Here is a 72,089-nt window from a genome sequence, read left to right on the forward strand (position 1 = left end):
GTAGTATGAAACCGTAAATTCAGTGGCGTGCCGTGAGGTTTCAGTTCAGGCCTTCTGTATACATCAGCCATCTAGAATACGTACGTTAGGGTTATACAGGTTAGGGTTAGGTTGATACGGGAGTTGCAGCGTAAAGAGATTCGGAAACTGAAGATTGTATTGCGGACGAAGTTGTTTTTATGTGTTTTAGTTTTTCATAAGATTATGATAAAGGTGACGGTGGTTAAACTTTAGATGGTTTAAAGGTTTGTTGTGTTAGCGGTCGGTGCGGACACAACTACGAAACACTTTTTGCACGTGATGTGTTTTTGCTCTTCGTCTTCTTCATCAAACCCAAAGTGATTCCATACAATTGACTTTGACTTGCCTTTTTTGTTTACCAAGCACTTCTGCTGTGATTCTCCTGCCATTTTTCCAGACCGCTAGGTACAACTTTCCTCCTGGGGTGGACCTGCCGGCTAGCAGGCAGCAGTAGCTTAGAGGAGCAGCTCATGGGAGCTTGCGTGCGCGTGAATTAAAACAACTCAAAATTAATAATCGTTTTTTCTCGATTACATAATTTTTGTAATCGTTGCATCTAATAATCGAAATCGTAATTGAATTTCGATTAATTGCACAGCCCTATACCAACTATCGTTTAAAATTTTTTTTGTGTAAGATCAGCTGTGTAATAGAGGAATAGAGCCCAGGAGTTGTATGTTTAAAGTTACATTAGCGTTAGTTACATTAGTTATGGACTGCACCCCCACATATATAACTGTTGCCCCTGACGAAAAAACAAATCGCACCCTGCCAGTATTTACACTCATTCATTTGTGTAATGAATTGAAATTATCACCAGCAGTGTTTGAGCATAAAAACTACCACATCTAGAATCCGTGGTTCCCCATGGGTCATCGCACTAGTAATGTTTTACAGTGTTTGTTTGGGTTTGTTTACAGTGTGATTATGGCCTAATGACAGCGATGAATGTTTTCCCTGTTAGGTCATAAAACACAGGATTAATCTGTTCTGTTTATCTGTTTCCTGTTTGGTTTTTTTTACATGGTTCCTCTGTTGCTTTTATGTTTGTTTTTTTTATATTGTTTTACTTGTTTCTTTTATTTTATGGTTTCCTCATACTACCTTCTCTTTTAGATTAGGTTCTCCTTCACTGTGTTTTAGACTTTAATTGCAATGAATCTCTTTTAGTGCTTTTATAACGAACCCACTGTTAATTGTGTTTTACTCTGTGTCTCTGGGGTTTTAGTCCAGGCTTTTCAGACAGGGCGTGGGAACGCTGACGCCCCGTTTGCAGTAGTTTCACTACTTTCTCTTCCACTTTTTTTTTTTTTTTTTAGATTTTAGTGATTTGTTCTTTTCTGTGTATACCCAGAGTTGATTGTTTTAGCCTTTTTGTTCTTTTATCCTGTTTGATTAGTGCCTCTGTCATTTTAACTGATGATTTACTGTTACATTTTAATCTTTTTATTCGTGCAACTGGTGTTGATTTTAGACAAATTCTTATTGTCTTGTTGCATGTAAATTAGTCTGACTTAACATACCGATTTATAGGGATTGTGTGAGTGTACAGTTGTGTAATTTAGTAACTGTTTCCTTTACATCTGGTCACACAAGAGAGGAAAATGATCTGATTCAATGAGGCCGAAGTGGTTTGACAATGTCCTTATACATCAGTGCATTGCAGAGGAAACCCACACATGCTTGGGATGAGATGTTATTACTGGAGACGGCTACCACTGCGGAGCAACGGCACTAACTCTTCCAGAACTGTCAACCCGACTGTGTTCAATGACATAATGAGATAACTGATTATGGGAGAAAAAGCAAATGACCACGGTTTGAATGCTTCTTGTTTGTGGACAACATTAGCTGTGTTTTATGTGTACTGCAATATGTATTTAAGCATATTTTAGATGTCTTACGAAGAACATCCATTGTAGGAATGTGTAATGGATGGATATGAAAGTAAAAAGAGGCTGAGGTTTTGTTGTTCTTGACATCTGGTGTTTTTACAAAGTCTGTAATTATCAATATCAGACTGCAGAATTAAGGATATTTTTACTGCTTTGCATCAGTTTTGTAAAAACAAATACATTTACATTACTTGATCATAGAAATGTGACACTATTGAAATCAGATCAAGACAAAAATTCTCCCAACTGTGGCCCAACTTTCCCACCAAACTTCAGTGAAATAGAACAAGTTTTAGACAATATATGGAAGCAAATTAGCCTGACACAGCTCTCATTTCATTTTTCATTTCCAAGGGGTATTATCAGTGGGTACAGACCTGCCTGTGGGTGCAATTGGACAGACCTATAAGCAATCAGAGCAATGACACATGGGATGTTGAGCCAGCTTGCAAATTATACCAAATCTTCTTGGAAATATAGGAATACATTTTTTCTTGTCAATTAAAGCCTTGAGTGCAGCTATTTATTTATTTATTTTCATTGGAAAAATACTAGGACTGTCTATTGTACAAAGTTTCAGTGTTAATTTCAACCACAATAAGTGCAACAGAAATATAAGATTATATTTTGTGCATTGTTGTAACACAGTTGTATGCCTATGTTTAAGGATTCTATGCCGAGTGAAGCCGACTGTTGAATCAACACAATAACTGAATGATGATCTGCAGCAAAGTCAAGCAGCACTCGTGTCGTATGAAATAAGGGATATAAGTGAAAAAGAACATTCATATACATTTATGCATGCACTGTATGTCCTTCACACTCAGGTCTGAGTTTTCTGAATAGAACAGGATTTCCGTTATTTAACTATAGGAAAAAAATTTGTAAGTACAGTCGGATGCATCCATTATCTTTGCATCATAATCTGATCATGTAGATCAGAGGAAAACTGTTTTTCAGGTCACAATGACCCATAATTTGTGGCCACCAAAGTATCAATCAGTTCATCCTTGAGTCCAAGTGCATGTTCATGGGCATGGTCAAGTGGTTACATAGGGTACAAAAAAAAAGTTCAGATGATAATGACTTGGACTTCATTTACCTGGCATATACAGGGTGGGGAAGCAAAATTTACAATATTTTGAGGCAGGGATTGAAAGACAGTGTATGACCAATTAGTTTATTGAAAGTCATGAGAATTTATTTGCCACAAGAAAACTGACATAATAGAAAATGTTTCTATTCTATGTGTCCTCCTTCCTTCTCAATAACTGCCTTCACACGCTTCCTGAAACTTGCGCAAGTGTTCCTCAAATATTCGGGTGACAACTTCTCCCATTCTTCTTTAATAGTATCTTCCAGACTTTCTCGTAATAGTTTTGCTCATAGTCATTCTCTTCTTTCCATTATAAACAGTCTTTATGGACACTCCAACTATTTTTGAAATCTCCTTTGGTGTGACGAGTGCATTCAGCAAATCACACACTCTTTGACGTTTGCTTTCCTGATTACTCATATGGGCAAAAGTTTCTGAAAAGGTATGGATAATAGTGTTAGGTATGATTATGACATCAATATATGTTTGGTTTCAAAACAATTGACGTAGTGCCTGCTGAGAAAAAACAACTAAATATTCATTGTAAATTTTGCTTCCCCACCCTGTACATGGATGGAAAGGGTGTTTGTAGTAATGTGAGGCCATGCAAAGACATTTGTCAATTTCAGCCATTTTCACTGAAATCTCTTACGTAGGATAAAAAAAAACTACAGTTCTGATGTTCCGTCATTTTCTGGTGTGACGTCTCGCACAAGCGCAGAACATACGCTGAAGTCGGTAGTCAATTTGGTGTGTTCTTCACACTTTTTTGACCGTGTTGGGGAGATGGGAACTGGCTGATAGTCGGGCTACCTTTTCTGGTGACGATCGGCAGTCGGGTTGGTGTGTCTGCGCCTTAACAGACACCATAGACCAGGGGTCACCAATCCTGGTCCTCGAGGGCCGGTATCCTGCATGTTTTATACGTATCCCTCTTCCAGCACACATGACGGTCATTATCAGGCTTCTGCAGAGCTTGATGATAGGCTTAGCATTTGAATCAAGTGTGTTGGAAGAGGGATACGTATAAAACATGCAGAATTCCGGCTCTCAAGGACTAGGATTGGTGACCCCTGCCATAGACACAGTAAAAAACAGAGGTTCATGTTGCATTCAGGGCCTCCTCTTGAAGTTCAACTTGTCGAGTTTTCTAAACTGATAAAGGCCAGTGCTCGACTCGAAGATCAAAGCCCACTGAATGCACCGTATGGCAGATAAATGGCTGTGATGGATTCAGTGGGATTAACACTCAGTGGAAATCAGTGTGAATATGAGCAGCCTCGGAGTGTTTTGCGAGATCAAAATGAGACGTTTACTCTAAGCCAAATTTATCTGGTTCCCATGTGAGGATCAAACAATCAATGGAAAGAAAAGAGACTGATGTTGCATCTCCAATCTATTGAAATAACACAGAACGTAAATATGGAGTAAGACATGTTTTCCCACTTAGTTTGTTTTTCTGGGTAGGTTTATATATATACATATATATAGATATCAAATGACTCCTTTCAAAGTATTTCCAAAGTCAAAGTAAAGATATCTGCAGTGTAGCTCTGACCATCCGTAGAAAACCCCATGAGGAAGCCATGATCAAAGGCTGAGTGTAATGCACATTATTTTTAGATGACTGGAACTCTTCAGGGAGCACATATGCATCTGTGTGTGTTCAGGAGTGCATACATGTGAAGTTGCATGTGAACTTATGAAGGTTGGCCTCTTTGGGGATTTGAGCAGATGACAGTAGGGGCAGAGCAGTGGCGATGTAATCCCTGTGCTCTCAGTGGAATCCAGCTGTGCCTGAATAATACTTCAGCAGGCAGTCGGACAAGTGAAGCCGGAGGGTCAAAGGTGAAGCTGTCAGCTTTTTAATGTGTTATGAATTGTGTGGGAGCGGCTAGTGGGGGCTACAAGGACTTAGTGCGTCTTCTAAGAGCCCTGTGGGATTACCTCTTTACAGGATTAGATTCCACTGGCTCCCACAGCCAGAGGAGGGAGGACAGGAAGTTCACAGCAGCTCCCTGGAGACGGCACTAAGGAGTGGACGTAACACAGTTTAGATGTGTCAGTAGACATGTCACATCGTACTCCGCAATGCAATTCAGTACAGGGCAAGGTTTTTAGAAGAAAATGTGTTAACTCAAATATGTTTTACGGAGTCTGGTGGAAATTATAGAACATATGAGATTAAGAAAGTGAATCTTCCAAAAAATCTCCTAATTTCATGTATGTTTCCCTGTCGTCATTGCTCATAGTCATATACAGAACAGAACATGGAAGAAACAAACGGATAGAAATAGTTGCATCATACAAATATCATAGATAGATAGATAGATAGATAGATAGATAGATAGATAGATAGATAGATAGATAGATAGATGACACACAACTACAAAAGCAGTCGAACAGTACAGACCTCCGCCAAGGCAGATCAGTGTCCCCCCCCGATCACCACCAAAATTTAATCGTTTGTTCTTTGTGCCAGTATCAACATTTCCTGAAAATGTCATCAAAATCTGTCCACAACTTTTTGAGTTACCTTGTTAACACACAAATAAACAAACAGACAACCCCAGATGAAAACATAACCTCCTTGGTGTAGGGAATAATGATACAGTACCACAGCAAACATCAGTAAAAAATAAATACAACACAAGAGCAAACACTATACAGAATAAAGTACAAGTATAAAAAGATCTGAATAATGGATTCTGGATAATAACTGTAATGTGTTGAAATAGAACTGTAAGGTGCAAAACATGTTGAAATCTTCCAAATGGGAAAGTAAACAAACCTTGAATGGTTGCTCGTCTGTATAAGCTCCAGCATCCCTGTGACCCTCTTAAGATCTAAGCAGTTCAGAAAATGTATTTGAATGAATGAATAAATGTTTTCTGAAAATCAGTTTGCTTTGAGCATTTGGCTGATGTTCTTCTGGTTCCGTGGATGTATAACATGTGCATACTGGTACAAGTGTCGTGTAGCGTTACCATGGCAACACTGATGTAACTGCAGTTGCCCTTGGTTTAAGAGCCTATGAATGTAATTTTCAATTTGTCACAACTTTTATATCTTTAACTCTACCAAGGAAGTTATGTTTTCATCAGGGTTTGTGTGTTTGTTTATTTATTTGTCTATTAGAAAGATAACTCAAAAAATTATGGAAGGATTTTGATGAAATGTTCAGGAAATGTTGATACTGGCACAAGGAACAAATGATTAAATTTTGGTGGTGATCGAGGGAGGGGGGGGGGGGCATGGGGGCCCACTGATCTGCCTTGCCTTGGTGGAGGTCTGTGCTCTCCAAGTGCTTTTCTTGTTTTAAGGCTGGTTTCACAGCCTCGTCATAAAACACAGAGACAGCATAAATAGCATCACTGAAATGTGTTCTGTAAGTTTAGAGATCTGCATCCTCTTTGGTTGGGCATCTTCTGGACATGGTCTCCCAAGGGAATTTTCCCTGTTGGCATCATCATCAATGCATTATAATGTATGATATGGTTTTTCCAAATTACTAATTTTCTCTTCATTTCGGTCACTAAATGTGCAATGGCTATTTTTTTAACAGGCATTGTTGGGTCTTTTATGTGGTCCTATTTGGTGCTAGGCAGCGATAAAAAAATTTAATCGCAATTAATCGCGTGGATTTCTGCGATTAATCGCATAGTTATATTGTGTGTGTGGGGGGGTGTTTGCTGGCATCAACAGTGTGTATTGCCTTTCTGTGATATTTCAGACTTTAAGTACTCTGGTGATAAAAATAATTCCACATTGCAGTGCTTTCAAACAACTGTGTCCTTCTCAACTCCACCATCTGAAGACATTTAAAATGAAAATGTCCATGGAAAAGACCGCTACTTTTCTTCATGTTTATGTCCACACCAGTTTATTTCTGCTTGTGAGTGACTGACAGGAGTCTTAAGCCCACTAATAAGTACTAATACTAATAAGCCCAATAATATGTGATGTTCAGTTGTTAAAAGTAAGCAAAGGGGGCCCTCTAGTGGTCGAAATAAGTTGCACTAACGTATGTTTTGTACTTTCGGTGTTACCGTAGTCAGTTCGGACATAGGAAGGAACTAACAGACACATTTCTTTCACTCTGTTTGTATGGCCCCAAAAACGTTTGCCTGTGAGCATTTTATGTTCAGTTGTTGTTTCTCTGATGTGAACCTTCATTGCTGGATAAAAAGACATTGTAAATCTTAAATTAATCTGTAAATGCTAATTGTTAGCGTGTCTATGGATTTTCCCATTCAAGTTAGCATCGAGCTAATCGCATCGTAAATAAGTAAAGGTTAGTTCAAAGGCTGGCATATTATATCTAAACACAACCAATGAATTTACATAAACTTAGCATGAGCCTGCATAAAGAATTAGCAACCCATTTGTGACTGCTAGCATAAATGAATTAGCTTAAACTGTTAATAACACATTGTAATAAACACATCCAAAATAACGTCATAAACATGTTTCTAACGGCACGTTTGCATGTGAAATTGTTTAGCAAACAACAGAATGATTGATACATACAGGCGTCGAACTGCAGGAGTTACACAAAGTTTGATTCAGCATTTCTCGGAAAGTTCGCTCTTTTCTCCTCTCAGCTACACCAGCACCGGCGTTTGGTGCGTGTGGAGTGCCAAAATAAAAGCATGAGTTTCAAAATAAGAGTCCGTATGTATAAATGAACTAAGACTTGTTTGAAAGGCAGAGCGGCATTAACGGGAGATTTTAAAAAATTGTCGGCGTTATTTAATGAATGCGTTAACGCGGTAATAACGTGTTAACTTGCCCAGGCCTTGTCCTATTACAAAGTACAGTTCAGAAACACTTTTACAAATTTGTTTACATTCCACCATATTAAGCTTTACTCATTAGTGAGCTGTTTTTAGTTAAGAACAAGCTGCCCCGATCAACTTTCTCCAGTGTGATTAACAACATTATTCGTTCTGTTGTATTGTATGTTCATTCAGTTAAGATCTGGAGTTGATCCTTGATCACCATCAATGACCGCTCACTGCTCCTAATATGTACTGTATGCTAATGCTAATTACCTCCGCAAGGAGGTTATGTTTTTGCTGGCATTGGTTTGTCTGTCGGTCTGTCTGTGTGCAAGATACCTCAAAAAGTTATGGACGGATTTGGATGAAAATTTCAGGAAATGTTGATACTGGCACAAGGAACAAATGATTAAATTTTGGTGGTGATCGGGGAGGGGAGCACTGATCTGCCTTGGCGGAGGTCTGTACTTTCCGAGTGCTTCTAGTTGCTAATGTTATGTACTGTTTGTGCATTTGGATGAGTAAAATGCAAATAAAAATTAAACCACATTTCTTTATGATGATAATAAAGCAAGTAAACCTCTAAGTTTTATTAACTGGAGGGAAAAACAAGTGTCCACAAACAATTTGTTAAACTCCATGGGTTTTATTGGTGAAAAAATGTTGTAGAAAATGAAAGTGTTTCCATGTTCATTGTGGAACCTCTGAATATCCAAAACCATTGTATCTGATTCCAGTGAAAAGCTGAAAAACTGCATTTTACCCAAACTGTTTAAAAGCATTGGTAGAATTCGCGGATGAAAACATATTAAACATTTAACATCAGTAGGTGCTTCCAGTGGCGTGCAGCTGAGGGTTTAATTAAAAAGACAGAGATGTTTTAAACAGGTAATTGACCAGCATGGAAGCAGTGCAGTGAGAAGGTTTTATGTGCTTGACTCCTATGAAAATAGAACATTCATGAACCTGATCAAAGAACGATGCTCTTATCTCAGCCTCTTTTGGATTAAGACTCATTCTGTTCTCCCTGCATCATGTGGAGTCCTTGCACAGTGATGCACAAAGCCAGAAGCAGCGCTCCCGGTGTTTCTCCTGCCACCATCGCCAGCTCATCTAGATCTTGGAGCGTCTCGTCGGTGGAGCAGAGGAACTCCGTCAGCCAGTGGAGCTCCCCTCCCTCCTGCAGAGGACCAGGCAGCGGCTGGGCGACCTGAGCCTTACCACTGTCCCTAATGCTGCTCACCTGCAGGTCCAAGCAAGATGCATAGTAGTGAATATTATGATACACTGATTCCTTTTGTCATTTTGTAAACTTCAGGAAGTAATATTTAGTGGCACTTAGGGATGTAACGATATGAAAATTTCATATCAAGGTTATTGTGACCAAAATTATCATGGTTATCATTGTTATCGCGGTATTGTTGAAATTGTGCTCAGTGTTTAAAAAGTACTTATACACAAGCTAAAATAATTTAACCAAGTTATAGTTTGAAAAAACAACAACAACAAAACAAATAAAATAATTGGCACAATACACTTTCTCCTGGCAGAAACATTCAAATATTAACCCTTAGTGGTTCAAGCCTATTTTGTCCATTCTTCAGTACTTTTGATTTTGCCTTTATATACTATATAAACAAATGTTTACTATACCCATGTTTGGTATCTTTTTTTTCAGCATAACTTCATCTATCTCATCTGTCTATTATTTTTTCACTTTAACCTATTATATTAACACAAAAGGCCAAAAAACACAAAAGAATATATAAAATCCGATTTGAAAAATGGATATAATTTATTGTATAAATAACACAAAGATGCTTAACAAACCTTTTCAAAGACTTTAAAAGTGAATATTGGTTCCAAATATTAGGTATATAAAATTAAAATTGTAATAAATTAAAACTATACTCAAATATTTGACATAAAAGCAGATATTTACATAGACGTTTTTTTCCCCTAAAAGTGTGGTAATCAAACACGGTTATCATGATAATTAGAATTTAAACAGTAATACTAACCGTTGGCAATTTTACCGCGGTTTATCGTTATACCAGTAATCGTTACATCCCTAGTGACACCTAGAGGAGAGGTCATCCCTAAATATTGCAAGGTGGATGTACTCCACCCGATACATGATTCTGACACTCAAACGACGACTTTTTTGGTTTTACCACCTGAAAAAAGCCTGCCTTAAAGGTCAACACCAATTTAAGTGTAATAGATAGATAGATAGATAGATAGATAGATAGATAGATAGATAGATAGATAGATAGATAGATAGATAGATACTAATTTTATATAGCCTCCTGAGACCCAGTAAGTAAACTTTTTCGCCGTTTTACATTAAATAATTGCCTTAATTGGAAACAGTATAATGCAGCAGTTTTTTCAGACACATTTTTAAAAATTGTTTTTATTTAATGTCCTTTTCAGCTGACTTTTTTTTTTTTTTTTTTTACTAAAGCTGTGAAACCCTTGTCCACTACAGAGGACAAAAATGAATTGCTGGGTTTCAGGAGAATATATACAAAATTTGTGTATACATTGTCTCTGTCTGTCTGTCTGTCTATAAGCTTTTTAAACTTACCACAGAGACACTCTGTAGCCTGTTTTTGCATTACTGTGGTGTTTTTTGTTTTTTTTTTTGACTTACATTTTTTATGACTTATCCAAACATATCACATCATCGCTCATCAAATACTAACACTAGAGCACTGGTAAATTACCCACTGTCCTGCCCACCCACCCGTAACCAGAAGGGGTCTTCATATTGATATCGTGTTTTTTGTTTTGTTTTTTTTTATCCCGCACACATCAGCTTTGACTATCCATGTATATAATACATACGTACACCATAAATATCTACACAGAGGTGTCTAGTCATAATATACACACATACAAACATAAGGTATGTGATCATTATCTTTTCAGTGTGAGTATTACTTGGTGTTTTAGTACAGTATTTCAGTTTCAAACCAAGAAACTAACATTTTAGAATAGAATAAAGTTGACCTGTCAGAAAATCAATGTGGTTTGGCAGAGTCTGACTAACGGACAGATGAACAAACACCTCTGATTACATTTGGTAATGGTTAACTTGTTATTATACAATTTCCATGATGTGGAGCATTTCTCTGCCTTAAGCCCTATTTGCATGGGACTAGTTTAACCCATGAAGTTCTGGTAATTTGGAGAAGAAAAACTCTCACATCTGTGTTTCACTTGAAGCATTCACACAGGATATGCAAAGTCTGTATTTTATTCAAATTTACTGACAGTATTCAGTAAGACAGGCGTACTACTTACAGAATAATATAAAGATATAACAATGTTTGTTAATGTAGCTGCTATGTCATCGATCTCGCCATTTTCAGATGTCGCTCTTCTGAAAGTTGTACGTTTGCTCTCTTTTGCTCTTTCAATTAACATTCATGCTCTATTACAACATGAGCCTCTTTTTTCATAAAGAGGAATTTTGTAAAATTCCTGAGTCTCTGTTGAGCTACATCAGAGGTGTCAGGGACCACATACATACACACACACACACACACCAATTTGATTTTAAGTGGGCTGGATCAGTCAAATGATAGCATAATAACCTATGAATAATAACTCTAAATTGTTCTGTTTGTTTTAGTGTATTACATAATGAAATGTTTCCATTTACAAACTATTCTTTAACAATAACATATGAATAACTTGAACCATTACGAACAACCTGAAATTTCTGAGGAAAAATAAGTGCATTTTTAACAATATTATGCCTCAGTTTCTAATTTACACATGTGCGTTATAACTTACAGATCACAGTGGATCTACAAATACATAAAACATGTAGTAACAAGCAGAATATTGTTAAAATTGCACTTATTTTTCTTCAGACATTTCAGGGTGTCCATATTTGTTCAGGTTATTCACTTTTTTGTTTTTTGTGAATGTAAATATTTTCATCATGTAATTTTACTTTTTCCACTAAAACAGAGCAAAATTTTCAGTTACTATTATTTACAGGTTACCATAATATTTTACCCACTTATGACTTACTGACTTTTACCCAGTTAAGATTGAATTGGTCTGTATATCTTAAGTGTAATTTTTTGCTCTTCATAAATCCATTCCAATTTGGCCCGCATGCTATATGTTTGACACCTCTGGTCTAGATCCAGGTTCAGACCATTTCTGAGAATGATTGAGATATGAGACAGACCAACTTTTTGGTATTGCAATCGGGTCTATCTGTCAACACAGGTAACTAAAAAAATACTGTCACATTTTGACTTGAAAATTATTCATAGTGTGTGGGTGATAGGGATGTAACAATATGAAAATTTCATATCACGGTTATTGTGACCAAAATTATCACGGTTATTATTATTATCGCGGTATTGTTGTAAGTACTTATACACACACTGAAATAATTTAACCAAGTTGTATTTTGAAAAAAGGAAAAAAAAAAAACAACAAAAAAACACAAAAAACAAATAAAGTGATTGGCACAATGCACTTTTTCTTGGCAGAAACATACAAGTATTAACCCTTTAGGGTCTGAGCCTATTTTGGCCATTTTCAGTACTTTTGATTTTGCCTTTATATACTATATAAAGAAATATTTATTATACCCATGTTTGGTATCCTTTTTTTTTCAGCATAACTTCATTTATATCATCTGCCTATTATTTTTTTCACTTTAACCTATTACATCAACATAAAAGGCTAGAAAACCCAAAAAAGTATATAAAATTTGATTTGAAAAATGTATATAATTTATTGCATAAATAACACAAAGATGCTTAACGAATGTTTTCAAAGACTTTAAAAGTGAATATTGGTTCCAAAGATTAGGTTAATAAAGTTAAAATTGTAATAAATTAAAACTATACCCAAATATTTGACATAAAAGCAAATCTTTACATTGGCGTTTTCTCCGGAAAAGTGCGGTAATCAAACACAGTTATCATGATAATTAGAATTTAAACGGTAATACTAACTGTTGGCAATGTTACCGCAGTTTATGGTTATGCCGGTAATCATTATATCCCTAGTGGGTGAGGGTACTAAAAGTCATTAAAGAATAAATAAACCTCATCTCACCTTCCCCTATGGTGGGTGTGAAAAAACACAAAAGCAAGGCCCTGATCAGAGCCATAGTTTAGTTTGATTCTGAGCTTCTTCCACACTCAAACATAATATTTAATGGCAGTCCACATTAATGCCAGACAACTACCATGGTGATAAAATACTCCTCACACAAAGCATTAAAGAAAAACAACACAAGTGCATTCTGTCGGTTTGTTTACACACTACTGAAAATGTAATTAGGATTTTTTTTTTTTTTCCATTTCTGCACTATTGTCCTCTTGAATTCCCCCAAAATCTTGCACATTCAACCTTTAATTTCAACTGACACAGAGGTACAAAACCAAAAAAATTGCATGAAAGAAAAGTACTGTTCTTGGAATCAATAATAACAAATGCTGCTGACAAGGAATTCCAAGTTGAAAATAAAAGGAAGCTGCCCTACTTTTCTAGTTTCACTAAGAACTAACCCGTAAACGAGGAAGAAAAAACCTTATATCAGCATCTACACAATGGACAATACAGTAGTATATACACAATTTGACAGATTTCAACAGACGTGCAAAGGAATAAGGAGTTTGTTGTCCCTGATTCTGGGATGTAAGATTCTTTTTTTTTTTTTTTTTTTTTTTTGCCACAGACTGTGTGGCTTAGATCAGCAGGAAACTTCACAGGTTCAACCATCACAGCAAAAGATAAACAACTCTTTCAAAAAACATCTGCTTTTGTTGCTTTTGTCATGCTGCTCTCATATCCAGCATAGTAAGATGATATCGAAAAAATAAAAAAGAAACAAAACTGCAACGTTCATCAGTTTACTTTGAACATGTTTGTAATATTTAGAGTGACAATCTTCCACTGAGACATTGAAGTTGACTCCTGTTGGGCCCTTCTTATATTCTCTTATTCATTCATGATAAAATTAAAGCAAAAGTGAGAGTTTTCTGTGCTTCTTAAGGCGCTCGTCATAAAAATAAAAGATTGAAATGGAAATAGGAAAATGTTCCCCATGGCAGGGCTGGACTGCTTAGTGCTAATTATAACTGACTTTTTTTTACTATCAGATTGTTATTCATTCGATCCATTAATTTTGAGATGCCTATCAGAGGTTTGTCCGACTCATTTTGCATCACACCACTACGAAACCAATCGGCTCTGCCAGCAGATTTCTCAGAAAGACTCTGGTGTGCTTTCTCAATGGATTCAAAAACATTGACGCATGATGACAAACTGAGACGTAATGATAGGCTTTTAAAGGGCTGAATGTGTTGCATCTTTGAGTCTTTAATACATGAGGTTGCAGCGGCCTGAAGCTTAGGAGCTTTTCTGAAAAATACCAAAAATATCTTGAAAATATAGGAAAATACACCAGCAGCTGCAGTGCAGTTCTGACATCAGAATGTACTAAGCCCAGGACTCACTGCTCTGACCATCTGAAATCTGCTACAAACTTCACCACCTTAAAGAAAGCGTCTAAATGATGTTTTATTAAACTACAAACCCGTACGGATGTCTAGTTTTAAATCTGTTTAAATGTGTATTCATGGTATCCTGCTGTAATAAGTCTGAAGGAGTAGGAGTGTTACAGTATTTTGCTGTACTACCCCCAGACTGGACTCAGGTAATAATTTAATTGTGCAAAAGAGTAAATGGTTGTTCATCTGCATGTGTCAGCTCTGGGATGGATGGATGGATGGATGGATAAGAGTGGGTGGGTGGATGGATGGATGGATGGATGGATGGATGGGTGGGTGGATAAGAATGGATGGATGGATGGATGGATGGATGAGAGTGGGTGGGTGGTTGGATAAGGATGGATGGATGGGTGGGTGGATAAGAATGGATGGATGGATGGATGGATGGATGGATGGATGGATGGATGGATGGATGGATGGATGGATGAGAGTGGGTGGGTGGTTGGATAAGGATGGATGGATGGGTGGGTGGATAAGAATGGATGGATGGATGGATGGATGGATGGATGGATGGATGGATGGATGGATGGGTGGGTGGGTGGATATGGATGGATGGATGGTTCTCAGTTCATCTATGTACATAATTGGAAATATAAATGTCTGAGCTCATTTTTGGTCTCCTCCAACTCTTGAGGGCATATCTGATGGATGGATGGATGGATGGATGGATGGATGGATGAGAGTGGGTGGGTGGTTGGATAAGGATGGATGGATGGATGGATGGATGGATGGATGGATGGATGGATGGGTGGGTGGATAAGAATGGATGGATGGATGGATGGATGGATGAGAGTGGGTGGTTGGATAAGGATGGATGGGTGGGTGGATAAGAATGGATGGATGGGTGGATGGATGGATGGTTCTCAGTTCATCTATGTACATAACTGAAAATATAAATGAGCTCATTTTTGGTCTCCTCCATCTCTTGAGGGCATATCTGACTGTAGAACGTTGCTGACTGTAGGACCCTTCCTGTTTAGCTGTATCACTATCACTGTTTGGTTATCATGTCTTTAAATATATGCTTGGTTGAGTTGACTTACAAGATGATTGAGGACTGTCAGTGTGTCAGGGCTGCACTTGGTAATCATGGCTGGCATATGGTCTGGCAGTACTATAGGAGGCAGAAAACAAATAAATGAGAAATTCTGCTGTAAACGCTTCACAAATTCTACAGTAAACAGATATACGTCTGTGGATGTCAGATATATATATGCACATTGCAGCCTTCAAAACCAAATTCCAGGCTTCCAGTTTTCATATGATCTTCAATTTAATACCATACTGTTTCATTTATACAAACACTCATTTAAAGAGGATGACATGACTTACTGTCCACGGCGCTGACCAACATGTGAACAGCTCTGAGGAAACAAGACCTATAAGTCCATCTGGTCAGAGGAGCAAGTCTGAGCAGATCCAACACTGAACAGGCTGACAGTGACTGAGGCAGGTGAAAACGCTGCTGCTCACACCACAGACTGAGCTGAAAAAACAAATGTCACGTAAATGAAAATGAAAAATATTCTAGCTCGAACCTAGAGAGGCCTCCAGACCAGTGGTTCTCTACTGGACTGGCTTCAGGACCCACTATCACCCCTCAATGACAAGCTGAGACCCAAATTGATAACAGTTAAACATCTCAGTAACATTTTATAATAAGTACACACAATGAACCATTAGTTAAGCATTAACAAATACTGAATTCATCATTTATAAAGCATATTTCTGACATAAATACTCATTAATGAATGGTTTAGAAGCACTGTTATCATTTACTCATGTTTGGGCTGCAGCGGGAGGTAACGGGTGTTCCCTCAGGAGAAAATATGACCGAGAATTTGGGCGACCAGGTTACTGAAAAGTAGGGTGTCGGATGTTCAAAGCATGTTAAATTAAATTACCGGTTTCACACCACTTATGGCAGTTTCTGAACGCACCCCCACGTATTTACCCCCAGCATTGTTTGGTGAAGATGGTCTGTTTTGTTTGCGTTCTCTTTTAAAACTTGAAAGCTTTTGCCTGCTGGTCTGACTTTTGGTTTAGTTTTAAATATATGAACCTGTTTTATTCATCTGAAACAGCTGTATAATGTTCTTCAGCACATCTGTCACGTTCAACCTCTGACAGAAAATAAATTATATTTAAATCAAAAATAACCTTCTGATGTCTTCACAGCTAACTTAGGAGTAATAGAAAATTTAAGCTTGACAAAAATGGTTCTTTGATTTCTTTCGTGATACATATCGATATCGTCTGATATGACAAAAAATTATTGTGATATGATTTTTATCCATTTCCCCCACGCCCTAATTACAGACACTTCCGTATGACTGTTTATATAGGGTGGGGAAGCAAAATTTACAATATTTTGAGGCAGGGATTGAAAGACAGTGTATGACCAATTAGTTTATTGAAAGTCATGAGAATTTATTTGCCACAAGAAAATTGACATAATAGAAAATGTTTTTATTCTATGTGTCCTCCTTCTTTCTCAATAACTGCCTTCACACGCTTCCTGAAAGTTGCGCAAGTGTTCCTCAAATATTCGGGTGACAACTTCTCCCATTCTTCTTTAATAGTATCTTCCAGACTTTCTCATAATAGTTTTGCTCATAGTCATACTCTTCTTTCCATTATAAACAGTCTTTATGGACACTCCAACTATTTTTGAAATCTCCTTTGGTGTGACGAGTGCATTCAGCAAATCACACACTCTTTGACGTTTGCTTTCCTGATTACTCATATGGGCAAAAGTTTCTGAAAAGGTATGGATAATAGTGTTAGGTATGATTATGACATCAATATATGTTTGGTTTCAAAACAATTGACGTAGTGCCTCCTGAGAAAAAACAACTAAATGTTCATTGTAAATTTTGCTTCCCCACCCTGTATAGTGCCAATACTAATACATGATTATCTCAAGGCGCTTCATAAATTCAGATGAAGGTCTTAAAAAGACTATATGAAGAGGAAACCCAGGAAATCCTCCAGAAGTAAGCCCAAGGCAACAGTGGGAAGGATAAAACTTCTTTTGCAGATGAAAAAAACCTCAGAAGGAACTGAGTTCCAAATATGCTGCCATCTGCTCCAACCAACTCAGGTTAGTGGACAGAGAGGAGAGAAAAGAACAGAGAAAAGAAAGAACAAGAAATAACAGAGAAACTGGACGACGCAGGCAAACACTGGGCAGGTTGGAGTCCAGAACTGAACATCAGGTACAAACAGAACAAGAACCAGAGATACCTGGAGAAAGGAACAGGAAGAGTCAGAGGTCAGAGAAGAAAAGCACAAAATACCAGATGAGTAATGGTAACATGTACAATTCATGGAGAAAGGGGGAAGAGGAGGAAGGGTGGTCGATGCATCACTGTCCCCCAGCAGCCTACGACTGTGCGACTGAAACTAAGAGATGGCTTAGGCCCAGTCTAGTTTTAGAAGTTAAATTTAAGACTTTTTAAGATCTTTTTAAGAATAATAAAAAAATTTATGAGTCCTAGAATTTAGGAAAATGTATTCATTTACTCCAACCCCTTGATTCCCATATTTCAAGTCATTTCTCACCAGGCGCTGTAAAGTTAGCAATAATTACCCCGCACCCGAAGGGGAGGTAAGGGGTATTGCTTTTAGTTCGAGATGTTTGTTTGGTTGTTAACACTCTAGCAGCAAAACTATTGGTAGAGTTCATACCAAATTGAGTTTATAGATTGCCAGTGACCCAAAGGGGGGCTGTTTGGCCCTCAACACAGAGATTTTTTTAGGACCACACTACAAACAGAGGGGTATGAGAAATTTCCCATAATTCTGTTCATATCATTGGTGAGATGGAGGTAAACACAGCACAAAAGTGCAGCAGTGTGATGAAAAAAACACACAACTGTACATATTTTCTTCGTAAATAAGTTAATCATTTTATCGTCTGTTTAATGCCATTTCAATGCGTTATAGACCCCATTTCTTCGGATTGCGGTTGATAGCTGCAAAAAAGATGACCAAAGCCCATGCAACAGAGATGGCTACAGCTGCTGACGGCATGGGGAATTCTTTCGCAAAAAAAGTTGTCACATCTGTTTATATCGACCACTGATGACGAAACAAGGCTTGAAGGGTTGTGTTGTTTCATAGGGGAATGTTTCAACCCCAAGTGCAAGGGCCAAGGGGGAGGGGTGAAAATGAGAATCGGGATTGGGCCGAAGTATTGTTAAAAAGCCACAATATAATAGTGATACATTTGTGTTATATTTGTTTTCTTTTTTGGTTGATTTATTTCCATATGTTTTTTTTTTTTTTTTTTTTTTTTACTTGAATGATCTCCCTATGGTGTGTAAAAATGTCTTGCCTCTTTTGTTTACTGATGACACGTTTGGTTATATCCCATGAAAATTTCAGTACACTGATTAGAGAAGCAAATGAAGAACTATCGTCTATTTCTAGATGGTTTCAGATGAATAAACTCTCAATACCCAAAAATCTAATTTTATCATATTTTGTAACAAAAATAATAAGTATAACAAGGAAAACAATAAAATATTCATGGATAACTTTGAAATAACCCAGGTTTCTTACATTAAATTTTTAGGTGTTATTGTAGATGGAAAAATTGAGTCGGAAATCCCATATTGATCTCTTCTGTACAAAAAAAAAATCATGAAGTCAATTGGCATTTTGAACAGAGTCCGTTCATTGATAAATCCTTCCTGTTTCTTGACTTTTTATTATTGCTTAATTTATCCTTACATTATTTATTGCAATACTGTTTGGGCGGCAACCTGTCCCACGTATCTCAATAAGATTCTCCTAATTCAAAAGAAATTTTTAAGAATGATCAGTTTTTCTAAGTGACTCGACTCATCTGCTCCTCTTTTCAAAAAATTCAAACTTCTCTCAGTTTTTGACGTGAACATTTACCAGACCTGTGTCTTCATGTACAAATATGTTCACTTCACACATTTTCTTCCCAAATTTTTCAGAATTTCCCTATGTTGTCTTCTGTTATTCACAACTATTCTACACAATATTCAAGCAAATTTTATCTTCCGTACTGCCGAACTTCTGTCAGTATTCTTTGAAATATCATGGACCAAATCTGTGGAATAATCTAAGACCTTGAAAAGGACTTTAATTCATGAAAAAATGTAAGGCTATATATCATTTGATTTGTATTTGATGATTTGTAACGTGATTTACATTTTTCTTGTTTTTACTGTAGTTTATCAATTCAGTTATATTGTATTTTTAATTCTTTCTTCTTTTTTTCTTGCATATTGTTCATTTCTGGGGAGGTATTCATATAAGCCTTTTTTGGCTTCTAATTTCTCCTCCAAAATAATGTTACTTGTTTGAATGTTTTTGGTTTTTTTTTTGCTGTTTTATGATGTGCTAAATAAATGTTGGCGTGTCCTTTTAAATCTGGGGTTTCTTTTGCCCACATATGTCCCAGCTCTCCTTCTGACAGACTAATGCTGCTGCTGGCTCTTTAAACTCCTCCACCACCCAAGCATCCACCGGTAGGCTCTGAGGGGAGTTGTTTATTTATCGCTACCCAGTACCTATACGTAAAATATCTGCAGGGAGTGATGTTCCTGGAGCCTAGACGCCAAACTCTAAATATGTCTGTCTACTGTTATAAATATTTTAACATCAGCCAACAGACTGAACTGAAATGTACATAGTTTCCCTGTTTTTTTCTGTCAATTTCAAAGCCTTTCTATCAAGTCAAACCATACCGCTTGCTCAAGAGCAGTCACAGCATCCTTTTCTTCAGAAACCCAGCAGAGCCTCTGGAATAGAGTAGAACGGGTCGCGCGTGGAAGATGACTCAGTGGCTGAAACACACCTTCTATCTTCTGTAGCTCTGCAGGGGTTATCAGAGGTTTTAACATTTGCAAGTTGTAAAAAGTAAATCCAGGGCAATTGTGAAAACTGCAGTACATTTTACAAATTCCTGGATTTTCCTCTAAGCTGTGTTCAGAACATACCCTCCTGTATTTGTTGCAGGTTCTCATAGGTGTTCTCAGTAACGTTGTCAGCTTCAAAGGTTTCTGGTGCCAGAATTTTATCTGAATATGCTTTAAACACACAAATATAAAATAATACAGGTTAGAAATGGGAATTGATAAAAATTTAATGATTCAGATTCCATTATTGATTTTGCTTATTGATCCCATTCCTTATCGATTCTCTTATTGATTCTCATCGGGTGAGGGAATAAAAGAGTACAAGTACGGGGGGGGGCACCATACAATGAAAGTAAAACTTAAGACGCTTTACTAATACCTCTATGTCTCCCATTGTTGTGCATCTAATTTCCTTTCCCCTACCTTCAGAAACTTTTATTTGAGGGGACAGGGTGTTCGTTGCCTGCACCAGAACCGGCCTGGTGTTTGCTCTGCCGCTAGATTCACAAGTGTCGCTAAGTAGCGTATCAAATATGTGATATTCCTGCAAAGGAATCACATGCTGTGGACAAATGTTTGAGCATATTGGAGGGATTCCACCCTTTTGAAGAAATGGAAGCTTTGCAAGTGTTACAAGTAAGTGGACCTGGTGTCGTCTTTTTAGACCATTTCTGCCTCAACGCCATGTTGGCTACGTTCTAACCAAAACAATGCAGCATGCACGTGACATCATCACGCATGTGCAATGAAGGCAGAATCGGTACACAGCATCATTTAGCAGGCAGGCAAATGATTCCAAGGAATCGGGCTACTGGGAACCAGTAATATTAAAAATATCTGATCACAGTTTATAGAAAAGTGTTATTATTATTACTAGTAGTAGTAGTAGTATGATATAATAATGACACTTTTCTGTAAAATCTCAAATACTTGTTAAGATTTTCTGCCAGTATGTAATGTATGTGTAATGTAATTAAATAGCTTTTTTTTTTTTTTTTTAAAATCCAAGCAGTCAAGAAAATCAACGCATCCAATATGCTGACAGTTATTTTTTTCCTAAAATGTGGCATGGTTTTCTAGTGCTTTTTTCCAGAATTGAAAAAATGGAAATGGAAAAACTGCTATGCATTTACTGTCTTGTTTTTCTACCAGGTTGTCATAATTACATCTCAGATGATTACATATTATGCACTCACAGTTGTCTGCTTCAAACGTCTCTGGTGCCAGATTTTTGATTCATTTCTTGATAATATTACATTTATCTTATTGCAAATAATGTCTGTTAGGATTAAGTTTATGCAATTAAATAGTTTTTTTATCCAACATATTAGATAAATAAAAAAGGAAATCATCACATTCAGTTCTTATTGAAGGATTTGCAGGTTCTTTGAGTCAAAGCAGTTGGGATGGATGACACAGGACTTTGCTTCCAACAACTGGAATTTATTGTAAATTAAGTTTCCAGTTATATTGCCTGGCCAACATGTTGTTTGTGAAAAGCATATTTTTATCACTTGTTAATTATGGTCATTAACAACATGTCATTATAATCAGAATTTAGATACATATGAATGTAATTTCTGTGAAATAGGGTTGATGGGAAGATATGCTAAATCTGACAGATGTGTATTGCTTAAAGGAAAATAAACTGGTGACGCTAAGCTTTTGAAAAATGAAGATGCACTGAACGCATTTGTATAATTTCAGCTACAGAGTGTGATATCTGACAGTCCCTGAAGTGTCAGTTAATGTCAGGTGTAGTGTAATAGGTTCAAGAAGTGTCAGTAAGTGAAACAGCTGCAGCACTTGAAACTTCCCTTTAAGTGTATATTAATTTTTCTACTGAATAATCCTCTTTTTGTCCATTTTTGACAAAGCAACAGTATTAATGGAAGACGTACATTGGACCTTCTCGATGCCACATGATTTCACACCCAACGAGCACATTTCCACTCTGACGCTCTCTGTAACAGAAAGACATCATGAAAGAGGAAAATTGGGAAATAAATAGAACAAAATCTCTCTTATTTTTCAGAATAGCCACTTACTAATTTCATCGTCTTGAAATTTGATCTCATTGAAGCCATAGGCATAAACCCGTCCTGCTGGCACTTTGTAGGACTTTTCCTTTTCCATCTTGCCCTGAAAACCACAACTCTGCTTATTACCACAGTGAGGTGCATGAAAACATTATCCTATAAACACGACCAATGTTCTGTCCTTGGACATTTGTCCAAAAACAGCACTATGGAAACTCTCGGCCGTGCTACTGTATTTTTGTCAAATAATCAACCATTCTGTTTTTATTTGTAAGGCATATTTCATACACAAGAACAATTAGAAGGTAACAAGCAAATGCATAATAAAGTGACGTTTCAGCCACTCATGCAACACATACACATTTGAGATGAAAACAAGATATAGCTGCAATTGAATTGAATTGAAAAAATCTTTAATGTCCTCGAAGGGCAATTTGACTTGCAAGAGAAGTGTACATACCTCACATATCACCAAAATAATCAGTTTCACATAGTACAATAAATACAATAAATACAGTAAATAAATAAGTCATCATAGTTAACGGTGCATTGTTCCCAACAAGTTCGTCTACAGGCTATTTAAAAACTTAACAGCAAATGGGACAAATGATTTGAGATATTGGTTTGATTTGGCTCTGCAGGGCAAAGTATACCGTCAAAATCTCAGGTCTTTGGGCATGTTTTTTCACTTAAACTGCTTATGATGGAGTCATCTTCGAAGTTGTTCACCATGACGGAAGTGATTTAGACACGTAAGCGAGGAAAGAATAATGCATTAGTGATATTTAGGCTATCACTGGGGTTTTACAAGTTTGAAGAAAAGTTAGTGATGAAAGTCATACGCTGCTTTAAAAACATTCAATAAAAAACCTTCAATAGTGATCTGAAAGAGCCAATATTGTTTTACTGAGGTCTTTATATAAACAATATTATTAGATATTTTGTTGTTGCACAATGTACAAGTTGAACATTGTCAGGTATTGGCTCAGTCAGTTCTTTATTATCATTTTTGTCAAGCCGGGTCTCACAGAGCAGGATACGGAGCTCCTCATAATGGTCCACCTTCAACTTTTCACTGAGATGCGCACTCACCTTTGCAGAGAAACCAAAGAATACACTCCAGGATGCTTTAGATTCCCCATCCACTTCGGTCTGTCCATGAAGTTCAACTTCATCAGCGTTGTAGATGATCCTGTCAACGAACCCCAGCACTTCTCCTTTCTCCAATTCAGGCATCCAAAATGTATCGATCTTCCTGAAGGTAAGAAAGAAAGCACATTTGTTTCTAATGAAATTAAGACAAAAGGAAACTAAGTAAAGACAACTGTGAAGCAGCAATTACTGCTGCTATGTTAAGAATAAAACACTTCATTATTAGAGTACTTTATGATTGTTTTCTAGATTGATTCACCCACTAATTGCTTTAACTGTAATGGGGATCAAATTGATTAAAATTGAATTGACATCTGAAATAAAATCAGTTAAATAGGACTTGATTCTAAGTTTTCTAGGCATTTCAACTTAATTCATTCAGCATTTACATTTACTTAAAAGTTGTAGTAGGCAATGAGGTAAAAGCAAAAAAAAAAAAAAAGTCTCCCATTATGGGGTAAGTTTTCTAAGCATCAGGTGAGAAGGCAGGTGGGAATCGAGAACCAGTTTTTTTTGAGAACTGGTTCCCAGTAGCCCAATTCCTTGGAATTGTTTGCCCACCTGCTTAATGATTCTGCTTATCGATTTCACCTTTGTTGCGCATGCATGATGACATCACATGTATGCTGCATTGTTTTGGTTTAGACATAACCAACATGGCATGGAGGCAGAAACGCTCCAAAGTATGATTATATTTCACACCAAAAGATGACACCAGGCCCACTTGTAACACTTACAAAGCTTCCATTTCTTCAAAGGGGAAAATACCTGCAATATGCTAATACATTTGTCCACACAGAATGCAGTTCATTTGCAGGAATGTCACATGTTTGATACGCTACTTAGCGACACTTGTGAATCTGATGATGATGATGATGATGAAATTCTTTATTCAGTTATCACATAATACAACCAGTGTCAACACTACAAACATTACCAACAGGTTAGTGACTGAAAACGCACAGGCAGAAGCAGAATGCTTATGTTAATGCCTGTTCTACATAACAAATTCAGCTACCCAGCTTTCAATATAGGAAAAAGAAAAAACAACAATGCATACAACCAAAGAAAGAAGCAAGAACATCAAAAAGTGTAACTAAACCAGAAAAATAGAAAACATAACCAACCAAATTAATGGTATTTTAATGTAGAGTCAAAAATAAATTATTTACTTATTACTTATTAGATCTTAACAATTGTGTCCTTCAAATATTACCCTACGTACCATTTTTTTTAAACATCGAAAATGAGCTACACATTCTTAAATCCATGCTGGCCTCATTCCATAATTTAACTCCAACAACAGATATACACCTTCTTTTAGTCTCTTTTCTAGCTTTTTGTACAACAAATTTACAGACATCTCGTAAATCATATTTAGACTCATGTTAAGAACCTTCGTACACAGACAGAGAGTAACTTTAATTTAGCTTTATACCTTATTTGCATTATTTCATAGTAAACCAAATCATTAAATTTCATAATATGGGATTTTGTAAACAATTCATTAGTATGTTCATAGTAACCGGCCTTATTGAAAGTACGTATAGCTCGTTTTTGTATCCTATCTAGCCGCAGAACAAACACCAGGGCATCAACTGGGCCCGGTTCTAGGGGGGAGTAACAAACGTCTGGCACCCCCAAACAAAAGTTTCTGAAGGTAGATGAAAGGAAAATGAGATGCACAACAGCGGGAGACATAGAGGAAATAGTAAAGCATCTGAAGTTTCACTTTCACGTTGTATGGTGTGACCCCTCCCCAACATTCCTGATTACCGCCTCATATATGACTATCTGGAACCAGGCCCCGCGTCATCTGTTATTATTATTTGTGCATACTGTATATGTTATATTTTCTGTGCGGAGATGGAAATATAAAAGACAGTTAATGCACACACACCTGTTTGTGCTTTTTTATTCCCTCACACAATGAGAATCGATAAGAGAATCGATGAGGAATCGGATTGAAAAGCAAAATTGCTAATGGAATCTGAATCATTAAATTCTTATCAATTCCTGTCCCTACATGTGAGGAATGCAAGAGGGCTTGGCCGAGTAATGTTTTACAGAAGAAAAAAGAAAGACACCACCCCCTGCTCCATGCAGGCCCAGACAGGTTAGTGAGTCAGCTACTGTTATTTGCCAAAGTTCAACATATTAACAGGAAATCATTTTTATACTTTTACCATAACCTTCAACTGAGAACAAAGAATAACAACATCACAACAGAAACCAGCGATAAAACATGACTGTACTGCATGACTGCTGTTACTGTAAATAGATTGGCATGTACACTTTATATTCTGTTATTGTTTATTCTTTATACAGTTTATTCTTATGCTATTTTTTACCTCACAGTATCACAATTCTCTGTATGTTTAAGCATCTAGTGAACTGACAAGAAAGTACTTTTGAATCCAACAACACCATCTAGAGTTCTGAGTTTCTGAGTTTCAATTAAGAAAAAAAGAAAGAATCATACTGGCCACGGTATCCTTTCTTCAGCGAGGGACGATCGACTGCCTTCATCTTAATAGTGACAGTTGATGATCCCTGTTGACTGGATCCTCCTGCTTTGACATCAGCAGAAACCTTGTCTAGGCCTCCTTGTATGCTGCCACTCACTGAGATCTGTCCACTGGACTGGTAATCCTTAATAAAATCTTCCTCTGTGAAATCAAGGCTGATACTGTTAGTGTTGAATTCTATAGTTTCAAATGTAGTTTGTTGTTCCATCTGTGACTGGGTACATACCTGTGACGTCAACAGAGAGTCCTGGAATCAAGTGAACAAATGTGGTACTCTGGACGTCATACTTAGCTGAAAATAGAAGATTCTTCTTCTTTTTGACTAATGCCAGTAGATCCACTTTTTCAGGACCTCCATGGTAGATGAGAGATTTGTTTGGGTCTGCTTCACGGAGTACCTCTTTAACATGCTGCTTGAACATCTGCCAAAAAAGAAACACATAAAACAACAAGACAGATTACTGACAAAATACCGCTCTTGACTTGAAATGAAAAAAGTAAGACAATGATCTTACTGTGTTGTACTTTACTTTTGAAGATAGGCTCTTGATGTTAAAAAGGTACAGTAGTTGTTCACACCACCAAATCTGCAGCACTGTGGGTGGACTTTGACAGATCAGTTTTACAGGCGATGTCGAGTAGAGACTGATACAAACTGGAAATGCCAAACACTGCTTGAAAAACCAGATTATCAACCCCATAAACACCCACCAACTTCAAAGATTCCTGGTAATTATCGTAACTTTCCAGACAAGTTCAGCTGCCACAAATGGAGCCAACGGGGGAGGGGGTGGCGGGGTGGGGCGGGTGTGGGGGCAGGTGGGTGCGGGGTTAACAGCTCACAGAGGTGTGAATGGCCCTAATTTACATTTGAATGTCACTGGTGCCTGCCATGTCTGGCCTCAGAAACAGCCATTGGATGCTTTTTTTTCTTTTTATAGCATCCCATTGGATGTTACCACAAAGGACAGCTCACATGTGATTGGTCGTCTGTGCAGCATTATACTATGCTCCACCCCTTAAAAATATTTATTATTATTATTATTATTATTATTATTATTATTATTATTATTATTATTATTATTATTGTTTGTTATTTATTGTTTGTTTGTTTGTTTGTTGCAGGGTAATAATTCAGACACTGAAAACATTACCACCAATATCAATAAAGAAAGAACACAACTGCCAAGATCATGTTAAAAATAAAGACAAGCTTTATTAAAATGCAGAATGAAAAAGCACACTTACATATTTAAGAAAACAGTGCCAACACTTTCAAATTAAAACAAACTTTTAGAATAAATAAAAATTACGACATTTTCAAATTAAAACTAACTTAGAATTTAAAAAGTCAGTCCCAGTCAGATGTGCTGTCCTCATATGCTACTGTGCAGCTACAGCCACAAACACAAATAGAGTCCAAACAAGGCTTTCTGTTCTGAGTTGGAGGTTCTCCTTTACTTGACGTTTTCTTTAACGTATTTGTAACTGCAACATACAAAATACATGCAACTTCAATTACTAACAGACAGTTATTATTAATTACACTACACACGTAATGCACTCACACCGCCAGCTTGAATAGCATCAACGTTAGCTTCATTACACGTTCACAGAACAGTTTCAGTCAACCAACATCTAGAACCTAATGTTGTTTTCAGATATATACACTTACAAACACGAAAATTTTCCAAGGCACACAGTAGTAGAGCACACTTAGCGAACATGAGTTTTTCAAAGATCATCTCTAGCAAAAGAACGCTCACTCTGTATTTTGGTGGAAAAATTTACTTTTTATATTTTATACTCTTTATATTTTATACTGTTAGTACATCTTCTTTTAATGCTGAGTCATTATTCATTATGTGTGATGTTTACCACTCTGTAACACCCCCAACCCAGGAACGGAGTTCTTGCCTTGAGTTAAAACCCAAACACCTAAATGTCTGAATGTGTAGATAGAGAATGGCGCCTGCACTCCAGATTGGATCCAAGCAAGGTTAGAGTGGAGAGGTCATCATGACCTCTTCACGGAGCAGAGAAGGAGTAGTATGGGGTGGTACGATGTACGTAAGGAATGACATCATAGTTTGAGGGGGTTGGATTTGGTTCTATATAATCTTTAGTTTTCTCTTGTTTAATCAGACTTCACTTACAGAGTTTCTCTGTGACTGACTTCTCAATAAATGCATTTATTTATTTTAACTCTAACTTTCTCTCCGCCTCTTTGTGTGTGGGTTATCAGTTGAACATTTCCATAACAAATTGGCGTTGTCGGCAGGGTTCCATGTGTGCTGTCGGGCGGGGAACGGAGGTTGGTGGACTGATCATCCTACGGGCCAAAAAGCGGCTGTAGCCCCGTGGTAAAACGACACCGCAGACGGGGGACCGGCCCCGAGCCCCGCCCGTCTCACCACTGGAATCGGAACTGAGTTCAACGCCACACACGGTGAGAAAGTTACAGTTTGGGGTGTTGGGCCTTTTACTCTCTGTGTTCCAAACTCACGTCACTGGGCACGTCACTGAAACAATAGTGGCGTGCGATTCGGGTTTATATATATATAAAAGAATAAGTATATATATATATATATAGACCTGAGTCGGGTTGCTATTGTATGCAAATACAATAGAGTACAGGCGTTTTTGTGAGATTTTTTCGCCTTCAACCAAAAAGAAAATCGTATAGGGTTGCTATTGTATGCAAATACAATAGAGTACAGGCGTTTTTGGGAGATTTTTTCGCCTTCAACCAAAAAGAAAATCGTATAAGGTTGCTAGTGTATGCAAATGCAATAGAGTACAGGCGTTTTTGGGAGATTTTTTCGCCTGCCTTCAACCAAAAAGAAAAATCGTATAAGGTTGCTACTGTCTGTAAATACAGTAGAGTAAAGTTTATAACAAACTTGAAAGCGTTTTAAGTGATTTTTTCGCTGACAACTGAAAAGAAAAATCAGGGTTTTTTAGTATTTTGTTTGCCAAGGAACAAAAACCACTTAGAAGACGTTCTAAGTGTAAAAATGGGAAACCGGCCGGGGCACAGTGACGGGGGTGTGGACAGAGAGGCCCCTATTCCAAAACCCATGGGTAAAAAGAAAATATGGGGAAATTGTGCTTGAATGTGCTGATTATTGGGTAAACATGGGTATTTTTTCTAAAACGCCAACTTTGGGTGTGCAAAAACTGAATGAGTTAAAGGGAGGCAAAGAGAGAAAAAACAAGGTCAGGGAATTTAAACAATAGGAACCTTGTAACAAATGTTTTGAGATGTGGTGAATGAAGCAAAAACAAACTGAGGCATGTGTAACCGTAGATGACACCATCTAGCTGTGTTTTTTTTCCCTTTATGCCTAATTTGTTAGAATATTTAAACCACTTCTTTTCATTCATAACTTTATACTTCCCTTGTATTTTTGTGCGACGTCTGTGCTACGTCTGTAAGATCTGGTAAATTATGCTGCTGGTTATAAAAACAGATATAAAACAGATTATACAGATTAAACAGTTATATTTTCGATTGTCAAGGAGCTTGAGCTCCGCCACTTTACCATATACCATATGCCCCTCCCTTGTGTTTCTGTGCAGGCAGCGAAGTTGGTGTCCGGGTCTGGACGCCTGCCCACAAAGACGCCGCGAGAACCCGCCCCCCCCTCCCGGAACACTCAGCCGTAATTCCAGAACCGGCCAAACATCAACGGGCCCCAGCAGGCCCCCCAGGTCTGCTGACCCCCGGCCTTCTCCACCACCGGAGCCGGACTCCACACAACCCGACTCCACCCCTGCTGCTGATGCTGCAGGCAGGGGGGAGGACTGACTTCTGGCACAGCTGCACAAATGCCCATGGTGGAAGTCAGCGGACCAGACGGTCTTGCTGTGGTGTTCAGGGCATGGACATTCACTGAAACATCTACCTGATCCATCCGAGGGACTTTCTGCAATGAACACAGACCCACTGGGTCCGAACTCAGGCGGCTTCTGGCTGCACAGATGACCCCTAGCCTCTGCTGGACGTTTTTTCCCACCTGAGGCTGTCTGTCTGCATGGACAAACCTGAAACAGGCCTGATGAGACAGTGGAAGATTCCAGACGCAGGGCAGGGGTCACTTTCATCAGACACTCCGGACTGGTCCGCCCGACCCCCCCCCCCCCCGGGGAACAGCGTGGGCGGGGACCGGAGAACACTCGAGGCCCACCTACACCCGGAAAGGGGTGGTCCGACATGTGGAGGGGTGGGCCACCTCTGTGGCCAACCAGGACATGGGAAAAGGGACTGCCCACAGAGAAGGCGGGGCGGAGACAGCCACGTGGAGGGAACGGGGCAGGGGATTGGCTCGCGGCCCTGGAGGGCGGGTCTCCAGACACGGATTCCACACCCACTACAGCTTCTGCTGCACTGCCCAAGGGAGGAGGAGGTGACACACACACACACACACACACACACACGCTCAGCTGTGTACTGACTCCTATCAGAAGCTCCCTGTGGTTGATCTTACTATAAGCAGGTTTAAGTTATTGTTTTTAGTAGATAGTGGAGCTACATACTCTGTGATCAGACATGTAGACTTAACACCTACACTAAAGTTGAGTGGAAAAACTATTATTTCTGTGTCGGCTGGTGGTAAACAGGACAGAGAGAGCTTTACTGTTCCGTTGACATGTGTTTCACAAGAATGTACTTTCTAACATTCTTTTTTTACTCGCACCCGTCTGTCCCATTAATTTGTGTGGGCAGGATTTGATGTGCAAATTGGGGGTAAAACTTGAATCGGGTCCAGAGGGGTTAACGATAACTCAACAAAACACAGTCGCAGGCACAGATCTCCACTCACATTGTGTGTACGCACACACAACGGTTAGGTATGCTGCTGGGTTACCAGATTCTGTATACCACTGGAAAGTCTGTTCCCCCCAAATTACAGAAAAATGGGTCGAGCTAAGTGACAGCAGACTTCAGCCTGGCGCTTATGTCTCACCCCCAAACAACCTTAGTGCACAGCAAACACAAAGATCCTTAAGGCCATTTCACTCCTTTCAATTCTTAAGCCAACTGCATTGTAACAGATTTTAACATATTCATCTATTATCAACTTATTGTAACTTTTGAAAGTAATTTATACAACTCATGAAAGAAGTTTGGTCTTTGACCTAAAAACATCACATCAGATAGGTGTTGGTGCCATCTTCTCTGAGGGTGGTCCAGTCCAGTCTTCTGTGGTGGGTAGAACATGTGTTGGTTCTGCTGTAGTGTCTGTCGTGGTAGAGCATATGTTGGTTCTGCTGTAGTGTGTGTGGTGGTAGAACATTTGTTGGTTCTGCTCTAGTGTGTGTTAGAGTGCAGCTCAAAGGTTAGAGAGCTCCAGACTGTGGAAGGATGGAGGCCTTACAGTCAACCCAGATGTCCCATCAGCAGTGCCATCTTCTTCATCAGACGTCATATCCATTGTGATCCCCCTCCATAAATCTCCTCCTTGTTGTCCAGTTCAGCCTCTTTTGCCTCCAGCTGCTGTAAAGACAGAAGTACCATCAGTGCTGCACTGTGAGGCTAACAGAATAGTAGAGTGTGGTGTTTGTGTCAGATTCAGATTAAACACAGATTCTTATAAATCTTACCGTCTTTATTCTCTGCTGCAGGCTGAAACTTTCATGGCTTCTGCCTGGACTGTTAGACCTGGTTGGCTGTATGTGTAGTTCCATCGGACTGTTTCATTATGTCTTACAGGCCACTGGAATTAAAATATACAAGTTAGGAAGATTTAAAAAAAAAAATAGATGCATAGGATTATAACAATAGAGAAGCACAACACAACAAACTATTAAAGTTCCTTAATCAACAGGACTCCACTTTTTTCTCCATTCAAGCCTGGACTTGCAGCTGGAGCTGCCATTAAGTGAGAAGTCACTCCTTCATTGTGGGTGAGCTCAGTCTGAAAACCAAATAGAAATAGTTCAGAAAAAGCAGACATTAAAGGCATACATTTACTTCTATAGAGCAGAATGGATCCAGGCTTTTTCAAATCTGACCCTTGCTCTGGTTCATACCATCTGTTGTTTCCTTCACTGTTTTGCAGACAGCGCGCCTCACATAGCCCAAGGGGCTGGGAAGGGGTTGTTGCCAAGCCTCTCTAACCAGAGGTTGGGAATTCACAGCAGTTCCCGGCAGTTAGAGAGAATTTTCTGTGCTGACTTCAAATTCCCACTATTAGGTGTTAATTTGAAGTTCCAACGCAATTTACAGGGACGTTAACTCACAAAAACCCCACTTTTCATGCAGTGAAAGTAAATAATTCCTGATAAGCGAAGCAGGCACGCCCACACACTGCATTGTTCATTGTTACGATGAGAGATGATTAATAGAGAAAACAAAATAAAAACGTACATTATCACCACTAATAAAGTTTACAGTCAAATGGTCTGTCACAGTTTCTTTGGATTTACCTTCTAGATATGAAGTTTCTAAAAAGCATGGCGTCTCACAAATGAGAGACACCAGGAACAATGTAATCCATGCATAACACCTATTAATGACCTATTAAAGATCCTAATGCAATAGTAATCACTCAGTTATTTAATCTCATGCATATTTTATTTTTTGACGAAAGGAAAAAAAAAAAGTATACTTTTAAAGCTGCAGTGCTTGATGTTTTTGTTTGTGCCTCAAGACATTTGAATTCCAAAGGTCTGAGGGGAAACAAGAATTCTTGTTTCTACAAGTTCCCTTTCATTCCATTGGAATTATAGAAGTCTGACAGAAAACAAGAATTCTACTGTGGACTGTTTTTGGGCTGAAGATCCACTACTTGAACAGCGTTTGCAGTGACAGTATTTTGTGTGTGTTCTTTTTTTTTTTTTTTAATTTAACCTGTCATCCAACCAATAAATAAATATTGTCACACACAAACCATGCACATGGAGTCTGAGGAGTCTGATGTGAATTTTTCAGTTATTTAATTAAGTTCACAATATGAGATATAATGGCTTCATCAAACATTGAAGATGACACATGATATTCTCACTTCTCTCCTTTTTACCACTAAAGCCTGTGTTCACTGTGCTTGTGTTCTGTATTTGGCTCCAGCAGTCATTTCTCTGCCTCCAAACTCTTGTTCTCACTGTTCTAATATGATAGATCGTAGAACAGTGAAATACCATTTTCATACAAATACACAAAATAAGTTGGATTACATTTATTTACTTATTACTTATGTATAAAATATTACATGTATAAAAGCACAAAAGTTGGGATTGCAATGATTTCATCCATATCTGTGTTAACATTGCAACAGTCTCTTCCAAAAGACAATTTTATAGAAAAATTAAATTACATTTTTGCTATTTTGTTATTTCTATATTTATTTCTTGGAATGGGAAAAAGAAAGATTTCAAAGTAAGGTTAAAGCTGTAAGTCTTTATAAATAATAGCCCATTATAGGATTCATTATACAAGTGGCTCTCTTTTTCATTTGAGGTGTAGTTTTTAATCACAGAATTACGTAAAGACCTAAATAGCCGCCAGCAATTAAAAGCATACTGATCTAAAATGTTTAATACCTTCTGAACCATTAATCCTGTCAAATGCAGTTAAATAATTCAGGTAAACTGCAGTTTCTCAGCTTTTCATCATCATCAGATATGACCTATTTGGACATTCAGGAGCTCCATAGTGAACATGAAGACATAGTCATTTTCTCAACATGATATCATGAATTGCATACAAATAACACGCCACTTTTAATTGATGTGTTATCTGTACGCATTATAAGCTTTCCACGTGTATGTTCATGATGCATCAAATACCACGCGAGTAGCAGTTAGGTTTAGATTTAGGGTTTGGGTTTGGGTTAGGGTTAGGGTTAGCGATTACGGATATGTAAACTGGAGATCTTGGTATGCATTGACATGTGACCAAATGGCATTGAATAGCACATGAAAGGATGAAAATGCACAGTATAGGACGTCAAATGTCATCCTATACTGGTGTGACATACAACGTGATTTCATGAGATCAGTCTGCATTTTCTGTAAGACTGAGTCGGTACTAAAACAAAAGACGGGGATTGCAGGTGCTTGATTTTATAATCAGTTAATAAATGTAGCTGAAAAAGTCACTTTTTTTATTCGTCTATCGTGGGCTTTCAGAAATATCTACATTGTCAGAAAATTAAATTTGAGAAAATGCCTGACTTTAAATTAATTCATATAAAGTCAAACGGATAGTAATTGATACAAATACATTATTACAAATATTAAATTATTTAACCCATTTTTGTATTGTGGCTGCCTCTGCCGCTACCGCCACAATAACACTAGCAAATTAGACTACTGGTATTATTATTATATATTTTTGTGTTATTACAACAATTATTATTTTCTCCCTCACTCCCCCCTCTCACTTTCTCACTTTCATTTACACTCCCCTCTTCCCCTTTTCCCTATTGCCCCTACTCAATCTATATTGTTTAGTTGCTCTTTACATTTATTATCTTTTTCATTGTAATACGATGTTGTTGTTTGTCATTACTCTGTCATTGATGTTATTTTTGGTTTGTTTTTCATTGATTTTCCCTTTGTTTATGTGTTGTTGTTGTTGTTGTTTTTCTGTCCACAATTATCACTAATGAAAAAAAAACAACAAAAACCTGACTGTCACTGAAGAATACAAAATAATACAAAATGCAGAGAATAATGTTTTAATAAATGGTTATGAGTCACTTAAGAAAAGTTACATGTAGAGATTAAAAAAAAAAAAAAAATTGGAAGTTGCCATAAAAACAGTTTGCAAGGGTTACACAATTGACACCTTACAAGACTGTTTTTTTTTTTTTTCAACTTTATTGAAAACATTTGAGTATACAATACATACATTTTTGAACAAACAGGCAACAAGATGTCAAAAAGGAAAAAGCATTTGAACAAATAAGTTTAAGAAAATAATGCATAAATTTAAAGACACAAAGCATAATAGACAAATAATAGTATGTATAAATAAATAAATAAATAAATAAATAAAAAATCTAACAAAAATAAATAAATAAATGCAACAGAGAGTTCAGTCTATATTAAAGAACTGTTTATAAATAGCCAGGGTCTCCTTACAAGACTGTTCTTAGGAAACGGCCTTAGCCCTTACCAAAGATTACGCAATACGTAATTACGTAGGCAGGAACGTCATCGCGCTCAGTGCTGAGTCGAGCCTCTTAATACAAGGTCGTAGCAGCAGCAGCATTTAGCCGTGAACATGATGTCCCTTGCATCCCGGTCAGGGGTATTTTCCCCTTACCTGCAGGCTACTGCTTTCGCAGTGGCCGGTCCCCTGAAACCTTTAGTACCAGGAGTCGTGGTGAAAGGAGAAAAAATTTTGTTGGACCCGAAGAAACAGTTCTTGTCTCGCGAATCGCTAAACGGTCAAAGCCCTAAGACTGGGCCTGCTGTAACAGTTAGCATCAATGGTAAGTCTGTAGCTAGCCGGCTGTTTGTTAATTAACTTACTACATCGAAACTTAATGTCAAAACAACATACAGTCACAATTTATCTTGAAGTAAGTGACTCTTGATGCGGTTTTATCGTTTGTAACAGCGATATTTTGGCTAATGTTAGCAGCCGGCTTTTGCAGGTGGTTAGCTTAGCAGTAGCAGTCAGTTAGCTTCCTGTTAGCCCAGGTCGTTGGGCGGCCTACATGTAAGGTCATAATTTATCTAGATAACTTTTGAAGTGATTTCGGTGACTATCTGGGACTGGCAGTATGTTTGTGGCACTGAACTGTAAAAGCAAAAGAGTGTCCTGATTGACTTTGACTAGCCTCCAGTTTTTGTGAATGCGTCCCCATGTCACCTCTGTGGCTGTTTACACAAATACATAAGGTGGTTTAGCTGCTGTGACTATATACACACACACTCTTATACTTACAGTTGTATGCTGATAATGGCTACAATCTCTACTCAGTGTTGTTTTCCTGGAGGAGTCACATGAGTCACTTTGCTGACAGTACCAGGTATATTTGGTAGTTAAGACATTAATATTGTAACCTCCTCCTCTAATTAGTGTATATAAACATGTATACATCACAGTTTTCTTCAGTCTTCGTTTCACTACTTCATCTAATACTGACAGTAGAAATTAGTATTTGAATAAGTAATGTACATTATCTTAGCCTATAAAGACCCAGTGCTACTTTTGTGGCAGTTCCAAAATAATTATTTCTCTATATTTAACTTTTCTGAAGTGATTTGTCACCATTTGTTATAATATTATCCTGTGTATTTTGGGGTTTTCAGTTAAATCACGTATTTTCCTGTACCGTTCATAAAAGCTCAGATTAAACTTGATGGTTATTATATGAGAAACAGAGAAAATTTAAGAAAAAGGGACTTTTTCAGTAAAATATATCATTAACTGAACATAAACCAAGTGTCTCCATCCACTGTCATTGATCCAACTGTATGGGTTTTACTGGTGAATCTATGTTGTAGAAGATGATGGTGTTTCCATGTTTCACTACGGAGTCTCTGAACATTTAAATGAGTCATATCTGATGACCATGTAAAGATGACAAACTGCATTTTACACCAATTATTTACATGGATTGATAGGATTAGCAGGTAGTAAACAGTTTAGATCAGTAGATGGTTTTGGGTGCTGGTGGCTGTTTGGGTCTTTGTGGGTTAAAGCAGCTCTGTTCAATGCTCCAATGTGAATCTCTACAGTAAATACAGTGTTCTCTATACCGGTAGCTTGTCACCTCTCTGGGGGAAAAAAAAACTGGTTGGCATCACTGGATGTCAGACAACATGATCTAATGAGACCATGGCTGAGCCCTTGGCATAATATAACCAAAGCAAATCAATAGAAACACACTGGCCCCAGTGTAAAGCCTGGTGCTGGCAGTATTTCTGCATATCCATCACTGCAAATGAAGTCCTCTTTGGGCAAGCAGGACTGTAATTGCAACTTCATAATTTTATGATATTGTGAAGCCTGAAAAATGTGTTAAACAGAAATATTGCTCACTTACTGATTAGGTTATGTCATTTTTATATTTGTTTTTTAAGTCTAGTTTTTAGTTTTCTTTAGAGTGTGAGTTGGCGTAGTTGGAGATGAATGTAAACAGTTGAACACATCATCACGTCACACACAAATCTATGTACTTCCGTAATCATTTACTTTAGTACGTTGTTGCGGTCACAGTCATGAGGTCAAACAAAGCCTTAGATACTGTTTTAACTTTATCACACTCTGAACAAACACCTGCCTGATGATAATCATCAATGAATGAACTATTCTAAACCAAGCCAACTGCACTTTGTGATGAGTCAGTCCTTGTAATTTATTATTTATGAATTGCAGTTGTAACCAATCATAAATTAGATTTGATTAGAGCAATATGAGAGTTTTATCAATAAATACTTGCTACATTAAAGGTTGTAGGAGGAATAGAGGAAGGTTTGTGAATAATCTGAAACCCCTTTTAGAGATGATCTGTTGACACTGGAGGGCAGGGTCAGAATTGTGCCAAGAAATGATGATGAGGGAAAAGGCTGTGTTTTGTTATGATACAGTAATGTAGGCTGGCAGTTGTGTTTCTCACTGTGCTTGTGATCGGCTAAAATACTTCTAACCCTCCAGTCACACACAGCAGGTACTTTATCTCATATTTCCTCCCATTTCCTGCCTTTTGCAGATACTGTGTCCATATGGCGTCATCTCACGACTTCTGATTTTGTTTACTCCTGCTTAAGGATGCACTGACAGTGAAATTCTGGGTGTCTAAAATAAGAATTAGGCTGATGTTACTTTGTTTTTAATACTTGCTCCCCTTTTGTGCTAGGTAAAGAATTCTTCATTTTAAATAGAATTGACCTGTTTATTAAGTTTCCTCACTTAATCTCTGACTGAAACTAAACACATTTATGAAACCATTTTTAATGTAACACAACAAAATAAGCATCAACCACTGCAATCTGTGAAATGTCAGGACTGATATTTGCCAGTACTAATCATCTACCCACATGTCTATGCATCCTGCTATTGTATATTGACAATACATATGTCATAAAGACCCACTGACAAGGCATGAATGACCCTGACAGTTGCACAGTTACATACTTCAGCTCAAGGACTGTGTAGTGTATGAAATCTTATAGAAGTTATTCCATATTCAAATAACAACCTACATCACAAATAGCACAGTAAATCATATATTATTGTTTATTACATTTTAAAGTGGATACACTACAAATAAATATTACTTCAAAGGGGTCATTTTGTACTAAACCCACTTCTATTAGTCTTTAGTACATTTATTCATGTATTTGGACCCTAATAGTTCAGAAAGTTTGAATTTGAACCCTCCAGGTGCTGCAAAGCTATCTTTATATTCATTTTGGCAAAAATCAAGAGGATGTCTACAACCTGTTTTAATTCCTGCTTAATTTGTTGCGTTTCATAACTAGTTACATCACGACATTTGCACATATAAGGTCAAGACTTCCGACGAACATTTCTCTGAGTACACCATAATTGTTTATCAGCAGCAATGGTTGTAGTAAAAACTGAAAATCTGTCCAAACTTTGAGCCGATTACCTAAAATGTTCAGATGTTGGTTGTATTAACGAACACAAGTGGCTGAACTAGACAGAAAGCACAGTCAGCAACCTGGAGGGGGTTGGGTGTGAAGTGGCTCATTTGGATTTAAAGGGCCAGCGCTAAAAATGACCTTTCTGGTGTCATTACTCAGAAATAGGGTTGAAGATGGACCTGTGGAGTTGAATTAATGAAGAATTCAGACCCAAGCGTAGCATTTACAGTTTATGTAGACCACAGGGAAATGTTTAAAATGCATAATTCCATTTAAAAAAGCAAAATATCACTCCTTTAAAAGAAAAAAAACATTTGACATGTATGCCTTCTGTTTCTCTTCTTGCAGTCTAATTGACACTGTATTCCTTTTTTTTTTTATTTTTTTTTTTTTTTTTTTTTTTTTTTTTTTTGCAGGCTGTGCAGGTGTCAGATTCGCCCACACAGATGTCAGAATACCAGACTTCTCTGACTACAGGCGCCAGGATGTGCAGGATCCCAGCAAGTCCTCCCAAGACAGCAGCGAGTCTAGAAGAACCTTCTCTTACCTGGTCACCGGCGCTACAACTGTGGTGGGCGTCTACGCTGCCAAGACGGTGGTCACTCAGTTCGTTTCCTCCATGAGCGCCTCAGCCGACGTCCTGGCCCTGTCGAAGATCGAAATCAAGCTGGGCGACATCCCCGAAGGCAAGAACATGACGTTCAAGTGGAGAGGCAAGCCGCTGTTCGTCCGTCACCGCACAGAGAAGGAGATTGAAGCGGAGCACGCCGTCAACATCGCCGAGCTGCGCGATCCCCAGCACGACAAAGACCGCGTGGTCAACCCGAAGTGGGTCATCGTCCTCGGTGTGTGCACGCACCTGGGTTGCGTACCCATCGCCAACGCCGGAGACTTCGGAGGGTACTACTGCCCATGCCACGGCTCCCACTACGACGCTTCAGGCCGCATCAGGAAAGGCCCCGCCCCCCTCAACCTGGAAGTCCCCTACTACGAGTTTCCCGACGATGACACCGTGGTCGTAGGATAAAACGGCATCAGACTGAGCTGCGCGACAACAACAACAGAGATCTGTATTATAACCATTTCTTATATGAGGGATACTTTGAAACGTGTCCTTTAATTGTTATGGTGTAATTATGCTATGTTCATGTCTTTTGGGTTTTACTGCTAATGCGTTTTGCCATCTGGGGAAAACCTGCTCACGTCGGCGTCCTAGAGGTAATTACAACAAGAACATGTGGACAGTTTCACTCTTCTGCAGTAGCTCACACAGTGTCACACTATAATGCGAGAAGATCTACCAGTGCGGGTAGTCATAGTTGTTTTTAAATGAGAAAAAAAAAAATTGCAGTTGTAAGTTATAAAGTTGATGAAAAGCGAGTGTTAACTGATGCATGAATTTGTGGATGCAGATGGAGTGGAATATGGGTGTGAAATTCACAGAGGCACACTTGTAGTTGTTGCAAGTAGATGTCATCATCATCTTCTGTTTTTGCTTCCTAAATATGACGTGAACATTAAATAAAAGCACCTGCTTGTCTCATTAAGTTATAGTCAGTTCAGAACTTTACCAGAACAAATCATATGTTCGGTTTTAATTAATAAAGATATCTATTTTTTCCTTTAAGTCTGGAATCGGTGTTATTCTGCAGTTTATTTTAAATAAACTCTACCAAAGGAAACTGTTTCCACACAGACCATCTGTTGATAGACTTTGAAAAGAAAAGTATGTTTAATCTTCCAGTTTTCAGAAGACAGGTTTCAAGTAATGTTTTATGGAATGGATATGTTTTATTTTTTTGAAAGTTTTTGATGCCATGTAGCTAAACAAATTATGACTCCTTGATTATAGAAAGCATTTGAATGTATATTTTATCTGAACTGACAGGTCCAGAAGTGTGCAATGGCCACTTCACATTTACAAAACTGTCTATTCAAACAGGAGTGTGAGTGCAGCAGGGCCTGACAAGTGTTTGGATGTGGAAGGATGATCACAGCACTAACAGTATGCTGCATAAATGTTCTATTCCTGACCTGCAAAGCACTGATAGATCCAGGCAACAATAAAGCTTGTACCACAGTTGAACTAATTTGAGTTTGTAAGACTGAATGATCAACACCAACACTAAATAATCCAGGAATTCGTAATGCGGTCGAAGTAACCTATAGTACTGCAGCTTGAGCAAAGGATCACTGTAGGGTTTGCGGTGTAGAGCTGCACAATATATCAAGTCACACTGCAGTTCCTGTAATGTAGGAGGCAAATGAACTCAATGTGTTCTCATCTAATCTCAACCTGGGTACCTGACACTCTGCATGCAGCGATGCACCAATCACAAGTGTTCTTACTCAGTTTGCCGAAGCAGACCACTCCCCTGCGCATGGAGTGAGTCACTGGTAACAAACAACATTGAAAAATGAGCAACGAACAAGAGAAAAACACTGAAAAGGAAGGCTTGGTGCTAAAAAGAAAAGCAACGTCAGTTATCTGGAATTACACTGAACAAAAATATAAACGCCCCATGTCACTCTTTTGAGCTTTTATTACCATTACGGTTAATCAGCACATGAAATCAACCAAAATTCATTTCGTTATTGATTAACGTTCAGATAACAGTCCATTACATCTTGGTGGTGGCATCTGAAAATGAGTGGCATTCAGTCAAACATGGTGGGGGTCAGGGTCGAGAAATTCACTTTTCAATATCTTGTGTGTCCACCATTTGCATCTCTCAAAGCCACACATCGTCTTCGCATGGAGTTGATGAGGTTGTCTATGGTGGCCTGTGGGATGTTATTCCACTCTTCCTGGAGGGCCAAACGGAGCTGTCGCACATTCCCCGGAACTGGAACACGATCACGGACACGTCGATCCAGAACATCCCAAAGATGCTCTATGGGTGACATGTCCGGAGAATATGCAGGCCTGTCCAAAACAGGAATATGCTCAGCTTCAAGGAAGTGCATGCATATCCTGGCAACATGAGGTCATCCGATAGTGAACATTCAGCTGTGCAGCGACCGCTCGGGTGGACATCCCTGCATCCAGCATGCCAATGGCACGTTCTCGCATGACTTCGGACATCTGAGGCATGATTACTTCTGACAAAATTGGACATTTCGGGGTGGCCTTTTATTGTCCCTACTATAAGGAGTGCCTGAGTACTAATCATTCTGTTTTAGCTGCTTTTGTTTATCCCACACCCATGTACTGAGTGGAATCACTGCATCACTGAGCAAATGCTCAATGACAGAGATGGACTCGAATGTGGCACACAAATCAAGAAAAATATTCATTGTGTACAAGTACAAGACAGTATATGCTCACTCAGGGCGGCTCGATTCATGTGTCTTCAGTATTTGACATGGGGCGTTTATATTTTTGTTCAGTGTATTTCAGCTACAAGAAGGATTATATTAAAACTTGTGTTCTGTGTTGCCACAACAGAGGAAACACAACTAATTAGTTTGACCATTTACATCAGCAAAACACGAGGGTTATCCAGAATTTATATAGACATTATTTACAGACACACAACATTTATCCATACCAAATCATCTGAAATAAATTGTATTAATTTTACTGCAATTCATAAACCAACATCCTAAACCAAACATAATTCCACTTTCTCCCCAAATCCCCCCCCCCCTTCAGTCCGCTGTAGTTTCCCCCAAATGAAGTTGATGGCTCACACCAGGCCTTTGTTACCACAACCATGGGCGCACTTCCATGACAACGGTTCAACTTCAAATCACCTCAGAGAGAAAGAGAGAGAGAGAACATCAGAGCAGAACCAGAACTAGACAAGAAAAGCACTCGGAGAGCACAGACCTCTGCCAAGGCAGATCAGCCCCCCTGATTACCACCAAAATTTAATCAGTTGTTCCTTCTGCCAGTTTCAACATTTCCTGAAAATTTCATGAAAATCTGTCCATAACTTTTTGAGTTATCTTGCTAACTGACAGACAAACAAAAAAACAAACAGACAAACCCTGATGACAACAAAACCTCCTTGGCGTAGGTAACAATGACACAACCCACCATGCCTTTTCGGGTTTGTAAATGAAACTATTGTGCTGTTCTTGTGTCTAAGATTGTTACGATTGTTGGTATTTGTGTTATTTTTTATGATTGCTTGTTCACATTTATGTTAAATTTTATTGCATGTTTGGAATAAATCCCTAAATTAAAATCTAATCAAAATCAATCACCTAAATAGGATCCATCTTCAGCAGATCAACACATACGAATTAGAAAAATCCAAATCAATGAAAATATGTCGTATGTTTATGTGTGTGTATTGGGAATCATACACCTGTTCAGCTCCCTCACAATCACTATTACCACTGATGTACATTAACTGATTTCTAACACAAAAATCATCCTATAAATTCCAAAAGCCAAACTATAGTACAGTGTACACCCAACAAATGCTCCGAGTACTTCCACCAGAGAGAGAAAATGAATGAATGTTCTAAATCTGCTCCTATTTGTGTTTGAATAATGACAATAAATTAAAGAATGAATTGACAGTTTGGAACAGAATGGTGCGGACTGTATTCATTCCGACAAATAAGTAATTTAATAATTTATAATACCTGCTGAAGTTTGACAAACGTTTAGAAGTAGCAGTTTAAGTAGGCGGAAAATGAATCTGTCATTGTGAGAGGAACTCTAGAGTTGGACTTTTTTAACATTTAAAAAGCCTCTACAAACTCCTTCAACTGATTTGCATTATTACAATAAAAATAATCTATCCTTGGTATTATGTGGAAAGACACACAAATACACACAAATACACTACTGATTATTTGTTACCTTGTTTAAATTATACTAAGAAATGGACCTGAGTTAATTACTTCAGCTTAGCCATGTAATCTATTAAAATAATAATAGTAAAAAAATAAATAAACAAAAAGAGGGCAGCCATGGCCTAGAAGGTTGGAGAAGCAGCTTGTATCCAAAAGGTTGTCGGTTTGAATCAGAATAGCTTTATTGTCAACGAAATTGAGGTAGAGCTCTCTGGTTCAGTGTAAACAATTAAAAGACAAACAACAAATACCAGTAAAAAGGCACAGTACAATTAAGTAATTTACATAAAAAAAATGTTGCAAACTAAAAATATTTGTAAAAAAAAATAAAATTTAAATACCCCGATACCCAATCAGCAGAGAAATTGTTAGTTGATGTGCCCTTGAGCAAGGCACCCAACCCTCCATTTCCTCCCCATTGACAAAAATTCTGCATTATTACATTTAATGACTTTAAGTTAAGGCTTTAAAAATCCTAAAAACACATCTTTAACACCCAAACAACCACTGTTTAATACCCGTTGATCCACTAATCCTATCAATACATGTGAATAATTGGTGTAAAATGCAGTTTGTCGTCTTTTCATGGTCATCAGATATGACTCATTTGGACGTTCAGAGGCTACGTAGTTTCCATGGAAACACAGTCATCTTCTACAACACAGGTGTCAAACATGCGGCCCGGGGGCCAAATCCGGCCCGCCAAAGGATCCAATCTGGCCTGTGGGATGGATTTGTGAAATACAAAAATTACACTGAAGATATTAACAGTCGAGGATGTCAAAATCACTTTAACTCAGATTCCACATACAGACCAATTAGACACCAAGTGGGTCCGACCAGTAAAATAGTATCTTATTAAACCTATAAATAGTGAAAACAGCAAATGTTATTGTTGTTTTAGTGTAAAGAAAAAAGTAAAATTACATGAAAATGTTTATATTAAAAACTGTTAATTTACAAAAAATGTGAAAAACCTAAAATGTCTTAAGATAAGTAAATGCAATTTTACCAACATTCTGCCTGTTATTAAATGCTTCATACATTTGTAATTGTAATGTAAGTTGTAAAGCACATGTGTAAATGATAAACTGATAATCTGAGGCATAATATTGTTAAAATTGGACTTGTTTTTTTAAGATGTTTCCAGTTGTTCGTGTTACTCAGATTTTTGTAGATGTTAAAAAAAAAAAATCTTGAATTAAGCAAAAAAAAAAAAAAAAATCTTGAATCAAGCAAAAAAAAAATCTTGAATTAAGCAAAAAAAAATCTTGAATTAAGCAAAAAAAAAATCTTGAATTAAGCAAAAAAAAAATTATTGAATTAAGCAAAAAAAAAAAAAAAAAAAAAAAAAATGAATTAAGCAAAAAAAAAAAAAAAAATTGTTAAAATTGGGCTAGTTTTTCTTAAGATGTTTCCAGTTGTTTGTGTTATTCAGATTTTTGTAGATGTTAACGTTATCATAATTTAATTTTACTTTTTTCCACTGTTATTATTTTACTGGTTTGGCCCACTGGAGATCATATTGGGCTGAATGTGGCCCCTGAACTAAAATGAGTTTGACACCCCTGTTCTACAACATCGATTCAACAGTAAAACCCATAGAGTGGGATCAATGTCAGTGGATGGACACACTGGGTTTATCTTCAGTTAATGATATATTTTACTTAAAATGTCGCTTTTTGTTTAGTTTTCATTGTTTTGATATAATTACAGCTGAATTTACTCTGAGCTTTAATGAACATCTACATGATCAGTAGATTAAATATAGGAAAATACATGATTTATACTGGAAAACAAAAAAGAAATGCAGAGAATAATATTATAATAAATGGTGATATATCACTTAAGAAAGGTTAAATAGAGAGAAAAATTATTTTGGGAACTGATATAAAAGTATCACTGGGTCTTTATGGGTTAAGTTAGGCAGTGTAAACTGGTAAAAGTTTATTAAAAGTTGTTCATTCATTTATTATCTAAAAACGCTTTATCTTCACTAGGGTCATGGGGGTCACTGGAGCCTATCCCAGCTACTTATGGGTGAAGGCGGGGTTAAAATTTATTTATTTTAACTTATCCCAGCTACTTATGGGTGAAGGCGGGGTTAAAATTTATTTATTTTAACTTAGATTAAGAATGGGATGGGACTAATTTTAAAACACAGCAACCAGAATAAATCACAAGTTGGTAAATGGCAAAAAAACAAACTCTTGACTGAAATAATTGAAAATGTGTTTTCAAAGCAAAAACGTTCCATATTCAGATACCATTCTTTCTTCTTCTTATTAATATTATTCATCTTCTTTTTTTTCCTTCTTATTCATTCACTTTTACCTTTTCCAAATACTTAATTAAGAGCTTTAAAATGTAATTTCCAAAGTTCACAAGCACAAAATTAATCTAACATCATCAACAAACCTCTCTGACAGTAAAAGTGCTAATCTCTCTGAGCCTAATCTGATCTCTTCAAAGAAAACGACACAAATAAGATTTTACCTTTAATAAACATACAAGTAAAAAGATTAGCAGAGGAATCCTAATGAGAACATACATTTTTAATTTAGCCTTTTGGACCCCCCTCCCCTCCGGTGTTTACGGGGTCCTACGGGGCGGTTTAGATGGCGTTGCCCGGGGGCTGGTTACGGGCCTGTGTCTTTTATTAATGCGTGCTGTTTGCTCACTTACAGGCAGAAGTCTGCAGCAAACGCAGGAAGAGGCAGGAAGCCACCCGACAGCAGAAGGCTTTTAACATCAGGATGCAATCTGCATGTTGTGCCATGAAAAGTGGCCCCCGGAGGAGCCTGTGATTGTTTTGCATATAGAGAGAGCTCATCAAAGACGGTGTTTACCTTCACCTGGAAGGCCACATCACAAGTGTGTCTGTATCTCCCAGAGGTTTTCTATAGGCCATTCCTGATTTTTGCATAAATCTATCCATATATTAAAGCCACTGTTTGTATACTATGAATTATGAAAGGAGAGTAACATGAGTCACACTTCACATAAGAATATAGATGAGTGAAGGAAGACAAGATTTAGCGACAAACACTGGGTTCAGTCGCATATTTATAGAGGAAATGACATTCAGGTGGCATCGCTGGATCACATGTCCACTTGTATGAGAACGAGGACAAACCATGAGAAAAATAAAAGATGAACTATCCATTAGTGCTACAGTTCACCAAAGCAGCCTCTGTTTTTACGCCTCTGTGCTGGTGACAGCTGTCACTGCGACCTCACGTTCGACCCATTTTTGTGAAGGCAATATTTCAGGAATGCCTAGAGGGAATTTCATTACATCTGGCATGAATGTCCGTTTGGATTCACTGCGACCTCATAAACACACTTTTTTGAGGGAGTATAACTTAAGAATTAATGCGCCAGTTCAGGCAAATGATGTGATAATGCAATGGGGTTGTATAAAAGGTCAAAGGTCAACCTCATAGTGACATTGTATACAGCGGTGAGCAAAAATATTAGAACACTTGTCAAATCTTAAGAAACTGGTGGTTTATTTCTTCCCAGAGCCTGAATTTCACCTTTTTGCCATTGCAAAAAGTAAAGGCAAAGGTACTGAGAATATTTCACCTACAAATTTATCAGTCCAATCCTTTTTTTTTTTTTAACAATTTATTCTAATATTCACTGTGGACCCCCTTGGCAGCAATCACAGCAGCGCATCTTTCTGGCATTGTGTCGATGCATTTTCTGAGTTTCAACCCCAGTGGGTACGGTTACATGATGTTTTTTAAATCTGATTTTTTTTTTTTAGAAGAAATTAATTCGGAACTAAAGTACTTTCTCTTCTGTTTACATGGAAATGTTAAATCCGAATAAAGGTTTACATGAGGTATTAATGAGGTAGATAAGTGAGCAAAAGAGTTCTCACAGCCCTTCTGTTAGCTTAGCTTAGCTTAGCATAGTCACTGCATTCCCATGGTCACACGTAGCCAGTTTTTTAAAGGTGATTTGTTGTCTTTTGTAAGTGATTTTCTGAAATCTGATTCTCCCTAATTATTTCTTTAGATCTGCGACTTACTGCACTCATACAATCTTGGGACTGCTGTGTTGACGGAAGTTGGAAAATCTTTTTGTTGGAAGGGATGCATACGCTAAATTAGCTTTGGTTTACCGTTTTAGCTTTGCATTAGTTTTTATTTCCCCAGATTTTCTTACTGCAGTAAGTCACATGGCCATGATTTGAGCCTCAATTTGTGTTCATATTGACCCCACCGGACTAAAGTAATGATTAGGGAGAACTGAATTTCACAAAATCACTCATAAAATACTTCAAATCACCTATAAAAGCCTGGCTACGTCTGACCATAGGAATGAAGCCATTATGCTAAACTAGGCTAAGCTAAGCTAACGGAAGGGCTGCGAGAACAAGGCAGTCGGTGCACTGCAGTGCAAACTGATTAGCCCACTTATCGAACTCATTAGTGCATGACAAATGAATTAATAAAAAACAGGTGATGAACTCTTCCTTCAGGGTTTTCCAGGCTGGTAGATCCCATCAGAATAGCCCACTGGAACGGTTTGGGAAGACTAGACTGCAGTGCATATTCTTCCGCCAGCGCAGAATGTGTGCGTCTTCACGACAGGACAAGACAACGAGCATGTGCAGAATGGAAGGAATAAAGTCCAAACGGAATAAAGGGTTTACATGTCCGAGGAAGAATTTAGATTGGAATTAAAAGGGAATTAAACCAGTGACTTTCGGGTTTAAATTTAATCCAAACTTTTCTTTTTCAACTGGAATAAGGTGTTTACATGGGCATCTTAAATAGGATCTAACATTTAATCAGATTAAACCAGGGATAAAAATTGTCATGTAAACGCACGGAATGTCATTCCACGCTCTCAGAAGCTCATTCCAGAGAGTTTCTTTAGAGTTTCCTTAGATTGTTGCCAAGGGGGGCCACACTAAACATTACAGTAAAATGTAAAAAAAAAGGACTGAACTGAGCAAAATGGTCCCAAGTTGTGAAAATTTTGTGTAAGGTCCGTTGTATAATAGAGGCGTAGAAGCCAGGAGTCAGACGTTGAAAGCACGTTAGTTATGGACTGCACCCCCATGTATATAACTGCTGTCCCTAGCCCACGTACATACCCCACCCCACCCCCACCCCACCCTGCTCTGACAAATCGATAGATACTGACTGTTATTAAGGGCCCACATCATTTAGCTTTCATGGAGCTCACAATTGCTAGCGGCGCCCCAGGGTATAAGGCAGGGGTCAGCAACCCTGGTTCTCAACAGCCCCTATCCTGCATGTTGTAGATGTTTCCCTCTTCCAACACACCTGACGGTCGTTATCAGGCTTCTGCAGAGCTTGATGATCGGCTTATCATTTGAATCAGGTGTATTGGAAGAGGGACACATCTAAAACATGCAGGATAGTGGCTCTCGAGGTTGCTGACCCCTGGTATAGGGTATCGTTTTTAATCACAGACCTAAACAGCTGCCAGCAGCCAAAAACATCTACTGATCTAAAATCTTTAATAACTTCAGAACCGATAATCTTATCAATACAGGTAAATAATTCAGGTAAAATGCAGTTTCTCCGGTTTTTGGTCATCAGGTATGACCCATTTGGATGTTAAGAGGCTCCATAGTTACCGTGGAAACACAGTCATCTTCTACAACTTTGATTCACCAGTAAAATCCATGTAGTTTGATAAATGACTGTGAATGGAGATGCTTATTTTTACATTCAGTTAATGATTCATTTTGCTTATAAAGTCACTTATTCGTCAGTTTTACATTTTGCATAATCCACTGGATATCTTTTATTAACATCACAAGACTTCAAAGACTTTTAATTTTTTAAAGAGTTTTTCCTCACCCCTTGCTGCAAGCTTTGTTCTAAAGAAATGTCTGTTCACATGAAAACGCAGAAGCACAGTTAGCCTCCAGAGACCCAGGAAAGTAAAAGTTTGGGCTTTTTTTTAATTAAATAATTGCCTATATTGGAAACATCATGATGTTTTTTCAGTTTTTTCAGATGCATTTTTTAAAGATTTTTTATGGAATGTCCTTTGCAGTGTCTTTTATTCCTTCAGCTATCACACTTTTAAACTCTGACAGCAGCCATTTTAGTCATTTTATATGAGATTTATTTATTTATTTATTTTTTATGTTAGCAGAACCTACAGGGTCTTTTAGTCTGCATTGGTCTTTATTGATGATTTATTGTTGATTATTTAAGTGCATTTATTTGTAGTTGCTTCCAATGATCTTGTATTTGTACACTGATTTATTTATGTTTGTCACATTGCACTTTGGATGTGGGCTGATGTCTGTGGTAAGCTGCAAATGAGTTGCCTGTATGGGATAAAGTTTTCTGAATCTTTTTTTTTTTTTTTTTTTTTAAATAAAGCTGTGAAACTCTTATCCACAACAGAAAACCCATCGCTGGGTCTTAGGAGGCTAAAACATTGTCAAAGTCATAAAACTATAATCTTAGTCAGAGGTAGGAATTAACGTACAAATACTTTGTTGTTGCATTTAATTAGATTTTTTAGGTGTGTATTTAGTTATTTTGACAACTTTTCACTTTTATTACCTGCACTTTAACACATATTATCTGTACTCCTTTTCCAGGTACATCATATGGGGGAGAAAAGTGATGAGGGGCTAAATAGCAGAACATTAGTCAATTTTTTTTTTAAGTTATTAAACCATCACCTTAAAAGAATGTCTTCTACACAATATATTAATAAAGCATGTCTTTCTTTGCATTTAATTTCATTTTCATTTATTTTGTTCATGGTTGTGCATTTCATCGGCAGACATTCAATAATCATCAGGTGAACAAACATTTACACACCCATGCTCGAAAAGGAGTAGGATGAAGAAAATCTTATATTTCCTGCCCCCTTCTAAATAATAATAGCCTTAATGGTTATATATACACAACTAGCTATAAAGTCATACTGTGTAAAGTCAGACTAACCAAACAAAATACATCCAAAGATAATACAAAATGAATACAAAACCAAGTGCAAAACTACATATCTAGGAAGTACAAAACAAACAAACATAGGTAAATATATACCTGATGAAATGATGCAAAACAATAACGATACCAGACCAAAATAGGTAAATAAATGTCACACGATGCAAAAACAAATTTGAAGCAAAATGTAAAAACTTTTATGCACTTTTTTTCAGTTGGAATATGTTTTTACATGTTTTTACAGCTCATTATAAACAGAATTCCAGAGTTTAACACACACCACTGATATACACATCTGCTTCAAAGTTGTCTGTGCACACAGGTGCTTGAAATGACCTTAGTCTTAGTTTTGTTTTGGTAAAAAAATAATAAAATCCAGTCAGCTTCTGCCCCCTCTTCTTATCTCAGAGATGGTTTGGTCCAGGTGGAGGACCTCCTACCTGACACTGAGTTTCAGAGGAGCAGCAGAAGTAAAGCAAGAGCAAAGTCAGGCTTCCAAGGAAGAAAAGAAAGGGAAAAAAAAGAGACAGATCAAAGCAGTGAAAGGATGACAGTACATGACAGAGTTTAAACCCAGGTGGGTCTCATCTGTGAGGGGTGAAAACTGAACTGAAGTCCACATGAAATAAACTGCCTGACAGCCCTAGTGTTAGTTATCTTACTTCATTCCTAACAACAAAAAAAAAAAAAAAAGTGATTTTGTGTTATTTTATCTAACATTTGATCAGCACAGGCAGACCCTTCGTGCATATGTAAACTAAATGTCTTTTTTCCTGCTTGTGCTGACCTGGTACCAGGCCTCAGGTCCCCAAACCAACACTCCTGACATTGAACCAGCCCAATTGATATCTGATATGATATGAAGAAAGAGGTGAGTCCTTCCACATTAACAATGTGTCTAATAGCAGCAAAAAATATCTTATTCTGCACACTGTTTAATTTATAATAATACATTATTATTAGATTCCACAAAGTCAAAGTCCAGGCAGTAAGGACGACCGGGAAAAGTTTGTGTGTATCGGTGTGTGGGGTTAAGCTTTGGAATGGGTTAGGGGTAGACCTCAGCTGGTGTCCAAACATTCAAAAATTCCAAATAATGTACAAAGAAATGGGTTTGTCAAAATATCTGGCTCAAGAAAGAGTGTGATCATTACTTGGATCATCAGTAGGGCTGCACCATATTGGAAAAAACTGACATTGTGATTTTTTTAAACCCTGTGATATATCCTCCTGAGACCCAGGATAATGAACTTTTTTAGGTCTTTTTACATTAAACAATTGTCTTGATTGAAAACTGCATAATGCAACAGTTTTTTTTCCAGATACATTTTTTAAGTTATTCTTATTTATTTATTTATTTATTTATTAATGGAATGTCCTTTGCAATGGACAGCATTTTTTAAATAAAACTGTCAAACTTTTGTCCCATACAGAGGACAAAAATGCATTGCTGGGTCTCAGGAGGAAATATACCAATATGAAAAAATACTCAGGAGGATATAATAGCTGTGATCCTGACATAAATGGTCAAACAAATTGGTTGTGTTTCCTTTGGTTGTGGCAACACAGAACATGTATTTTAATATCATCCTTCTTGTAGCCGAAATAATTCCAGATAACTGATATTGTTTTTCTTTTTGGCACCAAGTCTTTGTTTTCTGTGATTTTCTCTTGTTCGTTGCTCATTTTTCATTGTTGTTACCAGCGACTCACTCCATGCACAGGGGTGTGGTCCGCTTCGGGAAACTGATTAAGAACACTTGTGATTGGTGGATCGCTGTGCGTAGTGTGTGTCAGGTACCCAGTCTGAAATTAGATGAAAACACGAGTTCATTTGCCTCCTACATTACAGGACCTGCGATGTGACTATTGTGCACACGTACATTGCGATGACTATGCTCAAGCTATATATTGTGCAGCTCTAATTGTCAGGTTCTTATATAGTATAGTGTGTGTGTGTGTGTGTGTGTGTGTGTGTGTGTGTGTGTGTGTGTGTGTATACATGGGTGAGTGGATGTGGGTTGATGTACAGATGTCGATATAATTTGGTGTATATGTATATGTGTGTGGGTGTACAGGTTTGGAGGGGTTTGTATATATGTTTTTGGATAATCACAACCTTATGTTGTATAACATGTGATTAGGCACTAACAGTCTGAGAACTGGAGGAAGGACTGGATAAGCACTGGCTTCTTCTGCTCCCTTTCGGACACAACAGTTGTTCCATTTTGGATTTTCAATTTTTTTTGTTGTTGTTTTGTTTTTTGTCTTACTTTGTTTTTTTTCCCCTATGTTTTGTTTTATGTTTGTGTCTGAAATAACCTTAACTAACTAACTAAATGATTCATGGATAAAACATGAACAACCTGTTACTCTTGGATGCAGGACAGTGTTAGTGATATTATTTTGAGCATTATTAAGGATATATACCTATGTATGTTTTTATGTATGTATGTATGAATTTATTTATGTTTTGTTTTTTCCCCCTATGTTTTGAATTTTGTGTGTGTCTGAAATAAACTTAACTAACAAACAAACTAACTAACTAACTAACTAACTAACTAACTAACATAATGATTTATAGATTAAACAAAAACAACCTATGCTACTCTTGGACAGGACTTGCAGGACAGTTTTTGTGATGTTATTTTGAGCATTATTAGGGATTATCTATCTATCTATCTATCTATCTATCTATCTATCTATCTATCTATCTATCTATCTGTCTGTCTGTCTGTCTGTCTGTCTGTCTGTCTGTCTGTCTGTCTGTCTGTCTGTCTGTCTGTCTGTCTGTCTGTCTGTCTGTCTGTCTGTCTGTCTGTCTGTCTGTCTGTCTGTCTGTCTGTCTATCTATCTATCTATCTATCTATCTATCTATCTATCTATCTATCTATCTATCTATCTATCTATCTATCTATCTATCTATCTATCTATCTATCTATCTATCTATCTATCTATCTATCTATCTATCTATCTATCTATCTATTTTTGTCTTCTTTTGTTTTTTCCCCAATATTTTGTATTATGTTTATGTCTGAAATAAAACTAACTAACTAACTAACTAACTAACTAACTAACATTATTAGGGATATATATGTATGTATATATATATATATGTATATTATTTTTAACCTGCCTTTTTATTTTTACTCTGCTTTATTGTTTGTTTTTAACTCTCCTGTTTTACTGTACGGTGTCCTTGAGTGCCAAGAAAGGCACCTATAAATAAAATGTATTATTATTATTATTATTATTATCAATGTGTGGGTGACACTGTTGTACTAGGTAGAAGGTTTTTTTTTTGTTTGTTTTTGTTTTTTTAATTTTACCTTTCTTTAACCAGGAAAACCTCATTGAGATTAAGAATCTCTTTTTCAAAAGTGTCTTGGCCAAGACGGGCAGCAGTACATTAAATAGTTACAGACAGACTCCCATACATAAAATGAATACACAAAAAGCACATAGACAAGTCAAACCTTCCAAAGTCAACTCTGCAAAAAGTGCTCATGAAATGTAGACAAAAGTGCGTCAGGTAAAACATCTGCAGCCAGATATCGCCCTCTCTAAGTCATACAACATCCTCTTAAAAGGAATGTAGAAGTGTGGAAGTGGCTGGAAAATTGAAGGAGGTGATGATTAGGAAGAAACATAAGAGAGATGAGAAAAAAGCAAAGTGGAATTTGCTTCCATCCAAAAAGTAAAACTAAATTTTATTTGTATTTGTCTATCAATGTAAAATGCACCTTTCTCATCAATTTTGCAACAATTGGAAAATCTATTATAAGCTGAATATTGATCCATGCCTGCACAGTGTTATATATACATATATATTTTTTATTTGTGGCACATAAGTGATTATAATTTCCCTGATGCCACTGCTGCTTCTTAGATTTTTAATACAGACTCACCCGGGGAATTTTTCAGACTACTTAGAGGCAGAAAAGATGACCGTCATAGACCAGTGAATATCACACATGACACATGATACATATAGCGACATGGAGTCTTCATTTCCATTCCATCTGAGCATTTTTTTTTTCTTCGGCCATTGATGATTTAGTTTTAACTGAAGAGCTTTGCATCAGGTTAATACTGACTTTTTCACTGTCACTATATCATGGATTGAGTTGTCATTGTCAGAGTAATGATAGCTCCAGAGGTTGATGGGAAAATTATGTGCTCCAAAACCTTTAAAGGAGTGATATTTTGCTTTTTTAAATGGAATTATGCATTTTAAAACATTTCCCTGTGGTCTACATAAACTGTAAATTCTATGACTGGGTCTGAATTCTTCATTAATTCAACTCCACAGATCCATCTTCAACCCTATTTCTGACTAATAACACCAGAAAGGTCGTTTTGAGTGCTGGCCCTTTAAATGCACATGGAAGGAATTAAAACGGGTTGGAACTTTTTCAACTATTAGGGCCCAAATACACAAATAAATTAACCAAAGACTAATAAAAGTGGGTTTAGTAAAATATGACCCTTTAATGTTTCATGAAGTTAAACCATAAAACTGCGCCTCTACAACACCATATCTCTCTCAGCTACCATATATGCAAATGAATACTGGAAAAGCACAACCAGAATTGCACAAGAACTGAGTGTTTTCCATCAAAGATGCCTCTGAAAAACTCAGAAGATCAGCCAAAGGGATCGAGTGACAAATGAAGAGGTTCTGAGAAGAGCAAAATCAAGGCCGCTCCAGGAAATAGTCTCCTGGTGGGGCACATTCTGACACCCGTCATGCCAAAACGACCACGAGCTGGGTAACACCAGGGGGTAATAGGAAGGCCAAAGAAGACCCGGTGCTAGGCATTAATAGAGGATTTGGTCCAGAGAAACATCAGACACCGTGGTAACATCAAGGCATGGACAGAAGTGGAAATAAGAGCTGGAGACAGAATAGAATGGAACCGACTTACTGTTGTATGTATAGACTCCAAAAATCTAAATCTTACCAAGTGTTTTTTTCTCATTTCTACTCAAAATATCTCATCACACTTAAAATAAGACATAATCACCTAAAGAGTAACTTTTCAGTAAGATACAAGACCTTATTTTTAGACAACAAATCTTGAAAATCTTATTGCAAGAAATCTAACCAAGATAATTTTCACTTGTTCCATTGGCAGATTTTTTTTTTTTTTGCTTGAATTAAGCAAAAAATAAATAAATAAATAAAATAAAATCTTGAATTAAGCAAAAATGGAACAAGTGAAAATTATCTTTGTAAGATTTCTTGAAACAACATTTTCAAGATCTAGTGTCTAAAAATGAGTTCTTATATCTCATTTATAAGTTACTCTTTAGGTGATTATGTCTTATTTTAAGTGTGATGAGATATTTTGACTAGAAATGAGAAAAATACACTTGGTAAGATTTAGATTTTTGCAGTGCATCAATGTATGGAAAAACCTAAAGGAAGAAGAAGAAGTTGAGCCACCATATAATGGCATTGCAGAGACATTAATTATCCCTCTGCGGCTTTGGTTAAAACTGAAAAACAACTGAACAGATTTTACACAGACCTCAGACCTGCTAAGACTAAGTTAAAATATTTACACATCCCTTAACCGTAAAAAAACCCCCAAAAAACGTAAAATAAACATTTAATGTATAAAAAACTGACTATTCTGAGCAACGTGTTCATCAAGCAGTGCTTTGATGTCAAACGATCCGTCTGCAAACTTTGCAAAACACAAACATGCTGTGCACATTGGGCGATAATCATTTTAAAGCCTATTCCAGACAGTCCAGTTTGTCTCCGAGTGCCCGCCCTTCTGTTCCTACAATGTGTGTCAATGCATAATGTTTACATCTCTGGTTGTGAGTGTGTACATACAAGCCTGCGTGTGAACACAATTCCTTCTTAACTCTGTAAGGATAAAGCCCATTGAGTGGTACATCTCTGGAATGTGAAAGAGCTCTGATTAAAACATCAAATTGATATAGAAAATGAAAACCGTCCTTTTCAAGGCGACAGCTGGAGTTTTGAGTGAGTGAGTCCTCTTGCCTCCCACTGTGTGCACAGTGGCACACAGAGCTGGAAATTGAGATGAAAATGAGAGCTTAGTTAGAGCAGCATGGATGGCTTTGAGGTGGGAACAGATATTTCATGACAGCACAATAAAGGCTAATAGAAGTTTCCCTTTTCTCTCCCTCTCCAGTTTTCTGCCTCTTTGCAGTGGGACACTTTTTATGCTTGACACAAGCAGTCGCTGATGTGTGAAGCTTAAGTAGTCTTATTAATGCTGCCAGTCATGGATCAGCACAATGCAAAGATCCTCCCCTTTTCAGAGTGAAGACTGGAAATGAGTGCATGTGACGGAGGCGCAGTGGTTCTGAATACGCAATCACTGCCCTTCATCATTTCCTTTTCACACTCCATTCCTTTAAACCCACTGCAACTCACCAGTTTAGCGCACACATCATATACATCAGAAGCAGTATTCCAGGACATTTGTCGTCTGTGTCTCTATTAATAGTCATCTGTAGTGTCGGGGGTGAAACCCTCTTATATTCAGCAAGTCACTTATGACCCATTTTAGGGTTTGAGTTACATCGCAGACATGTTCAAAATTGTGTTTCAGCCACATGCTAAACAGAGAAACCACTGCTCAGACAAAGTGCTGTACATAAAACATAAAAACATAAATATAAAGCAAACAATGTAAAATAAAACTAGGACCAGTGCCCCTGTATCTCACCAGCATGTTCTATCAAGAATCGAGGCTGTCAGGTTCTGTTGCTACGTTACAGTCCTGTGGTCTCGATGCAGGAGATCAAGCTCCCAGTAGAAGTGGGTGGTACTTTCACTGGAGGAGAACTCAACTAATTAAACCAAAGTCCATATATGACTTCTATCAATGATCAATACTAACTACATTGAAATCTCAGTGTTTCCATGTTATAAACCATCAAAATATGGCCCAATACAAGTACAGGCATACATTCAAAAATCTAAATTTCTCCAAAATGTGAATAAAACTTTGTAGACCTTGTCCTGAGAAAGCTATATATCAAAATAAAAATGAATCTGACCAGTAGTTTTGGAGAAGAAGATTGTTAAAATGTAGACATTGGTGACCAAGAGTTTGACCCTTCAAGGTCAAGCAAGGTCAAAGATCATGGACCCAAATGAAATTCCATATATGGCTTCAAGCAGTGCTCAATAGAGCCCGACCGATATGGGATTTTTGGGGCCGATGCCGATACCAATATTGGGGGGCTAAAAAAAGCCAATATCCAATATATCGGTTGATATCTGATATTGGCCGATAACTGATATATTGGCCGATATATGAAATAAGAACACTGATCTACACAGGATATAATAATCTTTTACCAGATAATTGTGGAAAGGTGGATAAACAGTTGCATAAATCTTTGTTTATCTGACAAAGATAATTTACACAACTTTCAAATGCAAACTATGCAATCACAAAAATAATTAGAGCAAAAAATATGACTGAGCACACAATTCTGTTTTCACGCACAAATTTTGATGTGTCTGCCTCACGGCACTACAACTTCTTATGTGGACTTAAGACTAAACTGAGCATGTGCAGAGTGAATTAGGTGAGTCCTAAGTTGTTCCTGATTGGAGCAATAGCAAGAGTTACAACTGACCCGTGTTCCAACTGTCCCCAGTCTCCCCTACACTATTAACACCAAGGCTTGCTGGCAGAATGAAACTGTGAGGTAGACAGGAAGTGCACGGACATGGGTGTGTGTGTGTGTGGGGGATACTTCATAAGACAGGGGGTCCGTGATTTTCGGGGAGAGGTTAGTGGTCGATCCTCGTCAGGGCGTGCAGTAGGGGTCCGTGATTTTCGCCGGTGGTGGTGGTGGGGAGGGGGGGGTCGGGGTCAGAATCAGAGTGGGGGGGATTAGCAGTAGCTCCGTGATAATGTGATTGTGTGTGTGGGGGGTGATAGCGTCATTGTCAAAGCAGGAGTGAAAGTGAAACTAACTCGCTTTACTGTTCGTCTGACTCTCCGGGCAGCACACACACACAGGAGCAGCGAGCAACAGAATCTCCGCGCAGCAAAAAAGTTAATATATCGGCCACATCGGCTACATATTGGCCGATGTTGATAAATTGGTGAAACACTATAATCGGCCCGATTAATCGGTCGGGCTCTAGTGCTCAATAGTAACTATACTGATATCTCAAAGCATTTCCATGTTATAAACCATCAAAATATGGCCTAATATAAGAAAAAGCAATTTTTTTAATATTTCAAAAATTCATCAAACATTCAAAAATCTAAATTACTCAAAAATGTGAAAGAACTTTGTAGACATTGTCTTGAGGAAGCTAGATATAAAATCTGAAATGAATCCGACCACTAGTTTTGCAGAAGATTGTTGAAATGTAGACCTTGAGTTTGACCCTCTAAGGTCACTCAAGATCAAAGATCATGGACCCAGATGAAAGTCCATATGTGACTTCCTATCAGTCAGTATCAATAGTAACTATATTGATATCTCTAACTGTTAACAATAACCCTAATCTTAGGCCATGTCCTATCCGATCTTTTTTTTTTTTTTTTTTTTCAAAACTCTGTAAGCACAGAGTTGTTTCAGGAAATATCTGCATCCTCACGGAACTACTGAAAACTACTGAAAAAGAAGTAGTACAAATGCCAGGCCTGTATGTGGCGTTGTAATTGTCTCGCAAAAATGGAGAAGACGTGGAGCATGTGCATAAAGCCTGCTTGGTTCTACCAGGTCGGATCCAGGATTTCCTCCTGGTTGCCCCACTCCGCGGTAGATCCAAGAGCATGTAGTGAACATTGTTAGCTATGATTGTTTGTTGCTCATTGTACTGAAAGAGTAGCTGAAGATTTGGACTCAGTATTTTCAATAAGCTGATGTTTTTCAACCTTGGGGTTGGGTTGCCCTGGAATTCAAATGGGGTCACCTGAAATTTCTAGCAACTGATTAAAAAAACAACTTATTAATAAAAAAAAATGTATGGTGAGTTGAGAGAGACAATCCCAATCCATAAAAGACATGACAAACTGTGAAGCTGAAACTGAAGCACTGTGGTACTGTTTATCTTTCAGATGTTCATTGTGGTTGGTTTCAGATGCTGCAGCTCTTTCATAATTCATAGTTTGAGTTCTTGTTTGTTCAGTATTAATTGTCAGCCTTGTAAATCCAAGCTGGACTGACTGTACTTATCCTGACCAAGGAAAATCAAATTCTCACTTTGTGCAGTAATCTACACCTGGCTTTTCTGCCTCCGTCCATAATAATATACATTATATGGCCTGAATGTCATCGAAAATTAACGTTTACTTGCAACATAGTATAGCAAACTATTACATGATCAAAAACAAATTAATTTTAGCAAAAAAATGTCTCCATTTTGAATGTCTGGGGTCGCCAGAAATTTATGATATTAAAATGGGGTCATGAGCCAAAAAAGGTTGGGAACCAGTGCAATAAGCTCAATAGCTGTTGTAGCACGAGCACTACTCTGTAGTGCGCCACTGTTGTTGTTGTTGTGAAGTGGCAGCTTGCTTCGGGGGTTAAAAGTTAGAGAGGTGGGGCTATGACATCATTGTTTTAGAAGAGTTGCAGTTTGGTCGTACAGACGAAGACACAAAACCAACGTTTTTAAATATATCCACTCTGGGACCTGGTTTCAAAAAGTTGCGGTTTCAGTGACTGAAATTGCCAGTTTTCCTGTGAATGAAAGGCCTATCTGATTCAAAACTTTTGTGGATACGACCGCAGCCGTCTTCGTATGGACCGGGCCTTAGTTTCGGGTTCGGTTTCCATGAAAAGAATGGGTATAAAAGTGTAAGCCAGTTGAAGATTGGTGGAGAAGGTGAAGGATTTGAAGCCAACTGTTCAGAGCAATGGAGAGGTTGGATTAGAGATGAAGAGGAGAGGGAAAGGTAAACAGGACGGTGGTGAGACCAGTGATGATGCATGGTTTAGAGACGACTGCACTGATGAAAATACAAGACGCAGAATTGAAGATGTTGAGATGTTCTTTGGGAGTGACAAGGACGGACAGGATTAGGAATGAGCACATCAGAGGGACAGCTCAGGTTGGACGTTTTAGGGACTAAGTAAGAGAGTCCAGATTGAGATGGTTGGGATGTGCAGAGAAGGGATGAGAATACATTGGTAGAAGGATGATGAAGATGGAGCTTCCAGGCAGGAGGCAAGGAGGAAGAGGAGATTTATGGATGTGGTGAAGGAGGACATGCAGGGAGAAGATGCAGGAGAGGGGGGCAAGGTTAAGTTTATGTATAAAGTGCATTTAAAACAGCGGAAAGTGCCCAGATTGCTGTACGAAGTTGTAGATACAAATGCGAGATATGGTAAAACTAGTAAAATAAGAATAAATACAAGATAAATTCAAACTGATAAAAAGCCAATATACGGTCGGAGGGGTCAGATGGAAGCAGATGGTAGTTAAAGGGTAAACCCAAATATATAGTAAATCACTGAGCTGAGCAGCCACAGTTCACATATTAACATATTAATAAAAATAAATAAATAAATAAATAAATTGATTTCCAACAGAAAAACATACATAACACATCAACACATACCACATTAACTGCACAATAAAATGCAAGCTAACCTCACCGCACATACACATACACAAAAACTGTGTACGAGAAAAATAAGATAAAAATAATTACCAATAAATAAATAAATAAATAATAATGGCACACACAAGCATAAGAAAGGAAGCTGTTGTAAATGACCCGATATGTGTTTTTTGCCCCCTGGTGGATAACCATCCCACTGCAGCCAGTGGATGGGCTTTTTTTTTTTTTTTTCACCTTTTCAATGTGGCTGGTCATGTTAAATCATCCATCACACATTTTGTAGGAAAGTCTTTGGTAATTTTTAAGAAAGTTATGTTAAGAAGAACATTCATATTGTTATTTGGTTAAAAAAATTTGGTTAAAAAATATAGAAAAATATTGATATTATGGTGCCATCCATCCATCCATTATCCACCGCTTATCCGGGGCTGGGTCGCGGGGGTAACAGTCTAAGCAGGGATGCCCAGACTTCCCTCTCCCCAGACACCTCCTCCAGCTCTTCTGGGGGGACCCCGAGGTGTTCCCAGGCCAGCCGAGAGACAGTCTCTCCAACGTGACCTAGGTCTTCCCTGAGGTCTCCTCCCGGCGGGACATGCCCAGAACACCTCACCAGGGAGGCGTCCAGGAGGCTTCCGAAACAGATGCCCGAGCCACCTCAGCTGGCCCCTCTTGATGTGGAGGAGCAGCAGCTCTACTCCGAGCTCCTCCCTGGTGACTGAGCTCCTCACTCTGTCCCTAAGGGTGCGCCCAGCCACCCGACGGAGGAAACTCATTTCGACCGCTTTTATCCGGGATCTTGTCCTTTCGGTCATGACCCAAAGCCCATGACCATAGGTGAGGGTCGGAACGTAGACTGACCAGTAAATCGAGAGCTTCACCTCTCAGCTCAGCTCCTTCTTTACCTCAACTGACCGGTACATGCCATTTAATGGAAATAAAAAGGCTGTGAAAAGTTCTATGTAAAAATGTTATTGGTAAAATTTATTTTTGTACCTATTATTGACTTTGTGATCAAAAAGTTGCCAAAAACGGCAATTTAATGGGTCAGGTTGTACAGGGTTAATATTACTAACCCTATGCTTAGACTTCTTGTGTATCTTATCTTATCTTATCTTATCTTATCTTATCTTATCCCTATAACACCAAACAGATTATATTTGATACATGAGTTTTGAAGCCCTCTACATGATCAGTGTGATATTGTTTTCTTGAAAAACCTGATACAAAGATAATCCACCCGGGGGGGGGGGGGGGGGGGGGGATTCCATTCACCAGAGGCCTTTCCATTGACACTACAAAATTGTCATTAATGAGGAAGGAGGCAGAACTTTGACAATTTTGAAAAGGAATTACCAATTTGTTAGACATGTTTGTGTTATATTATGTTTTGGTTTGTTCAAAAATAATAATATTTGAGCATTGAGACCCGATGTATCAAATTTGATACAAAATTGAAACTCGTACGTGGAAATTGATATTTGAAAAAATAATTTTGGTTGTTCAGAAGGACCAATAAAGACTCCAGTTTAAAATAACTTCTGTCAATGATTTAATGGTTCAGGCTTTACAGGGTTATCTTATCTTATCTTATCTTATCTTACCTTACCTTACCTTACCTTACCTTACCTTACCTTACCTTACCTTACCTTACCTTGCCTTACCTTACCTTACCTTACCTTACCTTACAGAACACAGATTTCAGACTGAAGTCTTCCCTACAAACAGCTGAAACTGACCCGTGGAATGCTGCTGGGCTTATCCGGTCACTGACAGTGTATGTGTCAGCTCTTTGCTGTCAGTTTGCCACTTTTGAGGAAACTGTAAAAGCATGTCCCAGACAGTTTGTCAGTTTCATAAAGCAGACATGCACAAAGTTGAAGATGTTAAGTGACTGTCTGGATCCGCACAACCAGAGTGTGAACTGTCAGGCTCGGCCAAGTTTCCTGCCTCAGTGTGTTCGCGCTGAAAATCAACAGACTGACAAAAGACACAGCTCAGGTCAGTGAACCCACAAGAGGATCCGGTTTGTTCAGGGGTTCATTTAATTCTTCATCATTCAAGCACATTACATTCGTTGCGGTGCTTTTCCTTGAACATATTATATGAGCGTATTGAAGTTTGCCATTTGGTAACGCTTATGTTTCTGCTCATTTAAACTCCTGTTTGCATAGTGAAAAATAGTAACACTTATTTCAATGAATCCTAACTTACCAAATATTTAACTCCCATAAATTATCAGCATTCTGGATATTCCCAAAAAAAGGCTCAATTATAGCTGGGAGGAGAAAATATGCAGCAGCAGCTGTGTAAACTGATGAGTGGACCAAATGTTTTCTTTTGGTGTCATCCTTTTTGTAACTTGCTGCTGCCAACTGTCAAATTTCCCCATGGGTGGATCACTAAAGTCTTATTGTAGTAGTAGATAACATACTTTTTTTTTTTTTTGCATATACTTTTTGTTTTCTGCACTATTTTTCATTTATTGGTACCATTTCCACAGACACTGACTTTTATTTATGTATTCTTCTTATTGTGCAGAAAAATAAATACGAAAAGTATACATTAAAAAAAATGTTATCTAGTTTATAGTATATGAGCCATTGTTTCTAGTGAAGTAATATTAAAAATTGAAACATAACATCAACAGTAACATTGTATAACATAATCTTGTAAACACTTTGATAAAACAGTTACATAATACAATCTCAGTTGCATTACACGTCATTTATAGCTGTTTGTAGTAAAGTTTTCAGTCTGAAATCTCAGTGAAACTATATTCGATAAGATAAGATAAGCACACGCAGTCCAACAATGAGGAAATTTGCATTGTTACTAGAGGTCGACTGATATGGGTTTTTCTGAGAATTTGGTCAGCTGATGGTCAATCTCTACAGCCAATTTTTGAGTCTGATATTTAAGGTCAGTTTATTTATTTATTTTAAAGCACATTGACTGTAAAATACAATTGAAATACTCAGATAAATAAGATTTTTATGCAGCAATATAAATTAAATTATTAATACACGTACACATAGTACTCTTTTAACATTTCTATAACTTTAAGTGCTGCTAACACATGTGCCTGATCAAAAATCTCATAACATTTTCACTACTGATCAAATATCGACTTAAAAAAAAAAAAATTAAGGCCGATAGCCGATATTGAAATAAAATCAATATATTGGCCCGATATCTCAGCCAGGTGATAATTGGTCTACCTGTAATTGTTACTGCAGTATAGCGATAGAAATATTAAAAGTAAAGATTAAAAACGTATACAAAAATTTTAAAAAATTAAAAAATAAAAGGTAGTCTCTGTGGAGGAAAAATGATTTTTTGCTGATTCATTCTAAGCATTTTGTCTAAACTTTGTACTTGTCATTCTGATGATTTTAGACTTTGTACTTGCTATACTGAGCAAATCAATAGAATCTAATCCAAACCAGACACTGTAGGGACATGTGATGGAACTTAGGTAAACATGTTTACATGACCTACACAGTATAAAGGCTCTTTGACTTCTATGCATCTTTGTCCAGTCTTGGCAGACTGCACCCTGTTTGGCCAAACAGCGAGACTTTATCTCTGAATCTGTGTGTTGATCATTGCTGCTCATTGTTGGTTTTTCACTTCAATTTGAAACATCATTTTGTAATAAAATTTAAAACTCTGCAAGCTCATTGTGCTTTTTTCTCACCGTGAGGTTTAGGCCCCGACAGTCTCTGTAGAAATGATAGCAATAAATAAAACATAAGTACAAAAAGTATACAGGGTGGGGAAGCAAAATTTACAGTGACCATTTAGTTGTTTTTTCTCAGCAGGCACTACGTCAATTGTTTTGAAACCAAACATATACTGATGTCATAATCATACCTAACACTATTATCCATACCTTTTCAGAAACTTTTGCCCATATGAGTAATCAGGAAAGCAAACGTCAAAGAGTGTGTGATTTGCTGAATGCACTCGTCACACCAAAGGAGATTTCAAAAATAGTTGGAGTGTCCATAAAGACTGTTTATAATGGAAAGAAGAGAATGACTATGAGCAAAACTATTACGAGAAAGTCTGGAAGATACTATTAAAGAAGAATGGGAGAAGTTGTCACCCGAATATTTGAGGAACACTTGCGCAAGTTTCAGGAAGCGTGTGATGGCAGTTATTGAGAAAGAAGGAGGACACATAGAATAAAAACATTTTCTATTATGTAAATTTTCTTGTGGCAAATAAATTCTCATGACTTTCAATAAACTAATTGGTCATACACTGTCTTTCAATCCCTGCCTCAAAATATTGTAGATTTTGCTTCCCCACCCTGTATGTAAAAAAGTACTTTATAGTATATGAGCCATTGCTTCTAGTGAAGTAATATTAAAATTGTAACATAACATTAACATCGTATAACATAATCTTGTAAATACTTCGATAAAACAGATATACAATACAATCTCAGTTGAGTTACACACATCATTTTCATCTGTTTGTAGTAAAGCCTTCACTCTTAAATGTCAATAAAATTGTATCCCATAAGATAAATACCTGCAAATACCTTTAGTGTTACTCAAGATACACACTAAACCTCAATAAATACTCCACATTCTGAGGTAAATGTACCATTCACTATATACACAATCCTCATCCACAACAATACCAATATCCAGTACTTTCCTCAGTCAGTGTGTTGTGTTTGTGGCTTTAATGGACTGAGGTATGAAGGAGTGTTGGTATCTGTTCAACCTGCACTGAAGGACTCTGTAATACCTGCCCGAGGGAGTGATCTGGTATTCACACTGAAGAATATGAGCGGGGTCTAAAATGATTTCTCCTCGTCTCAGATATAATGCTTTCCTCGTCATATACGGTTTGGACTGGGAGATGCAACCGGGAGAAGTTAGCCTTCAGGCCTTTCCTGCAGAAAGACTCTTTCAGGCAGAAAAGCTTTAGGAAGTCAACTGAGGTAGTATGAAGATTAAAACTCTACAGAGGACTGACCCTCTCCTCCCAAGTGAAACCAGCATTTTTTTCAATTCCAGTTTCACTCTAACTAGACTGTATTTTTTTTATTTATTTTTTATTAACCCATAATAACCCTATGCTACATTTGTGGCAGTTCCCAAATACATTTTCTCTCTATTTAACCTGATTTAAAGCGATTTATCACCATTTATTATAATATCACTCTCTGAATTTTGCATTTTTTCTGGTGAAAATCATCTATTTTTCTGTTTAATTGACTGATCATGAAGATGTTCATAAAAGCTCAGAGTACACTGGAAAAAAACCCATCTAAATCTTACCAAATGTACTTTTATTAGCTTACCGGCCGACAGGCCGTAAGCTATTGTCATTATGTAGCGTCCAGTGTCGTCTGTTGTTGTCTGTCGTCCGTTACAAAAATTTCAATCGTCGTCTTCTCTGAAACTACAATTCCGATTGACTTCAAATTTGGTATACAGCTTCTTTATGATGATGTCAACAGAAGTTAGTGAAATTATTTGGATCCGAATCTGATTCTGGATTTGGTGCGACTTTGAAAAATTTCCCCATTATAAGAGATAGGAAGTGGATCGATGCAATAACTCAGTAAATATAAATGATATCCAGTGTAAATTTCTACAGTCCAGCCCTGATGGGGAGATGACCAAAACATAATGTCCACATGCTGATCAGGATCTTCTGGATCCAGGAATTTACGGAAAATTTAACATGGGCTCTTATGGGGATAAAATTTCAATCATCTTTTTCTCCCAAACTCCAGTTCTGATTGACTTCAAACTTGGTATACAGCTTCTTTATGATGATGTCAACACAAGGTATTGAAATTATTTCCATCCAGATCTGATTCTAGAGTTGGTGCAACTTTGAAAAATTTCCCCATTATAATAGATAGGAAGTGGATTGATCCAATAAATCAGTATCAATGATATCAAGTTGGAATTTGAATTTTTTACAGATCTGATTGGAATATGACCAAAATATGGGCTATTTCTGTAATAGAATAAATACACATAACTGGGTGATAATAAATGGCATCTGGATACATTTCCCAAAGCTTTTCATTGGCCGGTAAGCTACAGGGCCATTGGTCCTATTTTTCTCATTTCTAGTCAAAATATCTCATCACACTTAAAATCAGACATGCCGTACTTTCTGGGCTATAAGGCGCACCGAATGTAAGCCGCAGGTGTCCACGTTGTGACATGAGATATTTACACAGAAAGATGTTAAACAGAAAGATTATTTAAATATTCATTTGCATACCTTAACTGCTTTTTTCCAAACAGTGCCTGTAACACAGCAGTAAAATGGCAGGAAAACAGCTTTTTAAAAAACCCAGAAAAGTAATTGATCTGTCGCTTCATCTTCCTTCTGCTCATTAAACCACTGCAGTCGTCTTCTTCAGTGTTGGAGTTGAACAGCCTCAGCTCCGTCACACACCTTCTCTCCTCCGTTGTTGCTCAATGGCACTTCCGTGCTGCAGCTCTATTTCCTTCTTAGACAGACGCATCGATTGGTTTTAACTTCAAAGCTGCATCATATGCATTTCTTCATGTGTTTTCCATGATGAAGGTTTGTGCATGACACGCAAAATGATTGTTAAAAGTTAAGATTAAAACTTCTCCTCTCCGCATCACCTCTTCCACCTGTCTGTCTCACTTTTGCGCTTCCTGCTAGAGCGACCCCTGGTGGCCATTAGCCTGTAGAAATCTATACTCGAGCTGCATCGTTGTATAAGCCGTGGGGTTCAAAACGAGAAAAAAGTAGCGGCTTATAGTCCGGAAAGTACGGTAATCACCTAGAGTAACTTGCAAGTGAAATATAAGAACTTATTTTTAGACAATAGATCTTGAAAATTCTTATTTCAAGTGATCTTACCAAGATAATTTTTACTTGTTCGATTGGCAGATTATTTTGGTTAAATTAAGCAAAAAAAACAAAACAAAACAAAACATCATGAATTAAGAAAAAAAAAAAAATGAAAAAATAAAAATAAAAAAATCTTGGCTTAAGCAAAAAAATCTGCCCATATAACAAGAGAAAAATATATTGATAAGATTACTTGACATAAGATTTTCAAGCTCTATTGTCTAAAAATAAGTTCTTATATCTCACTGAAAAGTTACTCTGTAGGTGATTATATCTTATTTTAAGTGTGATGAGATATTTTGGTGAGAAATGAGAAAAATACACTTGGTAAGGTTGGGGATTTTTTCCAGTGTAAAGTCAAAGGTTATCGTGTCGAAACTGAAGAAAAGGTCTTTATGGGTTAAACTGATTGCTGAGGTTTGGGAAAAGATCATGGTTTGGGTTGAAACAGAGTCTTTTACAACAGCATAAAGGAATCTGTTCTGTCAGAATGTGTTTCTGTTATGAAGCCCTGAAGGCGAACATCTCCCGTGTGCTCTGCAGATGTGGGTGTGATGATCTTCCTGGACCTCAGTGTGAGACAGTTGACCTGCGGCTTTAACTGCACTCATAGGTTTTCCAAAACTGCAGCTCCACAGTGCAAAATGAAAAATGACTGAACAATAGAAAAGAAGCTTCTTTTTTTGACTCACACTAAGTTCATGAAGGCCCTGCAGAGAGTGTAGTCTGCGGTAGGACATGTAAGCACAGTTTTTCTACAGAGACTGAGGAGGTTAGGGTATTTTATTTTATTTTTTTCATTTTCATTTTTATTGACAAACACTATTTGAAATTGTTTTGGCAGTGCTCTTGTCACTGTAGAAAGAGCAGAAAACATTGGTATTTAACACTTTATTTATTCTGCTTTTTATCCCTTGGCCAAAGGGTATTGTAAGCGTTTTGTTGTTTGTCCGTCAGTCTGTCTGTCTGTCTGTCTATTCCACGACATAATCACATTATCTTAAGAACCCACTGACATATCTGCACCAAATTTATATCGTCAATACATCTTGGGAAGGAGCAGAAGCATGATGAATATAAATGACCTTGACCTACTTTTTCAAGGTCAAATGGCCTCGTGCAGTTATAATACCTGAGTACTTTCAAAAATAAATTTGTAAGTAGTCAGTTTTACACAAAGACAGTCTAATTGGAATTACAGGGCAGTAACTTTCAACAGAATTTTACACTATATTTGGCTGAGGGGTATTAAAAGTACACATCACGTTATGTTTAACCCATAAAGACCCAGAGCTAGTTCTGTGGCACTTCCAAAATGTTTTTTTCCTCTACATTTGGCTTTTCTTAAGTGATTTACCATCATCTATTATTTTATTATTCTCTGTATTTTGTGTTTTTTCAGTTTAAATCATGTATTTTGCTATATTTAATTCAATGATAATGTAGATGTTCATAAAAGCTGCAAATAAATTTGAGGGTTATTATATCAAAAACAGAGAAAACTGAAGAAAAAGTGAGTTTTTCTGTAAAATATGTCATCCACCCCTTTAGCCCTATCAGCCCACCCGCGGGCCGAAAAAATTATATTGATCTACTATAAAAATATAATAAATCAGGACAATGGATGTTTTTTTCAACTTTTGCTCAAAGTTTAGACCCTAATGTTAATTAAAGTACATCAAAAGTGTATTTTAGTGCAAACTTTAATGTTCTAACATGATTTGTAATTTTTGTGGGGTGAAATATACACTATTAAAAATCTCCAACACGAACAATTAATTTATGGATATCATCGTCAATCCAGCCGAAAAAAAACAAAAAACAGGCGAGGATAAAAAATTCTAATTTCTCTTTTAGTTTGTTACAGTTTACTCAGGCATAGTAATAGATACAATATTTTAGACAATGGGAATAGATTCTGTGAGGTCTCTAAATGTCCACAGACACCAAGAACATCCATATGAACCTTATTATTATGAGTATTATAAGTAATTCTTCATTTACTTTGGGTATGTCTTTTTAGGTGTTTTCCCCTGAAAATATGGTCAGGGTTAAACAGGTTTTAACTGAACATAACCCCAGTGTGTCTATCCCAAGGTTATAATAGTTTTGGATTTTTCATTATAGTTTAGTTTTATTTAGTTTGGACTTTTTTTCTTCTAATTCAGTTAGTTTTAATTAGTTTTTAGAGCAGGTTTGCTAATTTTTAGTAGTTTTTGTTATTTTCCAAATGCTTAGTATTGGTTTAGTTTCAGTTTTTTCATATATTTTATCTTCTTCGCCGTCGTGTTCACATAAATCCCAGACAGGACTCTGCTGCTTTCGCCCAACTTTAGTTTCCATGTTTCCAGGTAGAGTGGGGACCAGAAGATGACTCTAAACCACTAGTGACAAGAAGTGACGGATTGTTAAATATCATATGGTGCCAGCAGCTAAAATTGCTCGAGGGAAATAAATCATATCAACCCGACATAGACAAAGACGAAAACGAAGGGAATTTTATCCGTAATTTTTATTCATTTTAGTTAGTTTTGTAAACACACAATACAGTTTCAGCTAGTTATCATTTTTTTCTTTTAATTATAGTTTTTATTTATTTCAGTTAACAAAAATGTTTTTACAATTCTAGTTTTCGTTAACAATAATAACCTTGGTCTATCCACTGTCATTGATCCAATTCTATGGGTTTTACTGGTGAATCAACATTGTAAAAGATGACAGTGTTTCCACGGTAACCACGGAGCCTCTGAACATCCAAATGGGTAATATCTAATGCCCATGACAAGATGACAAACTATTTTACACCAATTATTTACATGTTTTGGAAGGATTAGTGGATCAACAGGTGTTAAACAGTTAGATCAGTAGATGGTTTCGGTCGACTGTGGATGTTTGGGTCTTTATGGGTTAATCCCTAGACCTACAACTACCCTTTCCTAAGTGATTTATCACCATTTATGCTAATATTATCCTCTGTATGTTCCATATTTCAGAGAAAGTCAGGTCATTTCTTATATTAATTCACTGATCGTGCAGATGTTCATAAAAGCTATTATAATATCACAAAAGTAGAGCAAAAGTGACTTCATAAGCTGAATGTAAAAACAAGCATCAGCAACCACTATCATTTTCCAGACTACATTGGTTTTACTACAGAAGATGACAGTGTTTCCATGTTCACTACGGAGCCTCTGAACATCCAAATGGGTCATATCTGATGAAGCTGAAAGGCTGAGAAACTGCATTTAACCTGAATTATTTAAGAATCATGTTTATTGCCATGTAAGTAAACAGAGTTCACATTAGTAGGAATTTGCTTCAGTGGTTTGATGCATACATAGAACATGGAGTAAGTGAGAAGCATGCAGTAAAAAATGAAATAAGATAAAATAAATAGACGAGTAAGATAGCGTTATAGTGGATTATCAAATTTTGCAAAATATACAGTGGGTTCTGAAAGTATTCAGACCCCCTTAAATTTTACAGTTATATTGCAGCTGTTTGTTAAAATCTTTTAAGTTATTTTTTTTCCCTTATTAATGCACAAGCAGCACTCCACTTTGACAGAAAAAAACAGAATTGTCGACATTTTTGCAGATTTATTAAAAAAGAAAAACTGAAATGTCACATAGCAATAAGTATCCGGACCCCTTGCTGTGACACTCGTATTTTTAACTCAGGCGCTGTCTGTTTCTTCTGATCATCCCTGAGCTGGTTCTACACCTTCATTGGAGTCCAGCTGTGTTTAATTAAATTGATTGGACTTGATAAGGAAAGACACACACCTATCTCTACAAGACCTTACAGCTCACAGTGCAAGTCAGAGCAAATGAGAATCAGGAGGTCGAAGGAAGTGCCCCAAGAGTTCAGAGACAGAACTGTGGCAAAGCACAGATCTGGCCAAGGTTATAAAAGAGTTTATGCTGCACTTACGGTTCCTAAGAGTACAGTGGCCTTCAGAATCCTTAAATGGAAGATGTTTGGGATGACCGGAACTCTTCCTAGAGCTGACCGTCCATCCAAACTGGAGAGCCTTGGTGAGAGAGGTAAAGAAGAACCCAAAGATCACTGTGGTTAATGCTGCATTTCAGAGTCCTGGGAGGTAGAATATTACTCACTTGGAGTTAACTACATCCCACCTCAAAGAATTCCAGGTGATCCATGTTGAACATAAACAACAAATATGGAGATCGCAAATCTAAGCTCCTATTTGCTTTGTTACTGAAGACAGTCCAGTATTTTCCTATACACAAACGAGAAGGAAGAGGTGAAATGACGGATAAGCTAATTATACATTGTAAAGTTTCTTTTCATTACAAACTTGTACAC

At 37.5% G+C, this 72,089-nt stretch overlaps 2 protein-coding genes across 4 annotated transcripts; one reads left to right on the forward strand and one right to left on the reverse strand.

Moving 5' to 3' along the window:
- Positions 1-8,305: 8,305 nt before the first annotated feature.
- On the reverse strand, positions 8,306-26,666 carry LOC115437283 (uncharacterized). 3 transcript variants are annotated; one of them, XM_030160485.1, is made up of 11 exons: positions 26,494-26,666; positions 26,190-26,385; positions 25,918-26,104; positions 23,376-23,538; positions 22,293-22,386; positions 22,146-22,208; positions 20,326-20,415; positions 20,074-20,201; positions 15,680-15,833; positions 15,391-15,461; positions 8,306-9,036 (listed from the first exon to the last, which is right to left on the reverse strand). In XM_030160485.1, exons 1-11 carry the CDS (start codon positions 26,662-26,664, stop codon positions 8,800-8,802), a joined length of 1,554 nt encoding a protein of 517 aa, XP_030016345.1. In that variant the 5' UTR covers positions 26,665-26,666; the 3' UTR covers positions 8,306-8,799. The 3 variants fall into 3 exon arrangements, with proteins under 3 accessions (XP_030016345.1, XP_030016339.1, XP_030016354.1); XM_030160479.1 differs by having other exon boundaries at positions 8,308-9,036; positions 26,479-26,666; XM_030160494.1 differs by having other exon boundaries at positions 8,311-9,036; positions 26,489-26,588.
- An 8,463-nt stretch (positions 26,667-35,129) lies between these two features.
- On the forward strand, positions 35,130-40,215 carry uqcrfs1 (ubiquinol-cytochrome c reductase, Rieske iron-sulfur polypeptide 1). Its single transcript, XM_030126828.1, has 2 exons — positions 35,130-35,406; positions 38,950-40,215. The coding sequence occupies exons 1-2, from the start codon at positions 35,196-35,198 to the stop codon at positions 39,558-39,560; spliced, it is 822 nt and encodes a 273-aa protein (XP_029982688.1). The 5' UTR covers positions 35,130-35,195; the 3' UTR covers positions 39,561-40,215.
- Positions 40,216-72,089: the final 31,874 nt, after the last annotated feature.

The sequence above is a fragment of the Sphaeramia orbicularis genome, chromosome 3 (assembly GCF_902148855.1).
Source record: "Sphaeramia orbicularis chromosome 3, fSphaOr1.1, whole genome shotgun sequence".
Classification (NCBI taxonomy): domain Eukaryota; kingdom Metazoa; phylum Chordata; class Actinopteri; order Kurtiformes; family Apogonidae; genus Sphaeramia; species Sphaeramia orbicularis.

Coding starts and splice junctions, on each gene's coding strand:
- LOC115437283 (XM_030160479.1), bottom strand. CDS start 26,664: ATGGGGTTGATAATCTGGTTTTTCAAGCAGTGTTTGGCATTTCCAGTT. Junction 26,386..26,478: donor CAAAAGTAAAGTACAACACA/GTAAGATCATTG, acceptor CTTTTTTGGCAG/ATGTTCAAGCAGCATGTTAA. Junction 22,209..22,292: donor ATTTCAAGACGATGAAATTA/GTAAGTGGCTAT, acceptor TTTCTGTTACAG/AGAGCGTCAGAGTGGAAATG.
- uqcrfs1 (XM_030126828.1), top strand. CDS start 35,196: ATGATGTCCCTTGCATCCCGGTCAGGGGTATTTTCCCCTTACCTGCAG. Junction 35,407..38,949: donor TGTAACAGTTAGCATCAATG/GTAAGTCTGTAG, acceptor TTTTTTTTGCAG/GCTGTGCAGGTGTCAGATTC.